Source organism: Bombus huntii, chromosome 11 (assembly GCF_024542735.1).
Source record: "Bombus huntii isolate Logan2020A chromosome 11, iyBomHunt1.1, whole genome shotgun sequence".
In the NCBI taxonomy this organism is placed as follows: Eukaryota; Metazoa; Arthropoda; class Insecta; order Hymenoptera; family Apidae; genus Bombus; species Bombus huntii.
Window position 1 is genome coordinate 522,447 of NC_066248.1, and position 72,089 is coordinate 594,535.

General features: G+C 32.7%; 3 protein-coding genes and 3 non-coding genes across 35 annotated transcripts; 1 reads left to right on the forward strand and 5 right to left on the reverse strand.

Moving 5' to 3' along the window:
* Positions 1 to 16,524: 16,524 nt before the first annotated feature.
* LOC126871506 (U1 spliceosomal RNA) lies at positions 16,525 to 16,686 on the reverse strand. Its single transcript, XR_007691674.1, has one exon. It is a non-coding gene; the product is annotated as a U1 spliceosomal RNA (small nuclear RNA).
* A 2,792-nt stretch (positions 16,687 to 19,478) lies between these two features.
* LOC126871505 (U1 spliceosomal RNA) lies at positions 19,479 to 19,640 on the reverse strand. Its single transcript, XR_007691673.1, has one exon. It is a non-coding gene; the product is annotated as a U1 spliceosomal RNA (small nuclear RNA).
* Positions 19,641 to 20,526: 886 nt separating this feature from the next.
* Positions 20,527 to 20,688, reverse strand: LOC126871507 (U1 spliceosomal RNA). Its single transcript, XR_007691675.1, has one exon. It is a non-coding gene; the product is annotated as a U1 spliceosomal RNA (small nuclear RNA).
* Positions 20,689 to 21,137: 449 nt separating this feature from the next.
* LOC126871245 (uncharacterized) lies at positions 21,138 to 22,653 on the reverse strand. The gene is made up of 3 exons (XM_050629849.1): positions 22,495 to 22,653; positions 21,840 to 22,157; positions 21,138 to 21,777 (listed from the first exon to the last, which is right to left on the reverse strand). Exons 1-3 carry the CDS (start codon positions 22,523 to 22,525, stop codon positions 21,746 to 21,748), a joined length of 381 nt encoding a protein of 126 aa, XP_050485806.1. The 5' UTR covers positions 22,526 to 22,653; the 3' UTR covers positions 21,138 to 21,745.
* Positions 22,654 to 38,159: 15,506 nt separating this feature from the next.
* On the forward strand, positions 38,160 to 51,138 carry LOC126871199 (cytoplasmic dynein 1 intermediate chain-like). Of its 30 annotated transcripts, none has more exons than XM_050629720.1 (14): positions 38,160 to 38,312; positions 38,730 to 38,850; positions 38,928 to 39,024; positions 39,102 to 39,207; positions 39,294 to 39,424; positions 41,743 to 41,880; positions 43,553 to 43,573; positions 46,353 to 46,400; positions 47,872 to 48,048; positions 48,188 to 48,344; positions 48,423 to 48,795; positions 49,051 to 49,282; positions 49,361 to 49,788; positions 49,933 to 51,138. In XM_050629720.1, exons 2-14 carry the CDS (start codon positions 38,749 to 38,751, stop codon positions 50,092 to 50,094), a joined length of 2,172 nt encoding a protein of 723 aa, XP_050485677.1. In that variant the 5' UTR covers positions 38,160 to 38,312; positions 38,730 to 38,748; the 3' UTR covers positions 50,095 to 51,138. The 30 variants fall into 30 exon arrangements, with proteins under 30 accessions (XP_050485677.1, XP_050485680.1, XP_050485681.1 ...); XM_050629723.1 differs by having other exon boundaries at positions 47,896 to 48,048; XM_050629724.1 differs by having other exon boundaries at positions 41,743 to 41,856.
* On the reverse strand, positions 50,376 to 55,915 carry LOC126871222 (scavenger receptor class B member 1). The gene is made up of 6 exons (XM_050629805.1): positions 55,215 to 55,915; positions 54,725 to 54,928; positions 54,381 to 54,525; positions 53,892 to 54,146; positions 53,549 to 53,667; positions 50,376 to 53,153 (listed from the first exon to the last, which is right to left on the reverse strand). Exons 1-6 carry the CDS (start codon positions 55,344 to 55,346, stop codon positions 52,725 to 52,727), a joined length of 1,284 nt encoding a protein of 427 aa, XP_050485762.1. The 5' UTR covers positions 55,347 to 55,915; the 3' UTR covers positions 50,376 to 52,724.
* Positions 55,916 to 72,089: the final 16,174 nt, after the last annotated feature.

Consider the following 72,089-nt stretch of genomic DNA (forward strand, 5'->3'; position numbering starts at 1 on the left):
TTTCCGTATATTGTGCGCGTTCTTAAATATCCCACGAACGGAGAAAAATCCTCCGTTATTACGCGTTAGAATCTCGTTTGTACGAACTCAAGCATTTTGAACAGAATTTTAGTTTGTGCTTGATCTAATCAACTACTGTCGATCGAGTCCACGTATTTGAATGTGAATTCCCATTAAATGAACCAAAAATCATAGGTATCGGAGAGAAGCGGTGAACTCCTATTACACGAATTTCGAGGTATAAATTGCTCGATCTCCGATAAGTCTATGTAAATGGATGTTCCGCTATACGTACGAATTGAGAAGTTGAAATCGTAAACGACGTACATCTCCGTTTATAAGTATTTATGCACTTATCGACGCTTACGAAAGGTACGCTACGATCAAACGCTTGTGAAAAATTGGAAATCCGAATAATTAAAAAAGACAAAAAGACGATGCGATACTTTTATGTTTATGTTTTCCTTGTCTTTCGTACGATAAGTTTTACAACGTCGATACACGGCCACGCACGGTTTTTCAAACTGATGTACAATCATCATTTGACCGTTTCCGTGTCACGATTGACTCGTATTTGAACAGTCTGTAACGAAAATACAGAAAGGTGCGTTCGTTGCAAAACTAAAGAAACACGTTTCTTTTATTAACTTATTTAAAGAAAGTAGTCACTGAAAATTAGTACTCGAGACCTTATTGAGAAACAAATCAGTGTCAATCGGTTTAATGTAAAACACGTACTCGGAATTAACATTGCCAGAGAACTATTCTAGAGATTCTCATAAAATATAACGACAATCGAAAACAGGATCTACAATTAGACCTTCTAAATTTGATCTCCTAAGAAACTTTCCATTTAAATCGATGTAGGAAATCGTTCAAGCTCGGGACTTGATTATACCTTAAACAACTCGAACACGAATTTAATAGATAATATACACAGAAGGTATGTTGTTATTTCTATACTCAGAGATAGGATCATAATAGTAATTATTTTATTGACTGGATAAATCCATCACGCCGTTCTGAGCCAAAAAGCCTTTATTGCACGCGCTTAGAAAAACTAGGGATAAAAACAAAAAAGCATCTTAAGCCTATCGATTAAATCTATCGATCGTAACTAGGATTATCTTCTAGTTGCTATTTCTTATAACTAACGAATCTGCATATGGATGGCAAACACGGACTCACGTTGTCATTTTCAACAAGGTGTTTCGTAACATGTGAAAGCCATTTCTTGCGAAAAATCTGATCTGTTTAACTTTATTTTCAAGTTACGGCTATTCTTATGTTCCAGTAATTTTTCTTTCTTTGCCGTTATTTCAAATTTACTTCGATTATACATGTATATAAAGGTTTTTAACGACAAAAAAATTATATCGATTTAAAACGTATGTATCGATATACTCTACGTTATTTAATAATTATGATCTAAATATTCTATTAATTTATTATTCTTTATTTTGATGAATAACTGATCCTGCTAAATTTACAACCCTATAAAAGCCGTGAATTTAATTAACTCTCCTTTCTCTCGTTCGTATTCTACGTTGAATTTACACGCACTTGTCTTATTACTGCGCTGTCCTAACGTTATTACAAATAGCATGATATTTATCGAAACGGCGATTTTTTAAATAGCATGGTCGGAAGCGCTTAAAAACTCATACTAATAAAGTTGAAGCGATCCCTCAATACCCTCACATAGAGAAAGTCTATAACAAACGATTAAATCTCTCTCGTCATTGCTCAAGTATAGGATAGAATTTAAAAAGGCGGTGCAGTTGCATCTTTCAGACACCCCGATGCGCAAAAATACATGAAATTGTTGCAGATACACGCTTCGTTTCTACTTATACGATTAAATCTATTTTTAAATCTATATCTGTGGGATATTCTATATACCGCGATATAAACAACTGATTAACGCGGTAAAAAATATCCGATACAAAGATTACTAACGTTCGTATACCGTACACAAATATTAAATACTTGGAGCTTTATTTTTCTCTTTGTTCGATCAACTGCCGCGAATCCTCCTTCTACAACATATACACATACATACTTTGAATTGTCGAAATCTATATTCGTGAAATAAATTCACAGAACGGACGACGTCTTCCGTTATTTCTCTTGCATTCTCTTGGCCTTCAAAGAATCCAATCTCAGTCCGATTTCAACGGCGCAAGCTACTTTAAACCTGCTCTCTATTTCCCTTTGTAGTAAAATTAACATTTCACACATTCAAACTGAAGGTATCTACATTGAGCGCCTCTTATAGCATAGTACCTACCTCTATATTACTGTAGTACGGAAATGGCTACAACTTGAAATCAAAGTCAAATAGAACGTACATTTTCTTTTACCTTTTTTTTATTAACCCATATAATTTCCTCGCAATTTGTCCGATGGACGTTCGGCAGGTTGATATGATATCGAATGGGTAACGTTTAGATGCTATTTTCTTTGATATGGCGTTATTTTAATACGGAGTGTTGGCTAAAGGATTTGCGCGATACGTTGTTCTTATTTCGTAGCTCTCGGACAGTCTTCGCGCCTCTGCATGAAACGTTTAATACCTAAATATCTATATCACGTAAGCTCGGTGTTCGTTGTTTTCGAACATTTTTTACGGTTATTTTCCATTATTTGTGGTTTGCGAGATATTACGGTATTTCGTTTAAAATTTTGAGTTCATAAAGAATTACTTCGAAACGTTGGAATACCACGACATTAACATCGAGTATGCACGATTATCAACAAAATTGCTAATTGCGGTGAAATGTACAAAAATAATTATGCAATACGTTGCGTAGAAATCACGTTGTATTTAATCGAATTAAAAATATTGCGTTAATCAACGCAATTCGTATTCGTAAACTAAAATTCTCCGGCTTTGTGACCATAACATATCGCGATTTATAAGATATGAAATAATAAAAATACTCCCTCTGACGTATCTGGGATTAAACGAAATTAATAAAAAATTAATTATACAAGCGACGTGTTTTATTCTTATTTGATAAAGCAAGTGTCATTGAAAAACGTTGTTTATTTGAAAACCTATCGAAAAATATAATATCGCGGAGCAAATAAAAAATTTCAATCTTTCAAACTTTGTTTCAACGTATTATTTATTCACTCGACTTAATTTGCAATTCGATAGATATCCTATTAATTGCACGTGACTTTCTGTCTGTTTTTTCCATGCGAATTACTTGAAAAATGTTTACTTAAAAAAATCATTACTGTACGGAAGAATACCAAGCTTAAAAATTGAAGCTTATAAAATGGATAATCTATATACGATTGATACGTCTGTTATTAGAAAAACGATATTTTATTTAATCATTTTTTCCAAAATATACGTATATCTATGGTAGAAAATTTGCGCTCTGTAAACTGAAAACTGAAAAATTTCAAACGATAAAATTTGGAAAATAAATTTCACCTTTAGTAATTTCGTCAATTCCGTATTACCCGGCAAACCAAAAGAATATTTTTTCGAAAATAGCGACAGTTAGTTTGACAAAATCAATTTATACGATACTTGTGGAATGCTTGAATTTATGTTTATTTAAACATTCCCATTTCCATCGTGACGCTTAATATCGTCGAGATACCAATTTCGATAAAACTTTGAAATCACGCATAACGCGTTAAAATTTGATTCGCATATAGTAATTAAATAAAAAGTACAAGTTGCTTGACCTCGTTACTTAACATTTTATCCTTCTCTGATAGGCCCAACATTGATAAAGGGAATCCTGGCAGCGAGCCCATTCACTACGTTGCTGTAACTAACCACGCGTGTTGGTAGAGATTTACTTTCAGATTATTCTCTGATACACAACGATGTATACACGTATACTTAGTTGGCATCTATGCTGGAATTAATAAAATTATATCGCGTATTTTCTGATATCAATTTAATATCATAATTGAAGACTCGTAATCTTTTCACATTCTCTCTATAGCGATCTTTTTACAATTGGGCACAACTTTCTACGGACAGGGTAGTTTTTCCAAATATCTGCTTTGTTCCGATTCGTAATTACAACGGCTCTTGAAGAATTTCTTTTCTTTCTATGCTATAAATAAGAATAATATGTGATAAATAAGAATTTCATAATTCGATTACTCGACTATAAAACACGCTCAAAGCTCCTTAATCGAAAAGTTGAAATGGCGCTCGAAAAAGAAAAAATACATCTCTGTTCGGTTTGAAACTTGCATTTAGAAATAGAAATAAATGGTAAAAATAACCATTACCGTATTCCATTTTTATTTACATATTCACGATATTATTTGCATATTCTTTCCCGCTAAGAACTAGAATAGAACTCATTCTGTACAAATAGACTTTTACGAAACAATTGTCGACCTTGGCATCTATACAGCGATTTAAATTATGGTAAAATCGTCAAATTTTAAAATAAAGAATCGACGTTGAAACCGTTTTTAAGCCGATATAAAGTCCAAATGTAACAAAAGCAATTCTAGAGCTAATACGAACAGGAAGAAAAAGGAGTATCCATTTTTAGTGGTTTTACCTCGCATAGCCCATTTTATCGAAAGCAACTAAAACTACGGAACTGTCGAATTGGAAAAAGTTACAAAGCAAACGTGTCTGCATCGATTAACGTTAAAAACTTGCGATATACTGGTTAAAAAAAAAATACGGGAAATGTCTACTGGAACGAAACAAGGAACATCCCCGTTCTTTCTACTCCCACTATTTCTGATTAGCGTAATTTTGCACGATGTCGCAACTAACAGAGCGTGATGCGAGCGACGAACAAAGTGTCTGGCATTAATAAAGTGGTTGGACACATCTAGTTTTAATAATAATGGAAATGGATAATTTCTATCTTACTTCCAGTATTTTACAGTATTTGTAATATGTTACAATTGCTATTTTTTCGTTTGTTCTTCTCTTATACTTGATAAGTAAGTTTTGTATTATAAACGATATCATTACATTCGTCGAATATCGTTTCTTTACCGATGTACTACAATTTTGGAAGTTAATTTCCTTTCCAATTATTCCAATTTTTATTTTAAGTCGAGATCTAGGAACAAATATCGTGGTATTGCAACGAAATAGAACCGAATAGCCGAAATATGTATCTCTGAGCCACATAGCATCGCAAATATGTTTCACGCGGATCTCGAAAGTAGATCGAATTCGTTCTAATCTTTACTCAAAAATAACAAGATACGTCAATTTTTATTTCCCGCTTAATTTCAATTAGCAAGACTAAACGTACAAGCGAACGTCGATTAAAGACGCGTCGTCGAAGCAAAGTTAAAATTCAATCATCTTTAATCCAATTTAATATAATTATTATTTTCTTCGCGATAACCTGAGTATCTGCGAGACTCGATCCGAATTAAAGAATGCAACCCTCGCCGAAATAATTGCACGAGCTTGATACGAAATGGAAAGTATAAACTGCTAATCTTCGCTAACAACAACGACGCATCCCCCTTTTCACGTGGTAGTACTATGATCAAAGGGAGTTTTACCCACGTGCACGCCTATGCCCGACTACGCAGTTTGTCATTTGCTTCGACATTTTCTGTAGGGTGTAGAGTCTCATTATATATATTTACTCGATATGTATTTGGATTACGAACGAACAACTCCGACCTATGTATACGACTGTGTTCGGATATATTCAAATGTCGTGACACCGTGTCAGCAGTTGCTAGCTTCCTTTAACACCGTCGCAAATAGAAACCACTCCTCCTGTTCATCAACATCTTTGAGCCACAACCCACGACTTTATATTTACGTAAAAATTTTTAATCTCCACTGAACTTTTCGTTAGAACCAGTAAAACCTTCGAAAATGACGGGCTTCGGTTTTCTCTTTGTACGTAGATTCGGTTTTTTTCACCTTTTCATTTATAATACAGAAATTCTTTCTGTTCGCTTAAGTAACAGGAAAATTGCAGTGTAAAAAATCGAGATTCGTAACAAAGTTTACTGCGATGATTCGATATTTCATTCCGAAAAATCAGTTAAAAATGAAGATTTCTATTTGAGATTAATCCTAAGCTCTTTACTGTGCTTCGTGTGCGTTCAGCTTACAAAAATTTATTGACATTGTATTCCAATAGTACTCTGAATTAAAATAATTCGAAGCATCGAAAATGAAAATAAAATTCTATTCTTCTCAAAGAGTTAATAAAACTAATGATATGTACTCTTGTCTAAAAACTTCATTTGTTTCAACTAAAATCTTTGTTCGACCGTTAAAGGAATTTGGATAATTGAAAACCTTGCAACGTTCTCTGGAATAATTTAAAAGACAAAGAAAACCTAGCACGCGCGAAGGAAATGTGAAAATTGTATCCGATGCAACGATCTAATAAATTAAATAAAATGCATGCACTTTCCTGTTTCGAATTCTAGCAATCCTTTTCCGTTGAATATGCTACATATATCAATGAAGAGATTGTTGTCAATTGTCACATGTCGCGTGCAATTGTGGTTAACCACGCACGTTCCTGGTTTGCCGGTGATTAGCTTCAACCAAGTTAGGTGAGAATTTAACTTCGCTAAAGGCGAAGAAGATTTTCACGTGACATGCAATCGTAACTGTCCCTCTTTGTCATGGCAAATGCTCATTAGAGATAATAAGCCGTCAAAGAAAGAAAATGGTAATCTTAAGAAATATACTGCAAATCTATATATACATGCAGGAAGAAATTGCCTGTATCTACCCGAAATTAATATTATAGCTATATGGGGATAATTTCACACGTACGGACTAAGCATTTAAGGGGTTAAATATGAATTATTTGTTATTTTTTTCTTTTTTATAAAGCCTAAAAATTTATATTTTCCTCCTGTTTAGACTATACCCCCCTATACGCTATATATAATACTATATTACCAATGTAAAGTTACAGTTAAAATTGCTACTTGTCAGTGTACGTGAATATTAGTAACCTTTATATCAGATATCCTTTCTTACATCAGTAGCAATCGTTTATCGCGGAGCATGCCAAATTATATTAATTTGTAACTCTTATCGACTGCAATCTCCTTTCGTAAAATTATCTATCTTTTACACGTTCTTTCCCTCGCCATTGTCTATATTAGCAAGACAAGGTTCGTCGGATGTTGATGGAGGATTGAAAAATAAAAGAATACAATGGTTGGTGCGATTGAATGTAAAAAGTTAATCGGAAAAAAATTTGCCAAACCAATAACAAAAGTATGAAGTCAATGAAAAGATACGAATACGGATGAAACGGTGCAAACTGTTGAGAAACAATCAGAAAATATTATATTATATTGATATTTTTATATTTAATCTCATTGATTTATATTTGTATATGAAATATCTGGGGATTGCGTAAACTTTTTTAAATCTTAATGATTCGACAAATTGGTACACGTTATATTGGTACGCGGCCTTTGACTCGAGAATCCCGATAGTGGTTTATTGCGAAAAATTGAAGTGCCGCGAAATAATTGGTCGATTAGGGACGATCGAAATTCTTGATAAAGATAGCGAACGATGGTGCCACGCGATAGAAATCGTTCAAAGGTTATTGCGTGCCACCCTGAACCACCATACGGAAGTAAAAGGACTCACGAAACTATTGTACAACCGAGCTAATGATTTCGATACCTAAACTATGCTGCCCACGTGCTTTTTCTTATACTTTCTATTAAAAACTTGCAAAATTAACAAAGCATATTAATCTTCGATAAATCAAACAACAACGTGGTATTGAAATTTTTCAAGTAAAAATATTCGAATAAATATTAGTAAATGTTAAATATTTAAGTATCGACGAACGTGAGACATTATCCGAGGGATTGGGCAAACATACTAACTCTAAGAGTAACCTCGATACTCAAGAAACTAGCAATTTTGTTTTATTTAAGTGATTTGAATCTTCATAAGCGAACTATTAATTCCTTGTCTAAAACAAGTATGAGCAGAAAAATGTCTTTTCCAGATTAAATCTCTGCTTTTCTCTAATTAATACACATTGTTGAAACGAATGAACATTAATCGTAAACTCACATTCGCAGAAAAGATGCGGCTCGGTCCACCCTTGCCCTCGATCTCTTATTCATCTTATATCATCGTCTATTACATATATGTAACCGCGGTATATGTAACAATAAATACCAAGCAGAAGTAAAACTATGATTAAACTTGGGAACAAGTAGTATTAAGTAGACTTAAGATCGGTCGCACTAGACTAATACACTTTCACTTAATCTCTAAGTAAACTAAACTATCCACCGTACAATACACGTAACTGTCTAATAACGATCAAACGCCTCATCCTCGACACCTTTTCCAACTACTATACACGACATCGTAACGATAGATTACACAACAGAAAATAGTTTTAAGCGAAAGAGGAAATTTAAAGAAAGAGAATGTTTAATCGTTGCAAATTACCGCAAGATATACAGGTTCTCTTTAATGGATAATAAATTGCAAACAACCCATGTGCAAAGATAATTATTAATAATCACAAAGACGTAGCTCTTGCGGCATAAATAAATACGAAGAAAGGCAGGTAAGACGATAAATATATTTGTTTGATATCGAATAAAATAAAAATTCAGAAATAAGACTAAACGTGTATATTGATTAATGGAATATCATTTGATCGAACGTATAGATAGGTAATTAATCGAGCAAAGATTAATTTCGCTATTTCTACAAATACGTTATAAATTACTCGATGATATCTCACGAATCGATAAGATTTTATCGTACTCGTAGGTGTCGTATTCTGTGTACGGTAAAAAAGCTACTCCGTAAGGTGTCAAGATGTAGCAGAGATCAAACTTTAATGACTTCACGAGACATCACTACTGATGATTTATCGCGTCATAAAGGGGATATTATGAAATTGTTCCTTTCTACTGCTTCACCGATGAACCTTACAGTTCTTACGATGCGACCATCGGACGGTGTCAACGCGTTTGCCTTCTGCTTCCTCGTGCGTTATTACGGGCATCGACCTTACTACAGAAGCGTGTTTTACCGCTTTATTAACAACCTCTTGACGTTAATACTCCTTACTAATGTAAAAAGTACTTCGACTTTAAGCGATATTATATTAACAAACTCGTGTATCCTATAAGTTCTGAAATACTTTCGTAATCCGTTGTATATTTAAAAAAGCGAATTTATCGAGTGTCAAGAGCTTATAACGACGCTGTGATTACAGACATAATTAGTAAGCGGTATCGTTCCCTCGAAAGGTTCTTTGCACAAGTATGATCAGGCCAATAACAACGGAAGTTACTAACGCTAGGAGTCCGTGCAAATGCACGCAACGGCAAGCTTCCGCTCTACGATACTTTCGTCCGTATGCTTTCTACGATTTGTCGGAGTAACTCTCGTGCTACGAGCCGCTATGTCAATCAGTCCCCTTTCCAAGCGAGAGTTATTTGGTTCATGGAAAACGAACATTAACGTTGTACCCTTAGAGCTTGCCATGGCAATTGGCAATCATGATTCCTTCAAATAGTTGCGTCTTTATTGCCCCTGATTGCATAACCACACAATGGAAGAAAGAGCGCGCAAGAATAAAGCAGTAACGTCGAACACTGACTTTTCTCATGACTCTATATCGTTACGATTATCATTTGAGCTGCGTGTTTCTCATCGGATTATTTTTAGTAATAACACGTGTCAACAAATGGACAGGTTTCCGTAAGGTAGAAAAGCTGATGTCATAGAAACTATTGCCGATAGAACAGATCTTGTTTCTTTTAACGTAAATTGCGTTTCTTCTTTTAGAAATTAATCAATTTACATAATATGTATCGTTCGATTTTATCGAACTCGGCTGATATACATATAAACGATACAAAGCAATCGTAAGAAAACAAAATATATTGTGTCGTGTATCGTTATCAAATTCGTATTATATAGCTATTAATGATGTTTATCGTATCGGTAAAATATTCATTTTATATACCGGATTTATACGTATTGTCGTAGTAATATATAGTTATTTATATGTATACGGTCGAAGACAAAAATAACTGGAATAGATAATGGAAGTAGATAACGATAATGTTCGATCGACCTAGTGTTTGTTTACTATGTATTCTCATAGTATATGGATTAGTTCGTAAATGATTGAAATTAATATTTACCTTACTGCGCGGACAGACGAACTTCGCTTTGACGAAGCTTCATTGGCAATTATTCTCACTGCCTGTCGCATTTATTCCTTTCTTTCGACCGTATGCAACGACGTATTTTTAAGCTACTACGACACGCTGCTCAAAATTGAAATGAAATATAATGTATACTTTGTGAAAATACGACAAAAAAAAACAAAAACCCAAGTTACTAAGATCTGTTAAAACGGCACATCGTTCGAATTCCAAAACTTAAATGTACAGGTATTGCGCGCATTCCGCGTACGTATTTCTAAACCTTTCGTGAATTTTACGTATCGAAAAAGTAAATTACATTCCGATGCTGCATACCGCGCTACCTGTATAAGAACGGAAATTAAAGCAATCTCAAAGAATTTCCATTCAAAAGAAATCGAAAAGACTTTGAAACTCGATACTCTTGATTTGCAGAAATTTCATTTGATCGCGTTAAAGGAAATCGCAGCGCGTTAAATAACAACTTTGCGCGTGCAATTTTACACAGCGTATTTGTTTCAAGGTATACATTGTACGAGTATAATCGTTTTTCTAACTATCGGAAGTATAACAAATTTGTCCTATATATATGTATAAAATACTCACACGTACAATATACACATCGTTGATAATAAAAATGTAGCGCGCGACGAAGTCGTACGTTCGAGTCATTCGTTTGCAGCAATCCTTTCGTAATAGGAGGAGGGTTAGGCGACGATGGCGGAGACGGTGGTGTTATCGGAACAATGAGAAGTAAAAACGGTTGAGCGATCATTCGGCATCGGTCGGAAACGATTCTGCCAGAATTACTATGCGCTGTTAGTTAGTCGACAGACGAGTCAGACAAACGATAGCTCGTCCCTTTAAAGGGGGAGCATGGGGAAAATACGATATGTAAGCGGCGAGAGTAAGAACGAGTAACGGCAGGCGAGTTTAGTTTGGTTGGTCCTGTTTACTCAAAATCCTTTGGAGAAACGGCGCCGGCGTGCGGAGAAGAGATGTCCCCTTCCGTGAGCTACCAGCCACCTAACTTGTTTTTCGCGTTTCATCCTCGAGTTTCGCGCCCTGCCTCGTGCCGATAACACGGTGAAAACAGCCGTCGAATAATCGAATCGATAACGATCGCCGCAGAACGACCACTTGAAAGCTACGGAATTACAATTTCGTAACTCCCACCGACACGACTGGAAACGGCTACATTTTACCCAGTTCCTCCAACGCTCTCCGACGATCGTGCCTGCACGAGTAATATTATTCGAGTCTCGATCGACCGAAAAACAGGTCACTGTTTTCCCTTCCTATATTTTCGCGTTACTCGTTATGAATCCGTGGCGATGCCGCGCGCCGGAATATTATTTGACAAATTCTGATTAGTCGCACTGCGTTTAAAGCGGTAGAAAAGTAATTGCTACGGTAGTAATACGGTCGTGTATGAGTTTTGTTTTGGCTGAATAGTCGTTATCGTAAGTTAGACCATCCGATAATAGAGGGCTCGCTTTGAAGAACACGCCGATGCTTTAATCACGAATATGAATATACCGACGAATGGAACCTCCGTTAATAGAACTTACGGTTAATTTTCGTTATAACCGCATTTGCTTTTTAAATATAGAAACTAAATGCGTTCCCATGGGAGAAGATAATACGAATAACGTTATACAGAACGTTAAGAATGACATTTCGAGTTTATAAAAGAGAATAAAGTATAAATATTTAATAACGTTCGTACTTCACTTTGTAATTTTACATTTAAGTAAAAGAAAACACGCTAGTAACGAGTAACGCTTACGATAAGTGAAACAAAATTTGATATCTTGAGACGACGTTTTATCGATATTAATGACAATTTTTTATCTTGTATTATTTTCTCTTGCATTTCTTCCATCGATACGTTTCAAAAAATATGTCTCTCCTCTTTTTCTATATTTAAATTATATTATTTCGCTACAATTACACGTTACTGAAAAAAGCACGATTTAAACATGATTTTATTTTTTAACATTTTGCACAGGGGACTGAAGAGAAGTAGCTACGTAAAGATTATTTGAAATGATTTATTACACCATCTACGCGCATAAAAAATCTATGAGTGAACGAATGATATCGAATTTATTTCCATTACCTTGCATTATTCGTCTCAGGAAATTATCGAAGAAATGCGATACGATAGACCACGAGCCACACATTCCATTTATGAATCGAAGATATTTCAAAGGTTTGCTTTATAATAGCACTAACCAATACCTTAAGACTATAAGTGTATGGAATGAAAAGAAAAGAATCTGGAATTTTATTATTAATTTATATCGCCTATAATTATTTAAGTTATCGTTCCCTTTATTTTCCTTGTAAACATAAAATTTTAATTTAAAAATACTTTTACGCCTCAAATACCAGTAACTAGTTGATTACCGAGTAATTTGAATAGAATAATAAACGATAAATAAAATTCAAAAATCACTACAAATCGAATCATATATATAATAGTATTCCACTACTAAAAAAAGAATGTAGAGCCCATGGATGCCACTTTCAATGATACGTACATAGAAGATAATTCTGGTGAAAATATTGGCTCATCAACCTAGCAAAAGAAGGTGAAAACAGTCTGTTGTGCGATAAATGGATCCAAACACGCGCAAAAATTTAATAAAATACTATTTAAAAAATATTATAATAAAAACGAAAGTAACTTTTGGTAATCTTTCTTGTTGAATCTTATTTCTTCTTCCTCGCAGAAATCTCCGTATACAAGCTACGTATGAAAATAGTAGATACATATATTTGCACTTTTCCGTTACTTTCGATTAAAGTTACATACATATTTGTATCTACGATGACACACGAGAGCGTTATACAAAAGCTTTTGAAATTTCATTGTAACGACGCCCGTTCAAGTACAAGCGTGTCTACGCCACTATGTCGCAGAGATCACGCAAGTATCGAGAAAGTCGACTATTTTTACTTGAGAAATTTTCAAACTCGAGACGATTTTATCGATTTTATACGGTTTTATTTAGTTTCGGGCGAAGAAACGTTCTTCTTTTGTTTCCGCTCGCTTTTTCCGTTGTACTATTATACGCGACTGTACAATGCGTACGAAGCATATACGATGTATCTACCTATACGTCTAAAATTTGTCTACCTGTTCGATACTTTCGCGAGCGAAATATTTATTGTCTATGTAACTATGACATTAAATATTAACATCTGCCGTGCCTCGGATAAAAATAGCATTAACGAGAGATCGAATAGACGGAATAAGCTATCCAAGTGCCGAAATAAGTTACTGTTTACACTCGTATGAAAGACGAGGAAGCGCACCAGACATGTATGTAAATATACAAGTAACGTATATACCGTGATACGTTTCACCGGTTCCCTTTTCTTTCGTTCAAACTGCTGCCTGACGTCTTTATTTCTTGATTTCTCAAAGGCACCGATCAACTATGGAAATTTTGTAACTACTACTTGAAACCAGCTAGAGCAGACATACGTGTGTTTCAGAAGTACGGATTTTATTGGATCCTGCTCTACATAGTTTTATTGGCTTCGTACGAAGCTACCGGTGACATCCCCTTTGAAGTTATTTACATATTTATAAGTACACTGTATGGCTATGTATAGTCATGCTGACATAGCCATGCAGATACATAAAACGTATAATCAAACCAGTATTAATTCGGTGCAAATATTATTAGATACAAACGATCATTTCGATCGATGCGTTCAACCGTCCTTCCCACTTAATTGGTTCCTCTTTAATTGATATTAATGACGCGGCATAATAAGTCGTCATAGACAATATCGTAGTTAATATTTGTAGATAATTTATCGTATAAAGATAGTGAATCGTAGATAATGGAACGTTTAAAGAACATCGATTATAATTTATATCTTAGGTGTTGCGATAAAAAATAGTACTTTTTTACGTTAAATTGATCTCTTTTAGAGGCAAAAGCGTATTGAAGTATTAGACCTTCTTCGTATCCTTTCGATAACAAAGATTAAAATCACGCAAAAATACATTTTCCAACATCCTTAATTCGTACCACATTTTCTTTCCACGTGTTCGGTAATTCCTAAAATGATCGTAATTCGAACGATTCGATCGAGTTGTTAAAACTTGACGAGCATCAAATTGTCTGGTCGTTTATATTACGATTGTTTTCTACGGAGCAGTAACAAAGCAACTCGATGGGCGTATTCGTTGAATCGACGAAATTTTTCTTATACCGTTATTATGATTCCATAGAAAGAAACTTTTAAAGAAAATGCTTTATTCCGCTAATAGCACCATTTCTTTCGAACGGTTCATAGCGTATCGCATCGAGATGCTCCGCTCGTGCTGGGGCGGTCTACCCCTTCCTGAATTCTACAAATACTAAAGTTTAATAGCCTTGCATTTTGCCACGCGTTATCAAGCCGCGGTCTCCTCGGCGCAATTTTATTTGTCATCTTGGAGATTAATCGACTAATAACCCTCCACCTCGAAATCAGCAGAAGAAAGGCGTAAAAAAGCAGCCATTTAATTGGAATAATTATTTACGTATGCATAAAACAACGTACAATTATACAAATAACATAACTGAATTGTGCTATTTAAAAATGAATTTTATATCTTTATATCATTCCGTGCGATCGCAAGCAAAATAACAAAATGATAAATACGACACGCGTCAATGAGTAAACCTGCCATATAAATGGAGATATTTAGTTCGTAGGAAAGAATATAGCATAAACTCAACTATAATTACTCGTATTAATTATTCGTAATCATAAAACAGACAATACAGGACAATATTTCGTTTTTTTTTTTTAAATAAATACAAAAGCTCAAGCGGAGTTGATTAAAATTTTAATATCGCTGATTACCAACAGCCGGGTTTAATAAAGTTTTCGTTTCGCCGTCTATTCGCCAGAGCTATATTTGAAGAATTAAGCAAATACAATTTTATATCTCTAGCAATAAGTAAAACTAAATGCAAAGGTGATAGCAGTAACATTTTTTTAGTGGAAATAATACATAAACGACGAAAACTGTAGTTAAAATAGAGATAAAATCTAAAATAATCCGAAAAATTTCGATCCAAAATTCGATTCAAATACAATTCAAATTTCGATAGAAATTCTAATTCGAACTAAACGAACATCCGACGTTCGGGAAATCTGTTCGGTGAAAATAATATTACATTTATCTTGGTATATGATCGGAAAGGAAACGGGTCGCAAACACGAGCGAAACGATAATTCTGCGCCGAAATTACATAGTACGAGGGCAAAGATAAAAGTGGAAAACGAAGAAAAGATGCAGCAATATCGATTGAATATTAGAATCTGAGAGCATGCAAAATCAACGAGCACGCATTAGCCCCTTTGACTTGCTAAATAGGCTAATTTGAATGTTTAAATTCCGGGCCCGTTCAACTCAATTTGCGAGGACTCCGCGTCTGTTTAATTCCTTTCCTTCGTACTGCTATCCAAACCGTACCTGCATCAACCACCACTAAACCAGACCAGCTGGCCTGTTAACTTCCAACACGTTTCGAGCGGCCGACATACGGAAACGTCCGACAGCCCCTCACACGGATGCTTAAACGGGCCATGTGCTTCCCATATCGTTTAACTAGAGACTGCCACCTGTGCTTTACACTGTGATCTTACATTTCGTACCCCCTTCTAATTATCTTCCTAATGAGAAGTCTAAATACTTGTTACAGGTTACATCGCAGTATAATCACAAGTGGATGATTAGATAATTGTTATACGACCGATCATATTAATCCAATCCTTCCTTATAAGCAAGTTGGAACTTACGAAATTCTACCTCTATGTACATATCCTTAATTCTGTTGATTTATTATTATATCTTTGGGGTTTCTCGGATATTGTAATTACATTGGGATTGAACGATCTTGTTAGAAAAATTGCTATCTTTAAACTTTCAGTGTGAAAAAAGTTTTGTAATTAAAAACCTGTGTTCGGAAAGGAATTTCCAAATTTTGGTTCTATGTTATGTCGAAGCTATAATATCTAATAATTCAGAAATCATAAAAAATGATTGTCATTTTGTTAATCATAATGTAAAGAATGGGACGCGTAACCGAACTCACTTTTCCATTATTGCGTAAATAATGATTTTAACGAAAGAGGTTTTGGATAAAAGTTGAATGGTTTTTTTACGAGGATGCGTAGTCGACGTAATACGAAGGTGAATTTTCTTAAACTTTAACACCAATTCCTACGATACGTTATTTCTCAGATTCACATACACGCCGCAATATACTTTACGAAGAATACTTATGTTGCGTAAACAACAAAGTTCAACGAAGCTTGCTAAAATAAAATTCACTTTTAAAACTTAATTATCCGGGATAGCGCGAACGCAGTCCCGACTATCAAAAATTGTACGTCCGAGATACCCACATTAGGGGTATTCGCAGAGGTCAGCTCGACCGTAGTGCAATGGAAGAGCCTCACCCTGGAGGAACCGCCTTCTTGATCACGGTAGCCTCTACGCCAGGTAAGTATGCTTTCTTCCGGTTCTTCCAGTTACTTAAACCCATAGGGTGCAACTACAACTGCGAGAAATTATGTTCATAGCTAGCACTACGTAACGGTGATATTTGGAACTAACGTGTAATTCGATCTTACGACTCAAGCAACTATCTAATGTAATCTTTAACGTAATCCGAAGAAACAATTATCGATGACAAGTATCAAGCAAAATTCAACTTTACTTTGAAGATTAGATTTAATTAACTTTCTTTGTGTAATATATGTTAATAGATTTGTTATAAATTGTTACGATACTTTTACTATACATATACGGAATTTATTTGAAAATGAAAATATTGGCATTTATTTATAAAATTAAATGTTCGAACGAAACATTTTTGAATAATTTGTATACTTGTAAAACATTTGACTTTTGTGTGTAATGTAAACGAAAAAATGAATTTCGATAAAATTAACGCAGCTTCGTTAAAAATATGCGGCATGCTTACTTCATAAATAAAATATAATATATTCCTCTTTTTTTAAATCGAACTGAACTTCGTTCAAGCTCTCGAAGTAGCCGAAAACTTTTAAAATTATTTCGACTAATTTCCTTCGACTGCATGTCGCATTACAAACTATGGAGTATGAATTTCTTGGAAGTTGTACTCTACTGTCTATAATTTGGCTCACTATTATTGTTGGCACAAATACGTGAATTAACATTCGGAATGTTCATTTGAATGTGGAATCATTATTAGGCATATGCACGTGTTCAGATGTTGTGTACGAAAACGAGACACGAAGGTACTATTTAATCACTTTGTATATTGGCATTGTAATTATAGAACATTATTAGACCGATAAGTAGTTTGAATGAGATAATGATTACGAGACACGAAATACAAAAAGCTAAGAACATATAACTGAAACATTCGATTTCAAACATAGATCCTACTGTTTATACTTTTTAGAACTACGAACATAGAGTTACGAAGCCATTATTTGTGATATTCACACGGACTTATGCTTAAAAACTCTTTTAAATTTTTACTTTTATTTTTAATAAATAACAAACACACGATGTACAATTTTGTGAAATAATAAATACAATTTTTTGCAGGGAGAATCTTCGTTGTTTGAATCGATTGAACGTTCTTAACTATTTCTTCTTTCAATTTCATAGTTTTGTTATTAGACCCTGCTTACAACGGTATACGACGTATAAATATTATACATCGTGCAAGTTACTTACGTATGTAAAGAAAATATCCTAGTTCTAACAGAATCGTAAAACAAAGAATTATAAGAATACAGTACAAAAACCAGCTTCTCGGAAACAAAAGGAATTAAATACATGTTCGTAAGAAGGAATGGAAAGCAACTACTTCAATAAGGAAAGGAAAATTAAAACATTCACGTATAAGCTCGTCACAAATTATAATGGACTTGTAAAATCACACAAGAAAGTACCAAAAACAGTCATAAACAATTGTATAACGAAAAATGCATATAAACAAAAGAGCTACATCCAGTATGATCGTAGATCATTAAGGTCATTACTAACCGATTTTCAGAACAATACTACTTATAATAAATAATAATAAAAATTATAGTAATATGTATATTGTAAGATCTTACGTATCTTATGTATGTAAATTGCTTATTTAAAATGTGACTTTTAATGATAAATCAGCTCAAGCCAAACATGGTAGTGCAACGTAACAATTTTAATCCTGGAATAACTTCGTTTCTCATAATAACCATCTTTACAGTAAAAAAAAACCGTTTTGTTTGTGTCGTTTCAAAGCAACACCAGCTTACCGATGGTTATCAGCGACAAACCACTCGTTCAAAGTCAATTCCAAGTCAACCCGAAAAATAAGAATTTTTATTTTCATCGCCATCAAATGACGTTTATCGTTAACTTTGGATCTACAGTTAAAGATGTAATACTGAACCATCGTAAAATAGAAAATGATTTTATATGCTTCATCGAGTTGCTTAAAGCTACATAATTCACGATACAGGCACAAGGATATCGGCAAACACGAGGCAATTCCTTATAAGAAAAAGGTAAGAGGATAATATAGAATACCTTTGTTTGTCCCAGTCATAGTTTTCAAGAAAATAGAGCTTGAAAATTTATCGAGTATTTAAACTTGACTAATCATCGGCCGGATATGAGTAAACAATCAGCAAGTGGTTATTCCAGGCGCGAGAATAAGTAAAGGATATGGAATAAAGTTTTTCCGTTTAAGGATGCTTGACTTTCAAGAAAACAGAGTTTGAATATGTTTCGTTCAGAATTAATCCAATATACACCTGTAATACGGGCGCACAATTATAAGTAGAATTCACTGTAGTAGCAACGACAGATTTTTATTTTTTCTTTTTTTTATTTTTTTTTATTTTCATTGTTAAGCACTAAAGAAACAATTACTAACAGAGTAAGTAGTAACAACTAATGAACATTCATGCTACTTTACAAAAAAAAAGAATTAAACCTATTTTATACAATAAATATGAATGAACGGACAATAAAATTCTACTGCTGAATAATTGCGTAATAAAGATTATAACTATTATTCGTCACTTCTCTAAATTTGTCATTATTGGTAAAGAGGTAAACATTGTTCTCTGAAGTTGGTTACAAATTTTAATTTGAACTTCTACATTCTAGTAGCGAATTTAGTAGCGCAATGCAGAATATACCCTTAATAAATAATTCTTCAATAGAGAAGAGCAAATGAAAATTACTTTGCTCAACAATGTACAAAATCTTTGCAACTGTAAAAAAAGAATATTTTTCCCAGTAATATTATCCGGGATAGCGCGAACGCAGTCCCGACTACCAAAAATTGTACGTCCGAGATACCCACATTAGGGGTATTCGCAGAGGTCAGCTCAACCGTAGTGCAATGGAAGAGCCTCACCCTGGAGGAACCGCCTTCTTGATCACGGTAACCTCTACGCCAGGTAAGTATGCTTTCGTCCCGTTTTTCGAGTTACTTATGCCCATAGAGTCCGAACGTAACTGCGAGAAACCGTACGCGTAGCTAGCACTGCATAACGGCGATTTTTGGAACTAGGAGGCTGATCCGACTTGGAACCATGTATAGGACCATCTATACATAATAATTCTCAATTTTTACGTACATTCTCAAAATGTGTTTGTAGATTTCGATTTTGTTTTAGATTGTACATCTTTAAATTTCTATATTTAATATAAATTACAAATTTCTACATATATATTAACAAATTAGTTCGTAGGCTGTAATTTTAAATCTCATGACATTGTAGGACCTACATATGTGCCAAAAAAAAAAAAAAAAAAAAAATAATGATAATGCTACTTGACTGAAAGAAAACGGTAAATAAAGCATGCTGAAGATTCAAAGAAAATATATATTTAATAATTAAAAAGAATTTAATGGTCTGTATGTGTGATATAGCATGTTTTTATACATTGCTAATATTGGCACTTTTGAGCTTTCTGAACTATATTTTAATCCATTAGTTGTTAACGTATTGTACTTAATTTAATTTTACTATTAAATTAATTTTGTAAATATTTCTCTAAAAGTTATCTACGAATTAACTGCAAATTTAAAGATAAGAGTATATTCTGCGTACACGATAGAAATTCGACTACTGTTTATTACAGAATACAGTAATACTTATTATACAGTTAGAATGCACTACTTTCATAGTAGCCCGCCTCTCTCTTCCAATTCAACTTTCAACTACATACTTACTAAAATTGTGCAGCACCGAGAGCGATTCACTTACTTTCCGTAAATCTTACTTGCAATGAATTATTGCAAGGAATTGCATAAAAACTTAACTTTATTAATTTTGAAAATTAATTATCCGGGATAGCGCGAACGCAGTCCCGACTATCAAAAATTGTACGTCCGAGATACCCACATTAGGGGTATTCGCAGAGGTCAGCTCGACCGTAGTGCAATGGAAGAGCCTCACCCTGGAGAAACCACCTTCTTGATCATGGTAATCTCTACGCCAGGTAAGTATGCTTTCTCGCTGCGTTCCATGGTATTTACTATAGCTACAGCTTGTTTTCATAAGCGAGAATAGAGGGTCGTTCAAAACGCACCATAGCGACCGATTCAGGAACTATGTTCTACCCTTTGAGACAAGCTGTGTTTCTTTCCGAGAAATATGTAACATATAATCTATATATTTTAAATAATGTATAATGCATTGAATGTAATAAATATTTTCTGTTAGAGTATATATAAAAATATAATATATAAATATTTCAGAAAATATGTCGAAGGGAAAAAGATGTTTTGCGTTATTATATGTATAATATATTTTTCGAAATATTTGCAATAATAGATTGAAATGGAACACTCTGTGTATCTACGCATTAATTTTTGTTTCTTTGGAAAAACTACTGCATATAAATGAGATGAGGCAATATCTATCAATATCAATATTGAACTAGTAAAACGTGAAAATACCGTGTACCATTTGTTTATTAACATAGAATAATTTTTAATCTGTATTATACAAAATTAAGCTCACATAGAATGTTTGTCGATACTAATATATATTTATGGGTGTATAATGCGCATATGTTAACACTATCTTGTATAACAGTTATACTCATATATTATGGATAAAAATGACTAAGTGTAACAGGTAACTTCTATATATCAAAATATTTAAAGAAAAGGATAAAATAAATAAAAGGATAAAATATTTTGGTCATTGCCAGTTAAAAATATCATTTACCCAAAACATATTATTCGCTATAATCTCGTATACGTATAACTTTTTTGTTACTTATTGTACAATAATCAAAGAATATTGCTATTCGAGTTATAATATTACATTCCCGATAATCACTCGTAACATAGGCAATACATGTCTCGTCGTTTTACTTTTAATTTATTACGTATCCACATTCAAATATATCTATTATTATTTGTGTAAAGTATACATATGGTAATTTCAAGTATAAAATTGTTTACATATCGATGCTTGCTAAATTGCGAAGAATTTACTAACCTCGTGGTACTGCCAATTAACGTCATGACGTCACAGCGTAGTTCCATGGAACCCTTCAACATTCACCGTCCCGTAGTTTGTAGTAATCTATAGATCGATAAAACACATTGATCAAATTACGTACTGAGTGATTCATTATTATTACTTACTGTTTCTATATGCGATCACGACATATTTCTTCGTGTCATTTACTGTGACAGTAGAAAGTCGCAATACGAGACATCGATTGTAACATAACATATGACAAACGCTTGGGAATGTACGGTCATTGAAATCGCGACTTCGAGCGCAAATAGTACGATTGCCATCGCCATCGCTGTCTTCTTTATATAACAATTTCGTCGTCGATAATACATTTTCATTTTCCTCCTTTACATCAGTTTTTACTTCGTTATTGCAATGGTCGCAACTACAAGACGGTTGGTTTTCTGGACGTGCATAAGTGTGCACCGTGACAACTACAAGTACTAAACATACCACATTTTCATGTAAATTGTATTGCTATATTTCCATTTATCTCTATTGAGAATGAAACTTTGAAGCGAGAGAGTGGTAGTAGTACTGATTGTTAGAATAGAATATTAACAGTGACATATGTTTACTACATTATACTTGTTATACCGACAGTTATGCTTTCTATGTTTCATATTTAAATGGCACTTTAAAGATAAATGACAGTAATGTTGACTGTTAGTTACGATACTTTTAATTATGTGTATTCATTATGTTATACTGGTAGTTATGGCTCTTATAGCATGGAAATCATGAAATACGTGTATTTGATACGTAAACCTGCATACATACATATTATAATTGCTCTATACAACGACAGCATGGCACGAGATTGAGCGAAGGAAACTGGGATTACGTATACAAAAAACCAAAGTCACCAAAATCGATCAATGAACGAGCTTGCAAACGTTGCCAGTTCAAACTGAAACTATTCGATGATTGTACGATGTTGTATTTAGCGTACTGCAGTGCCGTGCCAAATTTATTTTTATCATTTTTATTCAAAAATTATTTCACCAACGGCGAACGTTAAAATAATGTTAACTACAAATAAAATCTAATAAACTCAACAATAAAAATATTAATTTCAGCATTTATAATGCAGTATATGAATAAGGCGAAATTTATTACAATAGATTCGAGCACAGATTACAAACGCATGAAATGTTTGCATTAGACGAGGCGATTAAAATATGCGAAATTATACGATGTACATATACGTATATTATATCTAGAATCACGAGCCGAACGTTAAACTTTACACACGTGTAGAAGATGTATGAAAAACATTAAATGCAAGTAACTACGTTACTGTCTTATTATGTGTCAAAGATATCGACACGTGACCTTTGCTATCAACGCAGCAAAAAATTCAATACGTATCAGTGTTACAGTGACATACATTTAGTCGGCTAACAAAAAAGACTTAATGTTTGATTATCAAGCGTTGACAAAATGGGGCTATATTAATAAAATAAAATCAGAAATTGCTTAAACCTTTTGTTCTATCGTTATTTAATCGAACCGATGGCAATATTATTTTTCAATAAAATTCTTTGGCGTAACTTCTGCGAATACTTCTTTGTTAAAGTTTGCAACAATCATCGATGCCAATCTCGATGTAAATATTACAAAAGGAATTTTTCGTTACCTCACGAACAACTAATTTCTCTTCTTCGAGCTAATTTCTTTCGACGCTCGGATCGTGATTTTTATCATGTAATGGATCATTCGTTTAATTCTGTATAGAAAAGCTACGATTGCTCTATGCAATTTTCCTTCCTTACGTAATTTAATAATAATTTTTCATTCCAGTTTACTTGTTTCCAATTTCTTCCCATTCGACATTCCCGGTTACAGATGTTAACTTTTCGTTTCCATTTGCTCTCGAGTAGGTATTGCTAGAAACATTGAGAAAACTATTTGTTCATAGTCAGGCCTTTTTAAGTAAATACATTCATGCTTATAAATTGCAAACTATTAAAGCACAGCGCTCGAAAACTTTTGCCACATGTTCTTTGTATTCACAATTAATTGTAATAAATGTTGTTTACATGTTGTAGAATTTTTTTACAAATTTTATGTACATTTGCTGAAGCTACATATGGTAGTATAAATATAAGTTGCTTCTACAAATCGCGATCCATCGTGTAATTTTTTTACGATGAATGATTTCCTATCACGCCGTTCAAGTACCTTCGTTGTTCGCTATATGGATTAATATGTTCATTAATTTAAGGTACAATACGGTCCTTTTGGAAACAAGGCCAGATTATTAGAGTCTGATTCGTTGTATGCTGTATATACTGTATAGAAGGTTAAGAAGTTTTTCAATCATAGGGACGATAAAGATGAATAACATCGTATTTCGGATAATGATAACATTTGCAAAACGATTAAAGAATACAAATATTTCGTCGGATTATTTTCATCTTTTCGACTTGCATGTTGTAAATTTTCCAAAGCGTTCTTAGGAGCATAGATAGAATCGATTGAACGATGCAACTATTTATAGTACATACATATTATTCAACATCATGAATGTGCACCGCCTTTTCATTCAAATTTTCAGAAGTAGGTACATTTAAGCGTATTTTTATTTAAAACCTTTTGAATTTTTGCTTCTTTTTATAAGGAAATATTTGTCGTTAGCGTTTCCACGGTGTTATTATCTTTATGCTAATTGTTTGCGGATAGCGACGCTCAAGGTGATATAGTTATGGGTCCAGGGACACAGAAGCAATAACACTGAGCTCTGCGCTCGTTTCTACCTTGACCCGAAAGGAAAATAATGAACGCTAAAGTTCCCACTTTATTTCCATGAATTAACTGGTAAATCGCTGGCGTCGCGTATATGCATGTTAAAATAATATCTCCTTAATGAATGCGGAATTATTTTCCGGAAGCTTTCAGCAACAGAATTACAAGAATCAGAAGTTATACGTTATTACGAAACTGAAACGTAAAAGTAACATAATGGAAAGAACTCATTACCGATTCTTTTTCTAACTTATTGGATTTAGTAAATAGGCGAGCAGTGAGCTAATGCGGCAAAAACGTGTCATTTATGGATCCTAATAATAATTCTGTTCTACTATACATAGATATGGCCCTTGAAAATGATGCTAGTTATAAAACATAAATACAGATATATTTTAATGTTTACCTACATTTTTCAAACAATCTTTCTGATACATAATCGTATCAGTATCATGGTTAAATAGTAAATTAAAAATAAACGAAACTTTTGGCTGTATAACTAGTCTATGGATGTAAATAACTCTTTTCATTAATATTTTTAGTTTTGTGACAAATTGATAATATAGTTAGAGAAAATATGTTAATAAAAAATGCTTCTCAGTTTCTTCTCGCATAACGAAACAGTTACGAATTATTTAGCAAGACGTTTGGAATATTTCATAACTTTAGAGTATGTCGTGGCGTATAATAAAACGACATTCTTTCATTTAGGCCATTAAGCTTATGAGAGTAATAAGGTTGCTTCATGAAGAAAGTAATTCAATAACAACTTCGCATACACCCATGATTATTGTAGGAAATTAAGCTCGTACCATAACGTCTAGAAATGTCGATAAAAGTGGAAAGCCTTTCCGACTTGTAATTTAATGCTCGAATCTTTGAAGTTTATTGGCATAACAATGGGTATTTCGTGGCGGCTGACAATTGCATAATGTTGTGACTTATGAACTAATTTACATCTTAATCCGAGTGGCCATTGTTTGACGCTATTGTTACTCAAGAGCTCACTTGTGTCTAAGGTGGCAAACTTCGAAGGGCTGTAAAAACACGTCGTATTTACACTCGTCGATTCGCAGTTCTATCAATGGCTCCGAATACGAAATACGTGTATAAAATATTTCTATTATGGTAGGATGAAAAGCGATTAATAAAAAGTAAAATAAATATGCTGTTCTTTCGCAACAATTTATATCGAAAATTTTTGAACGATAAGGAATTAAGATACTTATAAGGATTTGTAGAAAAACAAATTCCAACTTCTGCCCCTTTCTCTCTCGCTTGTAATTTCTTTTAATTTAATTTAGTTTCGTATCGAATCAAGAGACTACCTGTTTTCGATATGTCGTATAAAAATGGACGCCACCGTTAATTAATTTCGTCATATTTAATCTTCTCTTCAGAACATGAAACGTCCGATTGTACACCAATCTCTAAACGAATATAAACGAACGTAGTAAGCGGGGTTGCCATCGAGCAAACGAATATTCCAATTTTCAGATGACATAGCGCGTCTTTTTCTTTTTTATTCGTTCTTTCTCGTCCAGCACTTGACTCCATTAAGCCGCTTCCAGACCCTATCATTCTGCCTTTACATTTTCATTTTCGATAAATTCATTATAAAGGAAGTCAAGTGCAATCAATATTAGGTATCTCGTAGATATTCTTCTAATTACAAAATTTTGCATCGATCCTTCCCGACTGATGCTTGCTATGTTGAAACTAACTTTTGTTCTACTTTAAATAGGACCACCATATTTTTTAACGAGTGAACATTTTTATGACATTCGGAAGACGATATATAACGCAACAATGGTATTCTAGAGAATTGTCGAAGTAAATATTATGTACGTAATTTTTAAAAGTGAAATCTATTAAAAAATAAATACATTTTCTTATATGTATAAACTCTTTGGCCTATAATTGAACTCTATTAACTTTGTTTATTTTCAATTACTTTCGATATTTATTTCAAGGGCTTGCAGAACCTATTTCTGATCAATTTGTTTATTGCCTTTCGTTTACCGAACGGGCTTTTAAAATATTCCATCGTTTTCAGCGTAAGTAATTCCCTTAACTGCTGTATGGGCTTCGTTTATTCGATTAACATCGATTGGAGCGAAGCTGTACAATTCTGGTTAATCCGAATAACAATTTTCGTATATCCGTAATAATCAGTACGAACGCGGCTTTATATGCAACAGAAACGAAACGCGATTTCAAAAGAGGGGTATTGAAGTGATGGATAGTGTGAGGAGTGGTGATGGTAGAAAAGGGTATTGGAGGGTGAAGAGGTCATGGAAAATTGTCAATCAGTACGAACCATCTAGACTTGATTACAACTCCAGCATTGGACTTGCAGTTTGTTTCGATGTTTCAGAGGTGGATGAATTTTTATGCTGAGATAGCGAGGTTCAGTTACCCTTATATCAGTAATAAATATTTGCGGTTTTATCGTTTACCCTCTCTAGAGATGTTCTTTGTCATTTTAGCCTACTTTATGTTAGGTGATATAGTTCGTAACATTTCTTTAATATATCTAGAACATTGTTTCTCGTATCTCACATGTTTTTTTTTTTTTTTATAATTCATTTTCTAATAATTCACGAGCTATAGTCATTCGTGAATATTGGTTATTTTATTCGTTTGTCTTAATAATCATTTTCTTTCTTCGAGTCAATTAACTTTCTAACACTACGCTGTATAACTTTCGCGCGAATGTTGTTGCATAAAAAAATAAAATGTTAAATACCTATTTCCTATAACCTAGGACAAGTATAGGTATTTCCCTTTTTACGTTATATCGTCTTAATAAACGAAGGAATAGAATCGTATTAATAAACGTTATTAAAGCGAACGTGTTAATTAGATTATCGTATTAATAAACGAAAGAATGTTACTTTATAAAAATAACATATATGTATATGTTTCTTAATGTTTATTAGAAATAGGATACAAGTATAAGGGATAATAACAGGATAATAATAGTTGTGTTTTAATACAGTCAAGGATATTACAGATTATCGTACATTTTATCTATTTCTTTACGAGATTTGGTATTATAGATAAAAAGGACAACTTTCAAGGTTAATGTGGGGCATTATTTATATTCTTACAACGTAAACAAATTAAGTCCGAGAACTAACCTCTGTGCTACGTTACGATATCGAAAAGATGTAGGCCAAAGGAAAAATACTGTATCGAATAAATAGCCCTTTGTAAGTAGATCATGAAGAAAATTGAAGAAAAGTTCATTGGCAGGTCATAGGAACTTTACTACACGGATGTAAGAGTATCAGAAATTTATATTTAACGTTATTCCATTTAATTTTCGTTTCTTATTAAATTTAATTATCAGGAATAAATTTTACGTAATCGACTGTTTTCATAGGATAAACCGATACTCTGCTGCGATATCGAGAAATGTAAAATTATAGAATAAATATATCTTAAAAATAAAAGGCTTGTTTTACATATGTATACGTACAAATATTTGTAACGTTATACTCTCACTTAAGAATTTTCAATATTTTACAAACACGTATGTACATAGTTGTTTCCGATGAAATGGAATTTAGTCGTAGTCCGTATGTGAATATGCATACTCGTACATCCATACATATACACGTTTCTAGACAATTCTAACTCTTGATTTCACATTCAATCGGCTCTCTGACTTTCAATCCCCTTTTGGTTTATTTTGCTATCTGCATTGATATGCGATCAAAACAATTCCGATCAATGTACTTCATGTAATAGTTCGAAGGCAGTTAAATATATTTAACAATTGTAAATTCAAATCAAGCATTCTAAATGATATGTAGAGTCAATTATAATTATAATCATATTTGTAATTTAGAAAATCAATATGTATCCAACCTTAAGATCGACGAGTAACTCTATTAAAAATTATTACAGATTTTACGATATTTTGAAATCTTCGTGTTATTTTAATACTAATGTACTTGTGTGTTATGTAAGTAGCGTAAGTAAATGTTACTTTAATACTATAGCTATTACGCGAAGATATTATACTCCTAATATAAAATTCTCGACTGTGAATATTTATACTTTTATTGGAAATTTAAATATGCAAAAATACGTAATGCGCATGATATGTGCAAGGATATGCAAGCTACCCAAAGTGAAGCGCCTGTTATAACGTCGAAGAGGTGAAAGAAAGCTCCATTTAGGTATCGTCTCTAATTGTATTCACGCACTTTACAGATTTCAATATGAAATTCAAAACTCAATTAACAATAATCGAAACACAATATCTATCTATCCAAAGACGGTTCTATCACGCTATTAGCTATCTTTGTCGTTCGTCGTTGAAATTAGGAAAACCATTGTGAAAATCAAACGTAATATAAAGAATAGAGTGCAATCAAGGGAATCGATTGATAAGAGCATACGCGTCACTTGCAGACACGTGACTACCAACGTTCATCCCCGTTTGTCAACCTATTCACCCCTGATCTATTCTCGTGTCAATAATAACAGTTAGTCGATGCAAGCGTGTCCCATGTACCATGGAACAGTCGCTGTACGTGTGTCTCACCATCCATGTCGCACGTGCTTATATGATTACAGAGGAGTAGGAGTTCACACGGGAGAAGATACATGAATGAACCAACGTACACACGTATATGTATGTATGTACATACGTAGGCGTCAACCACCCTTCATTCACCCCTAAGTGACTCGTAGTTTCGATTGAAGAGAGTGAAAGTAAGATTGTTCCTCAGTGTGTACAGAAGCTTAGAAGGGAGTTAAGAAAATCTCTTTAAGAGAAGATCAGATAAAAGAGCGATGTCTGCCTATCCTGTCGAGGAAAGTTTGTAATTCATACAGTTCATCCGGAAATTCATTATATGCAATTAATCCAATTTCTCGTCGTTATTTCCGATCGAGTTATCTTTGAATTTTTGTTACAAGATAATTTATTTCAAGCACTTCGTTCGTAGAATTATTCTCAAACATAATTATGTTCTATTTTAAATATACTGACTACTCGTCAAAGTTTAATTTTACCGTTAAAAAGCTGTTTAACGCGAACCATTCTTTGGGATTAAGTTTTTAATAAATTTATTAATTTAAGTTCATCGATATAGATTTTATCGAATAAAGAATAAATTGCTTTCTTTATAGGAAATGAACAACAAGATTATAGAAAATGATAGATTTTAATATTAAAAGATGAGATTACAACGCGAATGTTTAAAATTCGTAGAAAAATAAATCTCTTATTATTATCGAAGAGTAAAAGGAACGCGTAGCAAGAGAACAATAAAGAAAATGCGCGCACTTTGACGAGGCTTACTTTTCACACGTATAACAGTTCTTGTGAGTTTATTTCCTACAACCAATGAATTTGTTCTGATTTGCGAGCATTTTGAAAGCACGTGCTCAAGATCAACGGAAGCAATTTCTGAAAGGATTTTCAGATAATACAATTTATCCAGCAACGGTTGCGCACGTGCAATGTGTCAAATAAAAGATTACGACACGTGTTGGACATTATATGGCATAAAAGATTACATGAACTTGGAAACGATTGTATTCGCACAACGAACCTATACAGATACAGATACGTATAGGAATATATAGATAAAACATAGAATGCATAAGGAAATAAGTCGAGCAATTAATAATCATATTCTTTTCGTTATAATTCAAATTAATATAATATATGTACTTACATGGAAATTAATATCTAAAGGATATATCTAAAAATATAATTTATAAATAACGCAATTAAATCGATATAATTATATAATCTGTGTAATGTCTGTATAATTTATATAATTTGAAACAATATTTACAATTTGTAATTATTAAGAGTTATCATTTATTCGAAACTTCTTCTATCTTTGTCTATAAAATGTATAAAAGGCAAAGTGACATTCATCAACGCTCGAACCAAACTAAAATCGTCAACAGTTCGAACGGTATGCTTCTTTTATGACATAGGCATCGGATAAGAAAAGAGAATTCGGTATATGGGCCCGTCGTTAAACAATAAATAAGCTGTTCTAAACCAAACTCGAGTCCGAACGAATCGACAATATTCGTCAATCGATCGAACACAAGCCAGATAAATAATTATTCGCAACTATAACAGTGTAACGCGACAAATTCAGAAACGAAAACAATACGAAGAATATCTATATCTAATAGATATATAGATAGATAGATATATATAGATATTATTATCTTTATCGTTTATTTTTCATTGCTCGCATTTATTATTGGTATTCCTCGTAAAACAGCAAATTGTCATTAAATATTAATATCCTTAAAAAGTGTATGAAAATGCAATGTTCAAAAATGTACGAAAAATGTGAATCTTCCAATTGTTATTCTGTAATTGTAGAATAACTGTATTAAAATTGTAGAATAATTGTAAAATTATAATTATAAAAATAAAAGTTTCAAACACGATTTGAATAGACATTGAGTATTAATACCGTAACTGGTATTCTGATCGATGTTCACGCTTACGGGGCGTATCAGATATATCAGTCAAGCAATTAAATGCAAGAAATTTTACTGGTCTCGACGTTAATGGTACTACTGGCCTACCGGAGAAGAGAAGAGAAAGATAAAAAAAACTTAATTAACTGTTCGCCCAAAGGAGAAGCTAATTTTGTCGCATTTCCAAGGTATCGCAAAGAAAGTCTGCGAATAGTGGTGACATTGGACATTTCTCCGAGCATACAAGATCCAAGAAGTGACTGGCAGAGGTCTTTCCTCCCTTAAAATCTACAGTTAAAACGGTACGAAGGTAACATAGACGGCTATAACATTAATGGATTGAATTTTCCAATTTTCGAAAGTACTTTCTGTTAATGTTGGAATCATTATTGAATTGAAATTTCAATCATAGTTCGGAATCCTAGTGATGAATTAACCGTATTGCAATAAATTGCACCGATACTTGATTGATTTTATTTAACGAAGTACATTGAGTTTATTATTTATTCAGGTGGTTACTAGTTTGATGTAATTCGTAGGAAAAAATGAAAAAACTACTCGGTACGTTATGTAATTATCGAGAAGAATATGCTATTTTGAAACGAACTGTTCGTTATATATCGCTTAAACAAAATGCTTGCAATAAATAACGAATAGTCTCCTTTACAAATTAAATATGGTTACGGCATTACTTTAATATCTTTCTAAATTCATGTTAAGCTTGAGTCTATCTTTAGTATAGTGATTTAATTTTAATACTAATAGTAATAGAATTAAAAATTTAATAATACATCGCATTAGCCGTGAATAATATATCACAATAAGAATGATTGTGATATGTTACTATAAAAGTAATATTCTATCGGATCGAATAGTTTTAAACGCCATAGAAACTTTCACGATAACCCAATAATAGCATCAGTTTCTATTTAGGTGACATTTAGTAAATATTATTAATTCACAGTGCAATTTATAATAGTAAAATATTCCTGAGTACGTACTGTGAATATATATTTCGTAAATAATTATATTCTACTAAAGTCTATTGTTCTTTCAATTTAATGCAATTAAAAGTATACGTAGAAAATGTTATCAAATACAATATTAATTAGTTTAAAAAATTAACGCAACAGTTTTAAAGAGCTCTACTACCTCTACGTAAATAGAATATAAATTTTAATGTGCCGAAGCAGTCGTTTTATAATACAGTACATAACGTATATATATTTTAAAATATCTACTTAGATATTAAAGTGGTTATTCGTACTCGTATATTAATTCAAAGATATTAACCAAAATATTTTCGCAACGTAAATCTGTTGGATACTAATGGGTAACGTTCATTACTGGAGTATTATGTACATGGGATAACATGTAAGGATACCGGTTAATCCTACGTTGATATGCTGAAATTCTCGTTTCCACGAGATAAATATGGCGATCCTGAATTTTGCAAACTCAACATTTCTCCTGCAGCGTTGTGCAAAGATACACTCAGAAATGTCTCGCTAGCGTTGAAAAGGCATATTTTCTTTCATATTAACAGTTCAAACATGTTAAAAATATTCTCAAATAAAATTTTCCTAATGTCATATAATAACCTTTAGGAAAAATTTCATCGTTTAATTTTATCGTTGGTTTATTCGTTCTTTTAAAAATTGTATGCAGCGCTTTACGTTAATTTATCTTTTTTCTCCATGAATATGCATTTCGTGTTACACATCTGTCAACGATACGTATTTAGCTCATAAAGTAAAATGCATGGAAAGAGTGTCAAGAAATCGTATTCCATGGAAATGTAACAAATACGACGTAATATAATTTACAAAATCTACTTGATCTTAGTGATCGTAAATTAAATAGAAATATGTTATAGAACAGGTAGATCAAATTATTCGCCGATGCATGTATAAACAAATATTCGAGGTGTTCACAGAGATATAGCGAATAAAATATGCTTTTCCTTCCTAGAATATACTCCACTATAGCAAAGCGTAATTACCGTAATATCACCAAGATGCAAATAAAGCGCATTTCTCACTTGAAATATTAAGATATTATCTATACGTAAATACGATGCGATCAGTATACGTACATAATGTAATCGGATGTATAGAGAGCAGACATAGCAGGTAAAAAAAGAGTCGTAATTCGTTTATATTTACTGTCAAGTTAGAAAAAAATCGTAATTCTCGCAATAAGCATTCATCGTTCAGTCTACCAGCTATGTTTACGATATACGCATTTACCGAATCTCTTAGCTCGGCTGTTTCAATTTGATGCGTTATTAATCAAAAATTCGTCATGGTTCTCCTCTGTACGCTTTCATTAATCTTTGATACACGCGAAAAGTACATCGCATTAACGTGTCGAGCCGATAACATGGAAAAAAAATATTACCTATCTGACGTACAGCATACCGTGGAAATTAGTATTCAAAGGACCGATAATATCGCGTTAACGGTCCTTTCGTATTAGGAAACTTACGGAGTATTGATTTTACCGAACCTTTAGGTAAACTGCGTTGAGCATACGAGGCTCGTTTGATCGACGAATTAGCGCCGATAAACTTTTCTAACCATTTTCCATGTTGTTCAACCCTATTTCGTTTTCTTTACGATTCGAGTTAAATAAATGCCTATCGAGTCGATTGAATACACGAATCGAAGTACAAGTACGTATTCCAACGAAGATTCATAAATCTTAATATGTGAACTTGAATAAAAATATTTGCTTCGATTATGAACAGTGACCAAGCTAAATTATACGAGATATTTTTCGAAAGTAACTTTCGTTTGAGAGAAAATAGATGCTTCTATCGTTTGTTGGCATTATTTAACATAACTCTATACACGAAATTCAGTGTCTCGAGCAAGTATTCCAACATTGGTAGAAATTTTTTACAGATACATTGCGTGTTTTGCGCGAAAAGAAAATTTTGAAATTTCGTTAGCGTTGTTACGAGATCCGACTATTATGATTATATTGGTAAAATTTGAAATAAATCTGAAGATGTGTACGTGTAGAAGTTACAAGATCATAAAAATATTTAAACAGCCAGTCAGATACTATTAAGGCACAATACGCGGTGGAATGATCTTCAACGTCTATTTTATTTTAAAGCGATTATTCACCCTATGTACTAACTAAAATACGTAAATTAACGTTGCACGAAACGAAAGAGGAAATTCTCTAACTCGTCTCATCACGTGGACGTATTTAGAGAAACAGATAGAAGGATTATGACGGTGATGAAATTTTTAAAGATGAACTGTAACTCGTTGTTTATACCACGACGTATTAACTAGGCGAACAACTCGTTGGTTAAAAGCATTATACGTAGTATGAAGGCTACGGGTAGAAACGAGGACAGGTAATGAAGTAACTAAGGTAGATGAAACGAGGTACGTTGTTGTAACTTTGCTTTCTAGCTCTCAGGACTAGTGTGGATCCACTAGGTGGTTCATCAGTTCAGTCTGTGGCAAATGTGAGGTTACTTCCATCCTCTTTCATCCCTTCGTTCACCCGTACTTTCTCTCGAGGCCATCAACTCCCTGTCCCCTTGCTGATCTATAGAGAATCCCACACTTTCCCTCTTCCTACACCCCTAGCCTGAAAACCAGACAAGACTGACCTTTACTCGTTTGACCAGAGAGGTCAGAGATCCGCTTACGCTGCTACGAATTTGAGATTCCGTAAATCCACCAAAAGTTTGACCTACGTCACTGGCTTTCCACTTATCTGGCAAACATACAAGGTTCGTGGGAACATACGAGACTATATAGTTTCCGACACGATGAACAGAAATTGCGACGTAACGACGAAAGGAAATCCATGTAAATTCCAGTTTCCTTTTCCTGAAAAGCGATATTCGGCTATCTACCATTACTGTCGGACTAGCGAAATATTAGCGGGATATTCGATTCCTGCGGGACACGTAATAGGTACAGCCAACAACGTGTATTCATAACACTATGGATCCGACAAATCGCCGAATTTGCAGAAAGCAAGTTATTTTTATAATCGCCGAAAGCAGTTAATTTCCCGATACAATATAAGTAAGCGATATATGTATTTGTACGTAATTAATTGTACGTAAAAATTTATATCGAGGAGAAATCAAACAAATTTACATGTAATAAATAATTATCATCTAGCGATTATAAGTATACTTTTCATTTTCTCATTCGTTGACGCTATCGTAAATTCTTATTTTAACGAATCGCATTCTTATTTCTGTCTATCATAATAACACTCAAAATATTTGATTCAAAAAATCAAGTACCAGATATGGCAAGTAATTATTTCATACATTGACTATTGGATGCAATGTATGCGAATACAATGTTTATAACCAGTATCTAGCATCTAAATTTCATTTATACGTCGTGGTTTATGTATATCGATAAATCTTTATTTGCGTTCTCCAAACACCGTTCGTTTAAATTATGTATATATCGAAAACATCAATCAGCATAATCAAACCGATATCGAACTATAAACTAAACTCAAGACGAATAAATTCGAATTACAGCTATGTTTTATTTAAATGAAAACGTAATTTGCTTCATTGTTTTATCTAATTACTTGATAATTTTATGTATTTATTGATAATACTTTTAAAACATTGATTTATCAGTGTGAAGACTACCCGACATTTTAATCCTCTATAGAATTATCGTTATTCGAGTAATTTCTTTGGAGCTTTTGACAAACATACCTTGTACATACCTTTTTCCTACTGAAAATAGCGTATATAATGAAATACCATTTCATAAATTAAGTATTAAAATAATTGAGTTAATATGGGGATCCTAATAGTACCAGGTCTAAAATACCAGATAGTGACTGACAATCAGACGTTTTATCGTGAATCTAATTATTGACGAAAATAACGAAGTCGAAGTGGGTAAGAAGATATAAAAGAAGGGAAAATGCACTATCTTATTCGCTTTTGTGAGCGATATAGCAGCCGGTATACACTTGATTCAACAAAGCAAATCAGAGTTCGACACGCGAAGTCGGTATGAAGCATCACGCGAGCTATGGCCTCCCCCTTGGCCAATCTTTTTCCTGGTTTCTTAGCCTTGCCCGTGCTTCCTTGTGAAATTAGTGTCAAGCTAATTTCGCGGCTGAATTTAGAAAACTTCTTTGATCGTGTGTCTCAATGCTAGCCAACTAACTCTCCATGATCAACCTTCTCCCTTACTCTTTTCTTTCCCTTCCTGCTACTACGCTATTTCCTTGAAATAGCAATTGCTTTGTAACGTCGAGTACATTACGGAACTTCTTACCGAGTTAATTTTCGACTTTCACGCTTTTGCGAAAAGGAATATGCATGCGATTCTTTAAGCAACCCGACTTTTGGTGATATCGAATATGTACTTTTTATCTGTTTCTTTTTCTTTTTTCGTGTCTTACGATAAATCATGAGCCGTTGAATTTTGTCTCGTCAGGTGATATTCGCGAGACAGTTTATTACATCGAATAAGAATATACACATAGCGATGAACAACAGTATTGGCACAGACCAGCTAACGTAGTGAATTCCTGTGTGAATTTGTAAAAAACATCATTCTTTATTCTCAATCTTTTTATGAAATATAAAAAGTAGGGGATTGTGTGTGAAAATAGTTTTGATATTGACTTTGGTTTTTTAAACAATTGCGTTTAAACTTTATTTCGGATAATTGCTACGAGGGATCTTTCTATCTCGGTGGATTATTTTTTTGATTCTAGGTCGGTTCCAAAACGGTTCCAGAATCGATTCTTACAGATGTTTATTATAGGAATTCTAGGAGTAGGAGGAATTTTTTACGGGAAATTCAAATTCTTTTTTAAATTAAATTACTTTTCTCAAAAATGAAGCAGCAAATAAAAAGTCGCTATTCTGTAGTTTCGAACTATTTTTTCATGAGAAATTCACCCATATCCGATTGTATTACCCGTATCGAAATATCCTGTATAAGATAATATTACCAATATTGCGATAAGAATCGAATTATCAAAACATTTGAAATAAGTATAAATTAATATATGATTTAACATTTTACATCATATACATGTGCATCATACATTGTACATTCAAATTTTTGTTTCATCAAGTTCTCATCAAGTATATATATACATAATATACATATTATAGCATCCACCAAGTATAGTATAAACCAAAAAACATTATTGCTTATATTTACACATTGCTATACTTTAGTATTTAAAAATACTATTTAAAAACTTTACTTTATCGATTCAGTGCATATTCGATAGTTAGAATTATTTATATACCGTTGAATATTTGAATTTGGCGCCTATATTCAATGCTCATATATTACAACATATACTTGTATATATTTATGTATATGTAATATAACATATACGTAGGTTTATATGAAATTTAACGTGTGAAAAAGAGGAAAAGACGCAGAGCAGTATTCTTATGTTTACGTTTACGTATGTTTACGTTTGCTTGTCTTTCATGCGCCGAATTTGACAAATTAAAGTTAATCTATCTACTAAACTAATAGTTTTTCGACATAAATAGGTTAATACTTTTCTGTGGGGAATACTCTACGAAGTACTCTACTGTATCAATTAATGTATTAAAAGTACGTCAATGACACTTACTTGCTTATGATGTCTAATGAAAACTTCGTTAAATGAGGAGAAAAAAAAAAAACGATCGCTATTTTGAATACACACACACACGACGCGTTCAAATTAAACTCGTAAAATATTTTGATTCTATTCCTACCGCAAGAGTGCGCAAAGAGCAATATGAATCATAAAATCAAATGCATACATTGTACATGACATCCATAATGCGCATAGTATATACATATGTGCATACATATTTCTGATTTAAGAAATGTTGATTCTATTTGTGTAACAAGATTCTCAATTATATTACAACAGCTTTAAAACTAGTATGCTTAATTTAGAAAAAATGTTTATGAAATCTGTATTTGCAATTCGTGATCTTTTTTTGTAAATTGTGAAAAGATAATTTTGGACTTTTTGAGAAAATTATCGAGGACATATTGCTTGCAAATATATGTGTATATGTATCTCAACATTAACGTTTATCTTTTCTTGCTAAATACAAGAATAATTTTATAAAATACAAATACATATATATAGCGGCCCATAGAAGATTTCTTTACCGCCATCTATCGAAAACATTTACAAATCACATATATGGACATGCAGGAAATCGTATCGAGTATTCCGTTAGTACTTAGTACCAAACATTGATACCGTGGCGTTGTTGTTGCAATGCAAAAGGTTTGCATGTCGGGCGGGTCGATTAGATGATGTAGAAATCGAAACTACAATCATTTTTGGCATTCGTACCTGTGAAATACGTTGCACGATAAAAGGTGAATGTATTCTACGTTTTTCTAACTAAAATGGAAAGTTTCGAATTAATTCATTGCGTAAATATTATTACATGACAGATGGACATTCTTCATTGAATTCAGTGCAGAACGTTGTAACATGAATATTAATTATTGTGTTACTCATATCTATACCACATTTTTCAATTTTTAAATCGTTTGCTTTTTCATATCTGCGAATATTTATTATTTATATATATATATATTTATCACGGGACAAAAATTGACCTAAAACTGACGTCATAGAACAGAAATCAATAATCGCAGTAAATCCGGTTGAAGTTCCGTTAATAAATTTCGTGAAACCTGTCAAGGATTTTATAATCCTAATAATGATCAAAATCTCTTCGTATAGCCTCAAAGTTTTTTGTTAATGTTATATTGTCGAATATTGTTTAGGTGTTAAGAAAGTAGCACAATGATGTCTGACAGAAAAGCAGAACTTGAAAGAAAAAAAGCCAAACTTCAGGCTATTAGAGAAGAAAAGGAAAGACGTAGAAGAGAAAAAGAACAGAAAGATGTAAGAAATTTTTATTTAAATTTAATGTTCTTAATCATTTTACATGTTTATGTATCTTTTAAAATTTTGTATTAAAGGTTGAGGAAGCTACAGTTCGTGCTGCAGGAACGGATAAAGATCATCGGAAAGAATTGGATGCTATGCTTTCATCCTTGGGTGTAGCACCAGTGTCAGGTAAATAATTAAATTTTAATGTTATGTTTATTTTAGTTTCATAGATATTACTTTGACACAATTTATTTTGTTCGCAGATGTCTTATCCAGTTTATCTAGTATGAATTCTTTGACTCCAGAACAAAGTGCTAATGCTACTCCTGATGCTAGTTTACAGCCATCCAGTATAAATTCTGCTCAGAGGTATTTATATTATATTGGATAGTTCTTCGTATATTTTATATAAAGATATATATTGGATTATTTAATTTCTATCATTTTTTTGATAGCAGCAGTGCTAGGAAGAAGAATCGGGAACTAACGATTGTTTCTGTGGCACATACCAATATTCCTCCGAAAGAACCAGTTGTTTATACCAAACAAACACAAACTATTCAAACATCGCACACATCTCACGACGGTGAGTCACTATATTCAATTTTTAAATAATTGCACTTTTGTGTTGCTCTTAATTGTGAATTTAGAACTATATATAATCATTTAAAACATTTTAATATTTGTGTTACGCTAATGTTAATTTAATCGAATTAAAATATCACACGAATATAAGAAAATATAATCTTTTTGACGTTTATAAAGAATGAATTGATTATAATGAAATATATGTTATTATTATATATTTTTTATTCAGTCACAATTATATATTTAGTTATTTATTGCATCGATTGTTAATCCTTTGTATTCTAAAATTGTCAATTTCATAATAGATTCATTTAAATGTAAATTTATATTTCTTCATAGTAAAACAAAAGGAGTAGATCCATCCGTATATAAAAAATTTTTCTCACAGCTTTTTATAGAAAAAAATCAACTTTTAGTAGTTACTCGATCATGTATGATTACATTTATTTACGATATAAGACATTTAATATATCTTTACAATTGTTATAATTGAATAAAATTCCCTATTACTATAGTTTGATGCATTGATGAATAGATGTAATCCGATGACACAAGAAAGAACATTATCAAGCTTGTAAAATAACAATAAGGATTAGAATTATTTTGGTCTCATAATATTTAGGCATAGATAAAGATAGTGGGTTATTCGATGATAAGTGCTGATCAATTATCTGATTTTAATTGAATTTTCAATCCGTTTTTGTTCTAAGAAAGCAAACGTTTTTATAAAAATGTTTTTCTATAAAAAATTAGCTATTCTGTGACCAAGATTTTGGTTGGATCGGTATATTCATCGATAAATTCAAATCAATATATATTTGTTAGTTGGTATAGTAGGTAAAGTTAGTAAAGTTAGTAAAAAAATCCTACACAATAAGATTTTTGTAAATAAGGATAATTTTTTCATCCTAACTTATAGCTTGTTTTCCTCTATGCATTATTAAAGATTGAAAATCATTATAGTTGAATTTTGAAGATTAGAAGATATTAAATATCTAAATTTATTAATTATGTTCACAGAAGAATACAAAGGATTATAAAATGTTTGATACCTTTTTAGTATTTTGAAAAATGCTATCACTTTCACATATGCCTATATATGGTTGAATATGGTAAAGTGGGTGGTGTATATAAGAATGTATATTTTTAAAACATATATGCCATTACTGACAATATTAATAGGTACCTAATACCATAGCCAGATGTAATAATACATACATTGTGTAATAACACACAACCAGTCACATTATTTTATTTGTGATCTTGATTTTATTGTGATAATAATGAGAATTGGTTTACTTATTTATGTTGTATTTTATGATTAATTTTAACTAATGAGGAAACTTACATATTCTTAAAGTTTGTTCATACTTAAAAATAGCATGTCACATATTTGTAGCAATACTGGTGTTTTATTTGTCTATTTTTTTATTGTGTGTATTAGCTTTTGTTGAACTAAGTTTCCAGCAGTTTTCAACACTTAAAAAAGAATAACTATAGTCATGAATATAAGATATCTGCTTGAACAGTTTTTGCATATATTAACAAGTGAATTCACTTATCTTTAATAATGTTTTGTTGTTACCATTAATAAGAATAATAACAAAGAAGATTGTGCTTTTAATGTAAATTTAATGTTATTGAGGAAATAATAAGTCTATCGTGATATTCAAGTATATTATGTAAGGGTATTCTAACAATTATATAGTGGATGTTGTAATGTTTTTATTTGTACACTTTTACATACTTTGTAGAAGAAGTATTAGTAGAAATGGATAACACTTAACAAAATCGGGTTATGGAAACAAATATTATTTTTCTTGGTGATGGAAACTATTTCCTTTTTTTATTTTCACTTTCGTTTTATTAAACCGCAATTTCAGTTGGTTATGATTCTTAATCTTTTATTTATCTTGGAATTTTCTTCTTAATTATATAAACATTTATAAAAACTGTTGAAAAGTTGGGGTTTTTTAATAATTCCATTTCTTATACCACCTACTTTACTACAAATTTTTTGAATTATTCAAATACTAAACAGTAATATTTTTGAATATATCATTCTTAAAATAAAACATAATTCGTTGAAATACATTTTTTTATAATAAAGTTTACTTTTTTAGCGTTTCTAATAATAATGTATTATTTTATTTATGATTGTTAAACTTAAGAAAGATATTTGGTATAAAAATGTGGGATATATTACGTGTTACATGCGTGTCCCGTTACCTAACTGAACTTGCGGCATTATTAAATATACGCGTATTCCATTGTCTTGCGATACAAACGGTCAAATCAACTGGTGTTGGACATAAGGACTGTCCGCATCTTCTTCTGCATACACCATCTACTCCTCCTGTTCAACAACAACACCAACTCACTCTTACTCCGCAGGCTACTTTGAGACTGACTGGTGGCGTCCCAGGAAAGGTGGGTCTGCACCAAACTACCTATGTATGTTCTGTCTTCTTTTTATTACCTTTCCTATAATTGTTGTACAACAATATATAATAGAGGTAGATACACAGATATCTATATTCGCAACAGAGGAGTGTAGAATCAAAACTGATAATAGTTTCTATTTATATTAACTTTTATCAACTTTTCTATTCGTATTTCTATGCAGTATCGAATATTATCAAAATTGAACCGAACGATGATTATATTTGATTGATTCTACAATCTCAGTTAATTTACAAGTATTGTATATGGAGATAGATATACAAGATATATAGATGTATTGAAATATTAAGAATTTAGAAATTTCCCATTTTAATCTCTGAATTGAGTACAATAGAGAGTAAAGTTGAGTTAAGTAAAAATATTTTCAGCTGTATTAAGTAGAAGAAAGGAATTTTTAAAGAATATTAAAAATTTTAGTTTTCTAACATTATGCAGTTGTAATATATATATTTTATCTATCACTACCATATACAACGTCCACTTGTTTGCATAAATAGGCTTCTAACATGCTTTATATAATTTAATTTAATAATATACTAACAGTCTATTAAAGTTATACAATATATTAACATTAGGCGTCCTGTTTGTTGGGAAAATTTAAAGTTTATTACAACAATAATTTAGTATACCTTGACTCATATGTGCTAGCATTAAATTTATTATAGCAAACAGATAGATGATTATTATTGATGCTTTAATAATTTGTGAATATGAATATTCGTAGAAAGCAATATTGTTTTAATTGTAACAATTATTATAACATATTAGAAATCCAGTTACTTAGTATTTTGTTTAGTACTTAAAAAGGGATATTATGTTCAAAAATGTTTGTATGTCATGTCTATTGTTTTTTACCTATTATAGTGTGCAAAATGTAGTGCATTATAAACTTGTCTAGTACTCTAACAAAACTTTTATTTCGAACAATTTATAGCAAAATTTATTTCTGAGAAACTTAGGGGGGTGGAAATAAGTGTGACAAGGAATGTAAGTGAGATATTGAATATTGCTTATTAAAAGCATCCATTGGTAGTCACATTCGATAAGAAATGTTTTATAACTTCTTGTTAAACATAGTCAGTACAAAATTTAAGAGGTGTTGAATTACGGCAAAGATTGAAATTATACTGTTTGAATCGTACTTCAATAATGCAAGAAGTATTGAATATGTATGTTTCCTCTTACGCGTAGGAACCGCAGCACAGCACAATATAAAAATTTACAAATCTATACCCACCTAACTACATTCAGCGTATAAAATTCTTTTTTTGTTTTTTCTTTTTCTTTTTTTCCTTAGTACGATTAAAACTTCAGTTCTATTTAGTATCTAACAAACGATTATAAGAAATAACTTATTTTTATAAAGGCAAATATATTTTTACCGAGCACGTGCAATATAAATTTTAATAAGAAAAAATGCTATAAATGCTTTGAAATAAGTTAGTAAGAATGAAACATATTATTTAATCCAATTTCAATTATAGACATTTGGCGCAAAAGTATCGTATATTGTTTTCTTTTTATTTGATTTTTTCTAGATATTTTATTATCGAAACTTTTTTCTTTTAAAATGCTTATGGTCTGAGTGTAGAGAGGTGCTATTAGTGTAGTGCATTCTTAAAAGATTGTAACTAAGTGCAATTTTTTTCCCTCCTCTTCTCAGCTCATGCATTCGACTATTACGGTAAGTTATGATTTCTCTTGGTTTTCAACAAGTTTTAGGTTCAGATTTAGGTTTAGATATATTCCATTTATTCTCTTAGAATTGACAATATGTAAAATGTAAACGAGATACAAATTTAAAGCATTAGGACGGAATAGATATGTAAAAGATGAATTCCATATGCGAAAATCTAAATTTTTAAAATTATAATAAATTTTAAAGGTAAGAGAACCATTACATGGATTAGCTAGTAAGCTAGAGAATGCACTCTCTCTCTCTCTCTCTCTCTCTTTCTCTCTCTCTCTCTCTCTCTCTCTCTCTCTCTCTCTCTCTCTCTGCCTCTTTCTTTCTACCTTTCTCTTCAGCTCAAGTATTCATGTAAAAGTTTAATAGCGAAGTGAGCTATATTTGAATAAAATTTATCAGTATTGTAGACATACAAAATGACTCTCCACCCAGAATCTAGAATATCTTCGCTACCTTATATCTTGCTTTGGACTTTTTGGCTCTTTTACTTCTTATATCAATATTTTTTTTTTATTGGTGTATTCTATCTTTAGTTTCTGTATTTATCATTTTTTTGAGAATTTATCTGACATCCCGATTCTGAAACGGAAATATTTTAACATTTATACATTTATGAAAGCATGCACTATAGATACTTAAATGAGAAGAAATAAACACGCATAAATGTATAAATTTTACATTTCGAAGTATAATAATACTAAACACTTGTTAAAAATTGGAAACCAATTTATATGCAAAACACAATGTACAGAACACATACGAAAGATTATTGTACAGAAGTTGAATTGCAAAATGTAATTCCATGTTTCCGATACTTTAAATACATAGTAAAAATATTTAGCCTTTATATTCGTTAGCGTTAAATAAATATATTTTGAAAATTTGTAGACTACCTTTGGAGTACTTAACTATCCATTTACAGACAGAGTTAAAAAATTCTATCGTAAAAAATTTAAATTTTGTATTTTATTTATATTTCTGTTACGCTTAATGATATGTTTTCTATTAACCGAAATATTTCTCGAATTATAACATAATTATAGTATAGAGTAATTCTTACAGAATAAAATCATATTTGCTGGTAAAACTGTATTAAGTAATCCTTGCCAATTTTTTCATTAATACAAATTTTTCGCACTATAAAAGTTTATAAAGTAAACTATAGACATTTTTAACATTCTGATATTTGATAAGATTTTATAATAAAGAGTACACTTAAACAATTTATCGAATTATTCGATATTGTTTGAAACTGGGATTGTCTGAAACAAAAAATATTTTATTGTGTGAATATCCATTGACAAATCTTGTCACAACTTAACGCACCTTCCAGAGTTCTCGACGCGATTTCACGGTTATAGTTTTCGTAGTTACTTGGGTTACTGCAGTATACTAACATGGGAGCGGGTAACATATGGTGTTAAAGTTGGTAAATATTGTATAAACAAAGTTTTCTTTTTTTTTTTAAATAGAAGAAAAGAACACACAGCAACGAGTTCTGTGGCTTGAGCTTTTAGTGTCGCAAAAGTTCGATTTGCAGATGTTGCTTTTTAACAGCACGGTTTCGTTTTTTGTGAAAATGATATAGCAAGAAAGTTCATTGAATTAGTAAAAATTAGAAATTGTTTGTTCACATAGAAATACATTTTGTGAAAATAATACGTATTTCAAATGTTATTAATATTTTTCTTCCGATAAAACGTCTCTTCGTATTATTTAAACTTTTCTTTTAATAATACGAATACTTTTCTTTTAATAAAAGCTATTTTTATTTCATATCTTTCAAACGGATTGGAATATGGTGAATTCATTCATGTAAATTAATAATAGTCGGAGATGTCAGTCTATTATGTTAAAATATTTCAATTTTGTCAATATTCTTCGTCTTCGTCTTCGTTTCTTCTTCCCTCTTTTTTTTTTTTTTTTTGTTGTTGTTGTTATTCTACAAAAACTTATTTCCCAAAATTTGTAATATTGCGTTTTACGATGTAATCGATTTATTAAAAAATTACTATTCCCTTAGATCGTTAAATTAGCGACGTAGTTGTAAATGAATAAAGAGATTACAGTATACGTATATATGATGATTTTTAACTGAAGTTTGTTGAAAAGCCTAAAGGGATTGCAATTTCGTAAGATGTACGTGTATCGTCGATTTAATTTGCAAAAATTAATATTAGAAAAAAATGTTATAAGAAATGGATTTATTAATTCAGTATGTATATATTGCGAAGATGACGAATTTTGTTATAAAATCAAATTTAAAGGTATATAATAGGTATTTTATACAAAGATCAGAAAAAGTTTTACATTATTTATCGTCGATCCCTTTAGAGCATAATCTTGTTAACAAATATGATGATGTTTATAGGGTATATTACTATACTATTTGCATGTATATAAATATATTTATAATTAATATTATCGTCTCCAATCCAATATTACCATTTCAATCTTTCTAGCTAATTGTTGATGTATCTTGCATGATAAAGGAGAAAACATTAACGAATAGATCTTATACGTAATTGTAACTGTTCGATCAAAATGCTAATGGATTCAAAATTAATCGATAGGCTATTTATAGCGTATATTTCGCGTGCTATTTTTTTTAGAATAATTAACAGGTTTTCTTATATCCATGAAGGATATGTATGTAAATATATTTTCGTGGCATACATCAATAATTTTCTATGAGAGACGTGAAATTAGATACAAACATAACTAACATGATAAAACACGTGATTGATTGACATTTTCTTTTCCCTCCTTCAAGACGAGTACAATCTAAATCCTGGTTTAGAATGGGAGGACGAATTTACAGGTAGGTAATCCTCTCTAGAGACGATTCACTCTACCTAATTAATATCACCGATACAAGGATTATATTCATTTTCACAAAATTGCATTCGACCAATAATTTTTTGTTCGTTTTTTTTCTTCTATTCAGTTATTGTATTTGTATGCACTGAAAGGAGGGAACTTGTACTATCAAATTACACTCGAACTTGCTTGATAAATCATCAGATTGTTAAGTAGTTTTCTATGGTTTTGTTTCATAATTGTAAAAACTTGCTTCGTTTGTCCTGCATGCGTAGATGTCATACATACAATTTTATGGTTTTGTTCAATCATTCGTCATATTTCACTACGCATGATCGAAGTACAATATAATAAATCATCGTTATCATTTTCATTTCGTTTCTCACTTAGAGGCAATTTTCTTTTCTTTTTTTTCTTCTTTTTTTCTTTCTTCTTGAAGTATAAATATGAACTAGAACATTTTTTTTAATATTTTTTTTTTGTTCCTATATAAATTAGATATTCTCTAGCTGCTGCATGAGACTTGGGAAGTTGCGTTAACATATCACAATTTTTGTATTTTTATTTTTTGATTCTGTATAATCTTCGATGTTCAAAAGTTGAGGAGAAAAAAGAGAGCTCTATTCGTTAATGGGTACTGATATTGAAAGCATTTATGAATCGATGTTTTATATACCTACAGTATAACGTAACGTATACTTCACTTAAAAAATCATCGATCGATCTTTCATTTACTTCGGCTCATTCTTCCATTTCATCTGCATTTATGCTAAAACGAAGGGTGGAGAGATATGTTTTCGGATGATTTTCATGTCAATCGTAAAATATCTCAGATTAAAATCCGATTTTTATTTACGTAATCCACCAACAAGCAGTCCACCTTCTTATACATACGTGACTAATGTCAATGCATGTGATTCAACCTAGTCGCCTCTCCTAATATCTGTATAATTTTTCATCTTTCAATCAGTTATTATTCTTATATTATTGTTTGTATACACATACGTAACTTTTATACGCTTTTACGAAAACTTTTGAAAGAGAGTTGCATCCCTTAAACTCGACGCTTTCACAGTTTCTTTATTTGCAAAAAGTTTATTTTATTTTTTGTGACGTTTCAATTACATGGTAGCTAATACGTTTCAAAGTTAAGCGTAATAATCAATATAAGAGTTGCACAACTTGCACAAATATACGAATGCATCGCGGTTTTGCTCTTTACTTTTATGCATTTCTGTCCTAGTTCGGATTTTAACGCGATAGGTTCTTCCAATTATTATTTTACGTAGAATATATCTTGTAGGAGATGCCAATGACGTTTATCATGTAGCGTTACGAGATAGTATAGCTATCTTTTTCTTCTTTTTTTTTCAACGTAGAACATTCGAATTCTTAAAGTAGGGCATTTGCCAGAGGTAGATAGATATATCCAAGTTAGGGTACTCGTGGCGGAACCAGCTTATTCACCACAGTTTTGACATTTGATGATGGCCAAGCCGAAGACGAAGAGAACAGTTTGCCGCATATGGATGGTTTCCAAAGCAAGCTTCCTCCTGGAATTCTTCCCCATGGTTTACCACAGGTTAAGGAAGTGCAGCCAGCGGTCACACAAGTGGAGCAAGAAAAGGAAAAAGAAAAACCTAAAGAAGGTGATTTTCCTTTTGTCTTAAATTATACAACACGGAGCCTTTCGTATCCGAATATTCTTTCGATCTTCGTTGAAAGTAATCGAAATAGTTTTTACCGGGATCAAACTATATAATTAATTATATAAATACTAATTTACAGTACAAGAACTCAGCGAAGAAGAGAAACAAATGATTATACTATCCGAAGATTTTCAACGATTCCTTGATCGTACTAGTAGAATTGTGGAAAGGGCATTAGGAGAATCCGTTAATATTTATAGCGATTATACCGGTACCATGGATGGCGAAGATGGAATGTGAGTAAAGATAAATGTTATTTAACATTAGGATTTAATTATTCTAATTACTGTACACCAATCATTCGCTAATTATAGGGACGAAAAGAGTCATCAGCGTTTGTGGTTAAATCGATGGTTCTTCTGCGATCGATGGTCTCGTAATCGTTGTGTGACCTCGATGGATTGGTCACCTCAGTTTCCGGAACTTCTTGCAGCCTCCTATAACAATAACGATGACACTCCAAATGATCCCGATGGGGTGTGTTTGGTTTGGAACACAAAGTTTAAGAAAACAACACCGGAATTTATTTTCCATTGTCAGTCTCCGGTTATGTCGACCACGTTTGCAAGATTTCATCCTAATTTAATCTTAGGAGGTACTTATTCCGGCCAAATCGTTCTCTGGGACAATAGAGTGCAAAAGAGAACTCCTATTCAACGTACTCCACTATCAGCAAGCGCGCATACTGTAAGTCGTTTGATAAAAAGTCACTTTACTGTCATCGGTGAAATTTCAGTCCAGATGAATTTTGTTTTAATATCGTCGTCGCCTAACGTTGAATGATAATAACGATTTAATTGCATTTATTTAACTTTATTGATCTGTAAAATAATATAAAATGTACCGTAAAGGATGAAAATTTTATTCATGATGGTGTAAACGTGACTTGTCTCGACGATTGCTTTCGATGATCGATATACATATCTTAGTTCTTATCTTCAGCATCCTGTATATTGTCTAAACGTTGTTGGGGCACAAAACGCGCACAATTTGATAAGCATATCGACCGATGGCAAACTGTGCTCCTGGAGTTTGGACATGTTGTCACAGCCGCAAGAGACATTGGAGCTTCACACTAAACAATCGAAAGCAATTGCCGCCACTTGTTTGGCGTTCCCCCATGGCGATGTTAATAATTTCGTTGTAGGCAGCGAAGAAGGAACTGTATATTCCGGTAAACGAATTTCGTGAAAAGAAATTAAATTAATAATTAACCTACAAACCGTTCTAACTCTCTGTATTTGTTCGACAGCTTGTCGTCATGGTACAAAAGCTGGTGTATTAGATTCTTACGAAGGTCATCAAGGACCAGTTACAGGAATCAGCACGCATGCTGTACAAGGTGGAATAGATTTCTCACATCTATTCTTGACGTCGTCCATCGATTGGACGATTAAGCTCTGGAGTCTTAAGGAGAGCAAACCTCTATATTCTTTCGAGCACAATGGTGATTATGTTTATGACGTTGCGTGGTCGCCGACCCATCCAGCTCTGTTTGCCGCGGTAGACGATTCAGGACGATTAGATTTATGGAATCTGAATCAAGATACTGAAGTACCCACCGCTAGTATTGTGATCAATGGTTCTCCGGCTCTTAACAGAGTTTCATGGACACCGAGCGGTTTACACGTAACCGTTGGCGATGATACTGGAAAGATTTGGGTGTACGATGTTGCTGAGGTAATATTACTTTTTATTAATCTAGTATTTGACTAATTTAGCTTCGTAAATAATTACTTTAAATTATCGATATATCGCTTAATTCACTTTCTAGTTATTCTTCGACATTGAAAATTGTAAATATATATGTTTCTGTAAATATAGCATCTAGCGCATCCAAGAATCGACGAGTGGAACAAATTCTTGTACACTCAGCAAGAGTTGAAACATAACAAAGCGGACGAAGAACTGCATAAACTAAATTTAAGAGAGCCTACTTCATTAACTACCATACCTCCGTTGCTAGCGACATGTCCCCTCAGATAATTTTCTTTAGAAATTATTGATAAGATCGGCTTGAATACTTTAAATTTAAAAATCAAATGAATTTATAAAATATCTATAATCCTAAAAAAGAACTTAAGAGAAGTAAAAGAAAAGTGTATTGCACTAATTATAATTTATAGGTGTATTCTTAATTAAGACACCTTTATTCTGTATAAATTATTCAACAGCAAAACTAACGTATTAGTACTTCGTTCGTTCGTAATTGCTGTGTATCGAAACGGCTACAGAGTCCACGTGTCCAATAGAAATACCTATCTATATAGAGCAACTTTAGCTCACAATCGGTAGCTTATTAAGGATGTGTAGAACATATCTGTGCATGTAAATAATAAAACGCTATTAAGCACGAATTACGAAATCGACGAATTACAGAATACGAGAACGTAATTAAGATAAGAGACTCGACACCATCGGATAAATTGTAATATGATATTTTATTCTTCCGAGTTTTTTTTTTTTTTTTTTCAAAATATACATGTATTATTTTCAGAATTAATTTTCAAAAATGTAAATTCTTTTCACGCTAACGTTCTTACCACTAACATGTGGAAAATAACACCAATATTTAAACATTAAAAAAATTCTAAACATTCATCTAATTTAGTACGATAACTTTTAAATAATTATATTATTATTTATATTCTTATAAAAAGTTTGACGTGATATAAACCTCATCATTTTTTTGTAATGTGTAATTTATAGCATAGCAAGAATAGTAAAATTTATTGAACGAAGATTATCGTCGATTAAAAATGTAAATATAATATTATCCTTGCGTTATAATAAACTGCTGGGCTTTATCTAAAATGTGATACCGTTGTATAGTGCTATATCCAAATGCGTACTTCAGCTCGAGTCAAGCATGTTCTAAAGTATAAAATTTTTTTACAAAGGAATCGTTTAGCTTACAATTCTTTACACACTCGGTAATATTCTAAATACAATCTGATATAACTTTGTTAATTGTGTTTTGTAATGCGTATTTTTAAATTTAAGTTATAATAAATAATAATAATTATAGTAGTAGATAAGTTAATTATTTTTTTCAGTGATGCAAATAAAACTTTATTTAAAAAATTCACACGTTAATGTTAATCCACGTATTTTCAGATATAAAGTTAACCCATATTACTTGTTTCAACAAAAATATAGAATATATAGCATATAAAATTGTAATAAATTTTATTATCAGTAACAATAATTCACTTACCAATTGAACGAACGACCTAAAAATATAATAAAGCGCAAAATTACGTACTTTTACGAACGATTAAAATCATAAAAATTTTGATCGTTGTTTAAGTTGTTCTCAAGTATATCTTTTAGACCTACTGAAATATGCCTATAACGAAACTAATTAAGTGACATGTTACTTTTATAAAGTATTATTTTATGAGTAAGTAAATTTTATTGGTTGCCAGCTGTAAAATGTAATGCATATATATATTATTATATGTGATTTTCACTTGGAACATTATTTTTAGTAATATTCGAAGATCCAATCGCAGGCGTTGAAATTTTAACGAACTCTTCGATTTTGTCTCTTATGATTCTAAAAACAACAAAACCCTAAATAATAAAAATCAAACATATTCATTAATATTATTCGATAATATCAATCGTATTCCTACATGCCTTCATTGAGTCTTGGCAATCGCTTGCTATTAACAACTAGCATACACATACATACATAGTACTAATATTCCACTTGTTAATTATCGTGCAGAAGTAACTTTATGTACAACGCGTACTCTATCGTAGTTAAACAAATTCGTTGAACGTATATATATACAGTGATTAGAAAAGGTATTTGCACAACACTCTATCTATTATTGCATTTAGACGCTGTTTGATTAGGTCCTGTAAGAGGAGGAGTAAAATGAGAGGAGAAAAGAAAAGAAAAGAACAAAAAATTATAAAAGGGTTCGATTTTTTAAGAAATACGACGCAACAATAACCAACAGGCTGACAAAAATTCCAAAAATTAGTTTCTTTTTTATGCGTATAGATTAATAAGCTCGATGGAGAATTAAGACAGACCCTTCTGCATCACACCGAGGCCTACTCTTACAAACCAAATATCTTATATTTCGTATTATTTAGTAGTACTTTTATACGAGGATAAAAGTTTGATACGTATTATGAAAATGCTATGTAGAATCTGATAAAAAACTGATAAAAATGCTTTATTGGAAAAAGAAGCAAATACTTTTTGTAGCCACTAAACTTCTCGAACATTATTCTTTGACCGCTTTGTTACCCGTTTCTGTTCGTCCAAGCACGATCTGTTTCGTACATCGACGATATAAATAAAAAGATGAAATCACAGATACGGTCGAAGAAAAGAGAAAGATTAAAAAAGAATGTGTAGGTGATCGTCGAATGTTTGCCAAACCCATGCTATTGCAATCGATATACATCAAACTATTCTTCAGGTAATTGGAAGGAAAACTTTGGTCTATAGTATCAAACGATTAGAAATCCTATGCTACGAGGCGATTTACGCGATTACTCGTCGCCGCTGTTCGCGATTACTCATCCGAATGTGAATCCAATACTATTCGTTTAATCGTTACAGATACAATCGTATTACTATTACAGCTAGACATTTATTCTATTCTTGCTGACTTCTCGTCGTTATCGTTACTGAGCAAAACGTATTGTTCTCGTGTAATTAATAACTTGTGCTGTCCATTTACTAACAACGTGGAACCTCTTCTTATGGTTCGTTTACCTAGTTCGATCGCTTCGTGCGTAAACATCACGTTGTTGTAAGCCTTCACGAAAACCGCGAATACGATTGTTATACCGACTAGAATTAATCCGTACGAGGTACAAGGGGCAGCAACGTCGCTAAATGTTGTTGCTAAATAGATCCATCTGCGGATAGAAGGTGTCAGTTCTTCGATACCCTCTTCGACCCACATAATAGGAAATACTATGTCGGGAAAATTCGACACCACGCCGATGTATGGTTGGTGTTCCACCTTTAGGTTTAACTGAACGCGCACTTTTCCTTCCAACGGCACGCCAAGTTTCTATAAATCAAACAAGTTGCGCTGTAGTATACGCGTTATAGATATCGATTATATTAACGTTACGTGGCTTATAAGCTACACACATTCATATGTTATTTTTTAAATTCTATTTTATTTCATCATCGATCTTATAGTATTTCGTCGACGTATTATCATTTCAGCGATACCAAACGATTCGTTCGTGACGACTAACAGTTTATAGATTTTGGATCGAAGCAAAAAATTACAATCAATTGTAATCTTTTCCTCGTTCTTTTATAAGTAAACAAGAGATTTCGTTCATGGAGGATTAAATTGCATTTAGCATATAATTACAAATCTGATATTATTCGTCTTCTTATACGATACTTTTATTTCTTTTTTTTTTTTTTTTTTTTGTTTTGAAAATTACTTACCGGTTGAATTTTAAAGTAAGTTTCATGTATGTCCCGATTTGGTTTTAATCCGTGTACTGCGTCTAATAACTTGGGATCAGCTTTGTAGAAATGCGGAAAGGAAAGGTAAACAGGTGCAGCTGAAATATTAATAGTAGTTTAAGTAATAATAAAATGAAAGTTTGCTGCGTGTTATATAGATAATTTCGTTCTCGGAAAATATTTTACGATACTTTTGATTTTTACACGCTCGTAAAAATATAGATATATTCTACCGAATTAATCAAATTTAACAAAAAACAGTTTTCAGTTTGTTTGTTGGGTATCACAGTTACACGCGTAGTACAGTTTAGCTAGTACTTACTGTACTGACAAGGACTGATATTTTGCAATCCATTAAAAGGACAGGTGGACATGTCATCTGAACAGAAGCATTCATTTTCTGGACTAGTTTCATTGGGACGTCCAAACACAGAATCAGGCGGTGTATATAAATCTGCTTTGATTCCTGACTTTTTAACCGGACCACGATATTGCAAAGGTAAAGTGCGACAAAGATCTTTATCCCAAATATGTACGATATCTGAACCAGTTTTATCACGGGGTGGAAAAAACGATCCTATGGGTAATAAATATGTTATTATAACGTAACGTACGAATTTATTATACGTTATACTAGAAAAAAGATATTAATTGTAGCAGTTGGTATTTTTTCGTTATAATTTCTATAAATGGAGCACTTAAACGTATTACGTCTAGAATCCAATCGTTTAGAGGTGCGCTTAAATTTATCAAATGTAATAATAAATAATTCGCCTATAGGATAAGCAACGATTGAATTAGTTAAATCTACCTTCTGAAGCTCGAATGGAATCGCAAGGTGAATTTGGCCAATATGGCAAACGATCTAATCCGTTTAAACGATTTATTAATCCAAACTCTTTCATATCCGTATGCCCCGTAAAAATAGTGGACACTTCTTCTAACGTGCCATTCCTCTGTAATTAAAGTTATCGTCATTATGCCTATCATAAAAATAAAAAAAATTCATTTCGTTTCTTTTATGCGATACCTAAAAAATACCGTAAAAAATAATTAATTAATCATATTTAAAAATAAACGATCAATCTTCTATATTTCAATTTTATATCTTTTATCTGTACTTTAATTGCATCGATCGCATATTTTTGTAATTACCCCAAGTAGAAGCCCCATTTGACTCATGGGACGTCTCGTTTTCGGAAAAAATTGATGTGCGATGCTAACTAGCGGATCGTCGTATCCAAAAACAAGTTGTTCGGCAGTTACCGGAACAAACGGCGTCATCCGCATTCCTCCCAAAAACATGTGTAATCCCAAATTAATAATTCGAGGTAGTCCTTTGCTTTGTGTCGACAACGTCTGAAAAATAATGCGATGCACGCCAGTATCAGATAGAAAGTTCTTTCGTTGAAATCGTTTAGATTTTGAAACGCATTTTCGAATGTGTCGATATCTTCATAAAAGCTATTGTATAAAAAAAAGAAAAATATTTTAGTAAAGTAACGTTAACGACGTGGCGTATTTTTATATTTTACGATATCATCGATAATTGACATTGATATATATTTAAAGCGTAATTATAAAATTCCAGAATAAATCTTTCCACTACTCTCAAATTTGTATGTTATAAGAAAAATTTACTTACTAATAACGGAATGTTTGGTACTATTACTTTAAGGTTCTTGTCTTTCGACATTTCTGGTACAAAGTTTAATATCTTCTTGTGTTGATAACTTACAGTACCATTATTATGGAAAACGATATTTACCTTTTCCATATCTTCTCTGTAAATTATAAGTTTGAAATACTTTAATAAAATATTTTCTTCGGTCGAACAATATAAACAAGCCGAAAAATACGTAATAGTCTAAATTTCGAATCTTAACATACTTAATTCCATCTATATAGAGAACGAATTGCCTTTAGACCTCTTACAAGAAAACTTATAAATAGATCGATCGAAATTATTTTCCATAAAAAAAATATTGCAAGCATTCTAAAATAATTACTAATTAGACAATTAAAAATTCATCGAACTGCGATTACTACGTGGAAGTATCGATCAAAATATCGAACCGAAATACCACGAGGATTCAAAGCGTGCAATTCCGTTTCTATAAATTGTGAGAACTACAAGTATTTTGTGATTTGAAACTACAAATACTTGTATATTTATAAAAATAAAAAAGAGATATAAAAACAATCGTATTTCTCAAGTTAATTATTCACAATTACATAAATCATCGTAGGTTGAACTTATAAATTAAATTTTATGACTTTTGGAGAAAATCGGATAAGATTTAAGATTTTAGAGAAAAATAAAATAAAAAGTAAAGTATCGTTGGGGTATTAGTTTTTATATTACTTCATCGACGTACTTACTTATATACGAATGGACCAATTTCTTGCAATTTTGGCTTCTCGTTATATTGCAAAAAGTTTTCTGCGTTAGTTACGTTGAATATGTATACTTTTGTCAGTCTAACTACCCCCGGCTTCTGCCAGTATTGAAACGAAAGAGAACCATTCCATAATCGCAGTTGCTAGACGGAAAAATACAACGTTGTACACAGAATAGATGTTGAAACAACTCGATAGAATCTAAAGCTAAAACAAATACGCTAAACACGTACAACTAGTTTATGTACTTATGTTTATATACAACTAGTTAAGCGAAAGCAAAGATGGAGAAGATAAAAACAATCGATACCGCGAAGCAATAAATACGGAAACCGATTGGAAAGTACAATCGGAAATTAATATTGTCAGCGGAACCTATAAATTTCATGTATATAATTCAGCTTGTTCTTCGTGAAAGTTCAAGGCCGGCCACGAAATAAATTCCAGTTCTTGTTAATACCAGTAATTCAAGATTTGTACACATTCGAACTGTTCATTTAAACATTGGACATTAGTATTATTTGAACTTTAACTTATATCCGATACCGATACCAACTGCAAACATAAACTTGAAATGAAATTTCGTTAAACGATGTTTTCAATGTCTCGATTCAACGAAGCCGCGAGTCTAGCTAAATGATTGATCTTTTTTTACATTTTTCAAATAAAATTATAAAGCAGTTAGACTCGATAGGTAGCTTTAACAAATATGACTGTTCCTCGTGTAGGATATCTATAACGTTATCCGTTGCGCTAACTCGCAGAACCGATTGATATAAAAACTAATGTTAAGAAAAAAGGTAACAATTTTGTATTTGTTACGTTACTTTATAGCGGGTTGTATTCGATAATAAATCATACATGAAAAAATCTGTGATTACCTACCTTTAATATGATATAATCCACCCAAGGAATGCTGCTCAATATGATACCGATCACAAGCGTTAAAATTCCTATGAAAATCGCTGACAATCTACCTGCAAAGTACAAACAAATAGAATAATCGAATTAACAAATCACTTTATCGAAATATCAGCATCAGTTTGAAAAACATTAATATGTCTTACGCATTATATTGTAATTCGCGTGAATTTTACTTCTTTTTTATCGCTTGTATATATCATCTTTTTCCTACTTCAAGAAATGTAAAATAATAATGTAAAGTAGCTTCCGATGAATTTCGATGACATAACATTCTGAGTCATAGTAACTATCTCGTTAAAACGATGTATCGTTAGATAATCCTGTTACATTTAGCGTGCCCTGAAAATACTACCTCGTGACATTCGAATGAGAATCGTACAATTATTTAATGATACGATAAAAAGGATTTTGTTAAAGAGAAAGTTTCGTAAAGTTTACACGAACGTTTAAATATGAAATGTATAATTATAAGAATTAAATGTATCTATGTCTTCATAATGTACGTTGCGTGTCATTTTGTACATTTAGATTTAGCGATAATGTCACCTCGCTTTATGCACTCCTACAGTTTCTACGATTGCGCCTAATACAGTAGAAACAGGTTAAAATTACGAGTAACCATTTCGTAATTTTATGTCGCAATTAGAACAAGATGACTCGAATCTTTAGGAACCGAGTACTTTCAACGATGTTTCATTTTGCGTATACTCAAAACAGGCAAAATGATTAAAGATAATAAATATTAAATATAACATTAAATCGCAACGATTAAATGTAATTAAATAGTTATTGAGAAACGAAACAAACATTTTTGGAACATTAAATTTCAGTTATTCAAACAAGAATAGAGAAAACTGATAGTTTGTTTATACATTTAAGGGTCCTACTTTTTTGTCTGTTGAATTACGTAAACATTTTAATACAAAATATAAGCGACTCTGCAAAGTTATATACTTCTTGTACCTCGAATCTTCGAATCTCAATATTTCGTTTGCTGCTTCACTTTGCGTGGTAAATTTGCTCTGTAGCACAGTGTATATGTTCGTCGTTTATGAAATAAACATTCATCTATCACAGAATGAAATATAGTTTCTTATGCGTTGAGTCGATACTGTTTCTTAGTAAAACTTCATATTTCGTATTTTAGTAAGATGTTTTGCAGGTATGAAAACCACACCGTACGCATAATGCTATCTATAACGGAAAAAGGCGTCTCTTACTAGCAGATATTACGTCGAGAAAGTAGAACGTTTGGATGTTATAGCGATTTCATATAACGAGTAGATATGGATAATAAAGTTTTAGCAACGGAAGATTCTACTTTATATTATTATATTATTATTATATTATTATTGATTATTATTTAAATTATAAAATTAGATCGTTTGATTCTACTCTTCTACAAACGTACCACTATACTTCCTATATTATTATTGTTTACGCTTTTAATTAAATTACATGGTATAGAGACAACAAAATTTAATTCATTTTACTTGTCCGCTATGTACGCCATAGTTTGTATGCCTCGTTTGCTTTATCAGACGATAAGCATCGCGATATTTCCGACGATTCCACTTTTCCCAACCGTTGTGAAATTATTAAAATGACGTCCTTCCTCGTATATTTAAGGTACCAGCTGGTTGACAGACCATTAGCGTTGCCCTGGTAACCTTGACAGGCAAAGTTTCCTCGATATGTTATACCTTCCTAGAACTTCTCTTTAGTCACGTTTTTTCCCGTGTCTCATTATCCTTCACCTTTCTCGCTTATCCCTCACCTTTCTCATCCTCTCCACTCTCTCTTTCTTCGAACGCGTCCCGAAACGAAGTTGATCGCACCGTGCTTTTTGGGTCATTTTCAACCGGATCGTATTTGTCTATCGTTGGAAAATTTCCTAAATTTGACGCAAATACGAAAGAAGTGTTATTCCTCGTAAACGGTGGTTTCTCGTTTCAATGGGTTGTCGATATTTTCTTAAAACGTTAAAACGTTTGCTTCGTTGAAACTAAAGGACGGTACTTCTTATCGAGTCATTCTATAGCTGGATATGTAATGGAAAAATTATATAAATGATTGACTTGTACCGAAATATTAATCCACACTTATGATAGTCGCTAGAGTATCCGAAAGGAAAGTTGGACATATCATCGAAGCAGGATCGACTTGCGTTAGAGTGAAAGGTTACTCTGGGAACGAGGATACGATACTATATTCACGTAATACTTTAAAAACAACGTATATCGTTATGAAAGTAGGATAATACGTTGAAAACGTACGATCTTCCGTTCATTTAATTTTTTCGACCTGGTGTGCTCGTTTACAATTTACAGATGCATATTTCTAATATCGAACATACGTCGATGCTAAATTAAAACTAATCGTAAGATCGCTGGTTTTCTTAAATCGTGGATGTTTCAGTTACGAAACTAACGTGAAATTTTGAAATCGTTAGATCGAGACAGCGAATACGATACCAATACGAAACGCGAATAATCTCGTGGAACAAAATTTAATTGAAAAAGCTCGTAATTAATCGTGAATAGAAATTAGTAAGAAAAGAACAAAGAATAGTCCAGTCTCCAAGATAATTACGTTTTACCGTTTATCAATTGCGAAGCTCGTTCTCGGAGACATTAACAATTTTTGAATTTTCTAGTTTTAGAATAGTCTAGTAAGTAGTATGTATGTTACTTTGTGTCACTATAAAGTGAAAAATTTGAAAGCAAATAAAGCGAAGAACGCACCGTTTTCGTGAACGCATCTGAATATCAACGTATATAAGTAGGCGGAACGTGATTTAAACCCGAGATACCGACGAGCTCGTCCTTCGATTTGTCTTCGAAAAATTTCACTCTCGTTTCAAGGGCGGGTAACGATTCTATGAAATCGCTTCGTCACCGAGCATAAGTTACGTTTCTTGTCGATCTTTTGAAATTCGTCTTGTTTTCTTTCTTTCGTGATATTCGATAATCTTGTGCTTCGAAATATTCGGTGGGTACATCGAATATACACGTATATCGATAGAGATTCCACATCGAGAATGGATTAATACGCTATTCCAAAGACATTTCCTTAAATCAGGCGACTCGGGGAATCCCAAGTTTTAGATACTTAGTCATCTATTTAATGGAATTTCTGTCATGTCATATTTTTTCTGCACAAATATATATACATGTATATACAGGCTGTAGCACGGTTTTTCAGACACTTCCGATAATTTGACAAAAGAATATTTCGAGTAAAAGTTAATCAGCTTTCGATCGACTAGGAATAACTATGTAAGAAATGAAATTACTTGATCATACGCGCACTACAAGAGGAGCACAAACAGCATATATAGTATATAGTTATGCTAGTATTTAATTATTACTATCGAAAATATGTTAGAACGCCACAAATGCTTGCACTTGAATTTTTGTAAATATTATTAGTAATTTACTTATTTCGCTTTATGTAATTGTGAGTTGTACAGCTTCGACAAGACTTTTGAAAATGTAAAAGCAAACGCTATAGCGTGCAACGTGTTGATCGGAGACTTCGATGCTAGAAAGACGCGGCAGTATGTATTACGTCCTACGGTAGAAGAGTTTCCAACGTTCTTATTTTCTTACCCGGTAACTGAAACCGTGATAACTTTCCGGCAATCGTACGTGTTATATAGGCAAGTAGCACGCAATTTAGCGTAATCGCGAGTTCATAGATCAATCGTGCCCCTCGGCTGAATGTTGTGCGATACTCGTTCTCTCGGTCTTGATCGTGAAAATAGCATCATCTATAAATAGAATGCTAAAATCTTCCTATACATCGAAGGACAGAGAATAAGAGATAATGGATTCTATTAAATTTTTAAAAGAAATTAAACCGCTAAAGAATTCCATCCGATCTTTCTTCTAATCTTATTTATACTCGACGCTAGAAATATCAGAACGATTGGTACCAGATTTTTTCACATTTCTAAGTTTTGTCATTCTTTGTCGATGGATATGAAATTGTAGTTAAGTATCGTCAATTCAATTATCAACCTATCATTTCTCCTCATTTCCTATCGAGTCTTACCTATTTAGAAATTAACTTTTCCACGTTTAGCTGATAAAATCTTGGTGAATTTGCTTACAAGGTTTTCGTTAAATTCCGCTTCTCACGACTTTCGGAACTATGCAAATTAACGACATGTCGAAATATACGTATACTCTTGTTTCTAATTATTAGGACATCCATCTATTGGTCTCGGTAATCTCATAAAAAATATGATTCCCAAATTAACGAGCAACCGATTAACCGAACGGAACTGTGTATTCGCGCAAGATGACCATCCAAAGTACAGTGAAAACTTGCAAGACCTACAAGGGCACGATTAAAAATGCTTATTAAAATTATATAACGCGCGGTAGCGTAAAGTAGAAAAATCTAAATACGATCGACGGGGTAGTCTATATCTACAAACAATGGATGCGTTATACGTTAAAAAAGAATTTCGTTTTATTATGTACAGACGATTGATAAGATTTTTATCATTTAGCTCAAAATATTTGGCGATTTAAACGACACCGTAAAGTAACTTATGGCTCGTAAACCACGAGCGGTATAAATTGTCAAAGTCATTGCATAATTTTACGGTCTCTTCTTTCTCGACCGCCGCGGCTGATTACTAGTTCGCTTTCCTTATGTGTCCTCGAAAAGCTGGCAACCTGGAGATGAAAATCTCCAGTTGACGAGTCATGATAACACGCGCCTCGGTTAGCCGTCTTTCGATCTTCGATAGCCTTGCCCATTCGGCTGTTCAAAGTACGTCCTCTAATGTTACTCTTTCTATTCAGACACTTGGCTCTTGTTTGATATTTATAAAACAGGTTAGTATAAAGCGTATTGTCTCGTACGATTACCTGAAAACGATTATCTGAAAACCATGGCCCTGCTCCTGTATCAAATCAATCGTTTAAGATTGTATAACGTACGAGTAGAAAATGACTTTGTGAAATTTATTAACAGGCGTTACACGTATCTGTTACTATTTTTTGATTCGCAATGAAACTAAGTGTTCGAAGCTGAATAACTGTTTTAAAGTAAAGTTTTCATCCGACCAAAAGGGACAAAATTCAATTTCAAGTTTATCGAAAAATAAGTATTTCGATTAAATCGTTCTGTAATATGTTTAGTAGCTTTGACAGAAAGCTAAATTTCAGTTGCTATTCGATAACTATAATACTACCTACTATGAAATATTAGACTATAGTATTTTGTGATTGAAATTTCCGTTGATCGCTGACATCTATTTTCTAATTTATACTATAATTTAACTAGACGATTATCACGTACCTAATCATATTTATAATCATCATCAGGCCGTGCTGCGCTTAGTTTTTATATTCTTCTAGATATGTTATTAGCTATTACACTCTAATTTATCATTTAAGCGCTAGACACTAAACTATAACTGTAGATGAATATCAGGTTAAAATATGGCATCGTTTATTTTTATTTTCCAATTTTACGATTATTATTTTCACTTCTTTTATCTAAAAAGTTAGAAATCGTATCCATCTTGTAGAAAGTTTTCAGATCTGTTTAAGGATTGTTCACCAAAGATTTAGCAAGCGTTAAATTTTATCTCGTTGAAGTTAAAAGTATTTTCTCCTTGAAATGCTTCTTATCTATCGTTGTTGTTAATCTATTAATAAACAACCTAACCTTGATGAAATTACTATTTTCTTTTTTGCAACATCCATACATAATTAAAACCTATTTCATAACATTCGATCGCGCTTGCAAATATTATTCTAAGCTAGCCCTTGAACGTATGGAACTTTTTGAATTTCAATTCTATAAAAATTACACAAATGACAGGTTGCTCTTTTCTAAATATATAAATAACGTAAAATATTTTAAACTACTCGACACATTTTGTCATATTATCGCGATACTTTCAGTATTAGTTACATTTCTGCTGAATATTTAGCGATATTTAATGATTTACGACGAAAATCCGCTTTTAATCGTACCTGCTGTGTAAACTTACGTGTTCTGTATGAGAAAACCATATTATTCCTGCTAACACCTATAATAATTCCTACGGTTTCGCATTCTTAACTATCATCATCGTTAGAGTACTGTAATGCAAGAACTCTCGCAATTATCGACAATCACCAGGTGCATACTGTTAGCAAGAAGTACTATTTATTCGCGACTCTATTCGTAACTATTCGTTGCTTGCCTACTTGAAGCGTTTTCCTATTTATACAAATTTCTCAAACGTATTTTTGTAAGTTGATAGATGCGAGTCTACGAATTTACTTAATTATTTTAAATTTAACTTATTCTTACGTGTCGTAGGCTTAATTTATAATCATTTATCGATACTTTATAAATTGTTCGATAATTTTCAATCAACCCGAATCGCAAATATTTATCAGTGTTAACGCATCTGCAGATACGATATTAATTTCATTAATTTGCACGTTCTTTCTCTTCGATCTAGTTGTTATAATTTAATTATTAATAATTTCGTTATGTGTAGATTTCGAAACGAATTGTTAATAGAATGTACTTTCTAGTAAGAGAAGAACGCAGCATTGCTATTATGTACATGAAGCAAATCAATCAGTTAAGTACACTCGATCACCTTGCTTTTCCTTTTATAGATAATTCGATTATTAATCCGACTTTAATTAGATGTTAAATGTAATTTATAATTCAATGGATATGAAAGCGATTTGTTCGAATGTTTATTCAACGATCGTTCAATGACGTCAACTTTATTTCATTGACAAGATACTTTTGTATAAAATATGAACATTAAAGTTATACTTTATGAAATATATATATTTATGGTAGTTAATATCGTTCATTTTAAATATGGATTTTCGTTATCGACGTTACATAGTGTTTCTTAATCGAAAATATTAGATTTATTCAAGTTTTAAAATGCCGATGGAGGCAAGGATGAGTAGGTATTTACGTGCAGCTTTAATTACATACGATTTAGGGAAAAACTGACGAAAGAAGTCAACGATAGTCGTACAAAACGGAATTTAAAAATATCCCTTAAGTCGAATATAATCACGGTACTTTGCAAAAATTGCTTGCTTGTCAAGGATTGCTGAACGGAAGCTACGTTTGCAGCTATTTCTTGCACGATATAAGGCCAACGATCTCTCAGGAATGAAATTTACGGTTCATTCGTGTTTTATGGTATCTTTCCTTCGGGTCTACCAAACTAGTTGCGTTTGTACGCTTTATTATAATTCAAACAATCCCTCCGTATCGACCGTCCAATTTTATAAAAATTTTCTACCATTCGCTAATCATATTACTGCTAAAATATATCATATCGATCTATTAGAATAATTCTAACGTAATGGTAGGTTTCTTAGTAATGGTACGTAACAGGCTACTATATCTTACAGATTATCGATAATATATGTCATACGTCTGCCTCGTGTTATACCTCGATTAACGTTGAAAATGATTTATTTCGGTAACACGAAGGAGATCGAGCGTGGAAACGTATATATGACAATATGTCTATATGCATAAATAATAGAAAATTAAACAGAATTAGAAAAGAGGGAAAAGAAAAGAACAAACGAGCTTGACTAGAAGAACCTCTATAGCTGCTACGACATTAATACGAGTACATACAGCCAGTGTAACAAGTGTAACTTTTTAACTCTACTTCCAAAACATTTTTACGCGTCATTTCGTAGACCATTTCTGACTATAACAAAAAAAAAAGGATTCAAGTCGTTCGATGCAATTTTGAAAGTTATTCTGTTTTAAAAGGTGCGTGGATATTTTTAACGCTACCTGTATATGCAAATCGGTATGACATCAAATACGTCAACGTCGATCTAGTAGAATAATTCTAACGTAATGACGATAGCGATCCTCTGGAACAGGAACGACTATCTCCCGAAAAATATTTTCCACAGCATCGGCGTGTAAGCAGAGACGCTAACGGGTGCGGAGACATTTCCGTTTCACGATTACCAAACAATCGAGAGCATAGTACGAAACGATGACGTCACTACCACACGAGGAAGCTGAATCGAAATTATCGGAGTACCTTGCAAGCCGAATTTATGCGTCCTGAACTCTCTACGAATGTCCATGAATGTCCGTGTCACGGAACGTTGATCTCGCTAAGAAGAACTCGTCCGAGGGAGAGGTATATCCAGCATGCAGGAATCCAAGAAGGTAGCGGCAAGAAATCCGCGGTACCTCGTCATCCTGGGAAATGTGTATGATTTACGCCTCCCAAGATAACCGAGCCGCTACGTCGACGAGATGCCAGCGTCAACATCGATCCATAAAGACGACCGGCGGAAAGACGCAACGTCCGTGACGTCTCGCCGTCAGATCAAACGAAACGCGCATCATCCCGGTATGGCCTGAGTGCCAGCAGTTGTTGCCTCTCGCGAGGAACAATTAGGAGATAGCGAAATCAAAGAGGATCGCATTAAGGATAAAGAAACTCGACAGACAAAACGAGCCTCGGGGAAGCGTCGATCTCCATCTCGATACGTTCGGCAGCATCTGGAGCCAGTCCCGGAAGCAATTCCGTCAATTTGATGCTGGTGCGTGTCGCGACAAGACGGCAAAAGCAAAGAGAAGAACGAAGCTGATTTTCGGTTACCCTCCTGGTCGTCGTAGCGGGGCACGAACGTTAGGCTAAGATCGAAACGGAAGATTTTAAGGCGGAAAGACAACGTAATACTTCTTTTTCTTTATGCTCTTTAAGGTTGACGTTAAATCAATTATCTTTCGACCCAAGCGCGTTAATACATTTTATAGAGAATTAAACGTCGAACGTACGGTGTATATAGAAGATAGATAGTTCCATTTAAAAAAATTGAGGTGACCTTGAAATCTATGAAACGTTTCCACTTTCGAAGAAGATACATGTATCGCGTGATGCATCATTCGAAAGCATTTCATTTTTCCTAACGATCGCTTTTTCTATCCTCTGCCGCTTTAATGCTACCGACTTGCCCTAATTGCGCGTGACATCCTGCATACATGGTAGACGTACCTCGTAAAGAGACGAATAAATATACAGATGTGCTACAGTTACTTACGCTGTTTTTTTAAATAGAGTCATGCGATGACACACATATGTGTTTTATATGCATGCGTATAGTTTAAAAGTTACGAATAAATATTTTTATTCCTCGCGTCGCGTAACTATCGCATCTCCAAAAGTCTTAAAGTATCTTTCAAAAACCATAGTCCGTTCGTATTTTCTATCAATAGACGAAAATACAAATTTTTATACCATACAACTTTTTATTGTAGTTACAATGAAAAGCGAAATTAAATTTACTCTTCCGAAGAAGCTATATAGAATTAATTGATTTTAAGAGCTATTATCTTCTAATCTTCCCAAACACTTTAGTTCTTTTTACACATTTTTAAGGAAATAGTACGCGTGGCAGTGACGTTAGATGTCAATCGTCTATTTGTTATCGTTAGTCAGCGTATTTAACGGTTAGTAAATACTTCCACGAAGTAAATGCACTTAATGTATTTATAACCGGCACGAGACGGAAGAACGTTATTTCTAAGGACGCACGAGATGAATAGCAAGCATATAGCCGTGCAACTTTGATATTTCGTTGTCGATGTTAATGTTAACAGCTCTTTATAGAAAAGTAAATGTAACGAGGAATATCCTTCAAGCAGTTGTACGTCACATCTTGTACGCCTAAGTAGAAATATAGTTGTAGAGTTGTCTCTAGATCGTTAATGAGAAGAATTGTATATTTTATATTTTAATTTTATATTTTTTATATTTTTTATTTGTATATTTCTAACAAAATTGAAAATTATTTTAAGACGTCGATAGCGTTTTAAAACTTTCGTTATTTAACCGTTTAATATCGTTTTTACCAATATCATTTAAGAGAAAGATAGTTTCGCTTTCTCGCTACTGTCACAGCGATACATTATCACAAACCGACTTAAATCATTTTTATCATTCGATTCAGTTTTATTCTTCGCCTATGCGCAAATTAATTAAACAGAGAAATTTGCTGTCCATGAGTCTAAGAACGAGTGGCCTCACGGTACAGAGAAACGGTTAACTTGTACGTATGTACGTTTCATTTACCAATTCCCGTTTAAACATAAGCAATTTGCCACAAAAGATTGGCAAACCAACAATCGTAAAAAGTGTATATCCTGAAAGTAGGATAACGGGCAATATCCGAGAAATTCTTGTAGAATAAATTCGCTCGTATTTCGTTTTTACGCGCACCATCCATTCTGAATCGTTTTACATTTCCTGTGACGTAAATGTAAACGACGCACCGTGACGAAATATCTCGATCGTGAGAAAAGGTAGATCAGTTATTGATTGGTCATTGATATAATTTTTATTTCTCGAACTTTTAAAAAACAAAATCACAAGCAACCGCAATGAATTGTACAAATTGCTTTGTACATTTTATTGCGCTTATTTCCCTATATCTATATTTAATATCGCATGTTATTTTCTTCTATAATAGCGTTACCATAGTGTAGTAATATATCGTACTCTTGCTTTAAAAGTAACGCATTCCTGGAAAAATACAAAGAATAGTTTTCGATTGCAACACGCTACCTATTTCGTTAATCGGGAAGAATAATGCCGATGGAACGATATCAGATGTCGTTTTCGTGTGTACTTTTGCACCTCCGAATTTTCCATAAACTCGTAAAAATCCAAAGTCTGGTAGTAAGTTGTGACATTTGTATATTATTGTCACATATGAATGATAGAGATATACGATAAAGGAAGCTATACATATTTCTTGAGAAATAAAAAGCAAAAAGTGCTTTACGTTTGACGGATGTGGAAGTATCAACGATCAAGATAACGATCAAGAAGGAAAAGGAAACGTCAGGGGCTGAGGGTAAATCTTCGTTCGGTTAAAAGGAAAATATTTCACTGAACTGACATTGAGGAAGCGATCGTAAATATCGACTTCTCGAAATACATGTTTGGATTGAACATTCTTGTGCGTATACTGCGCAAACAATGAAATAAGAATGAAACGAGTATCTCACAGATTACCTTCGTATCAGAATAAAATATGTATACCGCTGGCCAACAAACATGTTACGACACGTACTCGCATCATCTATTGGAAAATTTCAACTTTTACTTTATTTATTTTTTTAATGAAAAATACCTTTTATATTTTAAGACACGTATAAATCCGGCACATGACGCGAACGAAATAGCAGATTTATAGTAAAATAATTGGAAAATAAAAACGGGGAAGAGTATCCAATTTGTAGAAAATATCGATAGGAGTCATTTATACGCGTATAAGCATGCTGGACATTTTATCGAAATCGGTCGAAACTGGCATAAATCTCCAAAATACGTTGCTTAAATTTTAATTACAAGATATTACACGTAAAAAAGTTGTAAAAGGCGACCTCTACCTTTTTCAAATAAATCCTAACTTTCCAGTGTATCTATTGCTACATATAAAATCTGAAATATCCCGTGAAACGTAGTGTTTAAAAGCTTTACAATAATTCCACGTATAAAATATCAAAGTCGTTAAAATGCCCTAGATTTCATACGGCATTCCAATAAATATACAGGTTCTAAGAGGTTTGTATGTTATTATTTCATAAGTATAGTAGCGCTTGCATATAATTATCTTTATACGTAGCGACAATATTTCATTCTGATATGCTAGAACAATTTAATACTAATTACACGGATGAAATATCAGGATGTAATTAACTGTATAACCACTTTACTTCACCGAAGCAAACTTTACTTCTCTTTCATCGAATACTGTCATTTGCTTCTTTATTGCTCATTTTGCGAGTATAACGAAATAAAGGAACATCCATTTTCCACGAAAACTAAATATTCCACGGTTCTGAACGATATTCACACATACTCCGATTTTCGAACGAAGCATTTTTTCGTCAAGTTCTACGTATCATTTTCGTGGTATCAAATATTTATGGCCATACGAAAGTCCATACACTTAATACTAAATGCTGTAATATAGACAAAATGGTGTGCAAGTACTTTCTCTAACCATTTTTCTTTCTTGTCGTGTACACATCGAGCTAATCAGTTTCGCTATAATACCATTTAACACTGCAAATACCGGAGTTTCTTCCTCCTTCTTCCCTTTCAAACGCGTCTCAACGACGATCGTTGAAAAATAATCTACCAGTAGCGGAAAAACGAAGTATATATACAAAAATACTTATCTTCCTTTGAAAATCAAAAGCTTGCCGAAAGGAATTATTCTACTTGTTAACGAAAGTAGTACTTTCACTGATTCGTCGAATCAGTTTACCTGTCCCGTACTTTTTTAATTTGTTCCTACTTTTTTTTTTTGTTAAGCCCCGAAATCTCCTCATAGTCATAGCCAGTTATATGACTTTGCATTGGCTTATCAAATTCTTTCAGTCGTCGATGGTCAATCGTCATAGAAATACAAAGAGCTTGCGTTACTACTCGAAACGGATGGTGAATCGACTTTCCATAAAAACGAAATAACACGACGCGAGGTTGTAACGCTGGGAGGACCATCGGCAAGTTGTTACAGATGTTACGTGCTTTTATCTCATCAGTACGATTACTTAATAGCCTATGAATCACGTAATATCGAATACGTGACGGAGCCGGTCGAACAAGTCAAAAATATCTGCGTTACTGTGGACCGTACTTCTTCCAGAGTTTCTCTGAACGACCAAGAGTGAAAGTAATCTCAAAATTGCCAAGTACACGAATACGTGGGTATCCCTCTTGCTTTCGATCGCTACAAGCGCCTTACATCTCTCTCTCTCTCTCTCTCTCTCTCTCTCTCTCCCTCTAGCTCTCCGGCTTATGCTTTAGAAGCGCGGTAGCCCTGGTACATACATTTTGCAACCCGCCGTGTAAAAATGTTTGGACAGGTGCGGTTTTGTAACCCTGACAGCATTCCAGCGCAAGGGACTAATTGTTAATCGGGTTTACGCTGCGAGAAGAACTTCGACGATTTTTTCCCAGCCAAGGAAAGTTTCCGTCTGCTATCGGCTATTGAAACAGATTTAGATCGAAGATCTATATGATGGTTTAGACAGGGATGTAGCGACGATCGTTCGAAAAATATTCTTTGGTCGTTGTTCCGTAAAACAGTGAAATTTTTACATTTTCCAATGGTACACGTTAAACATTGATTTGTAAACACGTTGGTTTTAAACCGCGGATTCTTAATGTAAACTCGCATTTTTACGAATGTGGAAGCTAAGGAAACAAAAGTTAATTAGAGGTTTGCTACACCCGCTAAACGTTATAGCGGGCACCATACTATGAATATGTATCTTATATATCTTTGCATATTAGATACATTCTGTACGTTTGTGCGTCTAAAATTTTCCATAAATACGTAAGCATTCGCAATCTTTCTACTCGTTAAATCGTTTATTTCAATACAAGGCGGTTCATTAACGATGTTCTATCCTTCGAAATCTTCTGTTACAAAGTTCAGACGTAGCATCAATTTTCCATAATGTGCGTCATCTTATATTGACTTTCATCGAGATTTCTCGAAAAAAAAAGTTTAAGAAGACCTAGCCGTTCCATAAGTAATTTCGATCCTATTTTAATAAATCAAGGAAGATATAGACCGTATCGATGGCCGACTTGTGCCATCGTCTCTGTGATTCATCTCTGACGTACCTATTTAGAAATTTCATTAACCCGATTGTACTATTTTCGTTTTTTTATTTCCTAAGATACATCGTATTTTCTTCCTTTATGATATTTAACGACGTTCATTTGCTTATATAACGCGTCTCATTTACTTAATTATTGCCCGGTTGGAGCGAACTGTAAAAGAATGAAGTAATCTTATAACGGTAAACATCAGCGTTTACAGTTGCGACAGAAAAGAATCGTAGTTGTTCTGGTTACTGCGATATCCCTTTACTTTGATTTTTTCTACTAATTACATTGCAACGATAATCTCAAATATAGTATCTCAAATATGTATAGGCGTGTATTTTACATTATTCCTATCTGTAAACCTAATACCATTAAGTTATTCAACTTACCATATTACGAATAGTACACATACCGATTTTATAGTACTTTGCTTGTACTTAATCTATAGTCCAAACTTCGATCGATTCGTCAGCTGATTTTTTCGCTAATTACTTCGAAAACGATTCGATATCCGAAAAAGAAGAAGTTAGGTGAGTTCGATCACTATCGTATTCCCATGCCTGGATTCATTTTTAACAATTTTCGTCTTACCGATATATAATTCTAACCTCGAGGATTACAGAATAGTATTTGGTTTACGGCTTTCCTATCAATTTTCGGGAACGGGATAAGGAGTTTTTTTCTTCCTCGGGAGACACTCTCGCAGATCCTGGACGAATCTTTCGACTCAATTTTTCTAACACGTTATAATTAATATCTAGCTAGCGGAGTGAGAGTCGAAGCAAGAAGCTACGGGTTTTAAGTAAAATTTATTATACAACCTATTTTTACTGAAAAACGATTTATAATTTAAATAGAAAATAGAACGCACTACCAACTCGTGTAATTTACCGCTGTACCTAAACGCTCGTTTCGAACAGTATTTCACAATTGCGTTGCAGAAACCGTGATTCCGTCGTTCGTCGTTCAAGAAATAAAACTGCGCTACAAAAACGAACAGCATTCTGGCAAGTACAAGATCGAAGTTTATATGTATATGTACATTCTCGTAAGACATTACTTTCAATAATCTCTCGCATATGGCAAATGCAGGTAACGACCTGCTTTTAATCTCGTATCGTAGTCAATGAAAGAGAATAAAAGAATAAAAATGAAACTTCTGATTTCGTAATTAAAAAGATAATACACTGTATCGTTCGCGATATCGATACTATAGCAACGAAAGCAGCTTCTAATTCTTCAAATGCCAAACAACATCGGCCATCAACGTCAAACGATAAGATGAAAACGTCAAAAGACGTTAATGCAATTCTACCAAAAACAGTTTCACGTTCCTGGGATTAATAATGGGACGAGATGTCTGGAAAAATAGTCTATAAGTCTATGAAAAATGTATCGGGGGTGTCGATCAACAGATAGTTGAATTATTATGAAATATATATTTATTTCCAACATATAAAAAAGAAAAGAAAGCTCTGTAAGAGAGCCGTTATAATTGGCAGGTTAACCGTAGTTAATATTGGAGAGTCAGAA

What these genes read in the sequence shown, in the direction of transcription:
- LOC126871245 (XM_050629849.1), bottom strand. Translation starts at nt 22,525, where the DNA reads ATGCTGTCGTTGTATAGAGCAATTATAATAT. An exon ending in GTATAGAGCAATTATAATAT is followed by an intron (nt 22,158 to 22,494) that starts GTATGTATGCAG and finishes TGGTATGTTTAG; the next exon opens with TACTTGTAGTTGTCACGGTG. An exon ending in CGTGATCGCATATAGAAACA is followed by an intron (nt 21,778 to 21,839) that starts GTAAGTAATAAT and finishes ATCGATCTATAG; the next exon opens with ATTACTACAAACTACGGGAC.
- LOC126871199 (XM_050629720.1), top strand. Translation starts at nt 38,749, where the DNA reads ATGATGTCTGACAGAAAAGCAGAACTTGAAAGAAAAAAAGCCAAACTT. An exon ending in GAGAAAAAGAACAGAAAGAT is followed by an intron (nt 38,851 to 38,927) that starts GTAAGAAATTTT and finishes TTTGTATTAAAG; the next exon opens with GTTGAGGAAGCTACAGTTCG. An exon ending in AGTATAAATTCTGCTCAGAG is followed by an intron (nt 39,208 to 39,293) that starts GTATTTATATTA and finishes TTTTTTTGATAG; the next exon opens with CAGCAGTGCTAGGAAGAAGA.
- LOC126871222 (XM_050629805.1), bottom strand. Translation starts at nt 55,346, where the DNA reads ATGGAAAAGGTAAATATCGTTTTCCATAATAATGGTACTGTAAGTTAT. An exon ending in TACCAAACATTCCGTTATTA is followed by an intron (nt 54,929 to 55,214) that starts GTAAGTAAATTT and finishes ATTATTTTTCAG; the next exon opens with ACGTTGTCGACACAAAGCAA. An exon ending in TTCCATTCGAGCTTCAGAAG is followed by an intron (nt 54,147 to 54,380) that starts GTAGATTTAACT and finishes TATTACCCATAG; the next exon opens with GATCGTTTTTTCCACCCCGT.